This window comes from Marmota flaviventris, chromosome 14 (assembly GCF_047511675.1).
Source record: "Marmota flaviventris isolate mMarFla1 chromosome 14, mMarFla1.hap1, whole genome shotgun sequence".
Lineage (NCBI taxonomy): Eukaryota > Metazoa > Chordata > Mammalia > Rodentia > Sciuridae > Marmota > Marmota flaviventris.
The window spans coordinates 76,743,125-76,813,873 of record NC_092511.1 but is presented as its reverse complement, the minus strand read 5'-3'; the positions used below and the strand labels follow the sequence as shown (position 1 = coordinate 76,813,873).

Genomic DNA, 70,749 nt, shown 5'->3' with positions numbered 1-70,749 from the left:
ACACGCCCATGCAGGACCTCCAGCCGCCACACCCAAGTGGACCCCCATCTACCAACAGGGGCTCTCCCAGTTGCCTTCATCTTGGGACACTGCAACCACTGCCATAGTTCCCTACGTGGTAGCCTGCACCAGGGACACTGCACAGGGTCTGGAGTCAGCTGCCAGCCACAAAACTGCATGCCACAGAGCTGCATCTCTGAACACGCCACCCACCGCCACCACCTGGCCCTATTCAACTGGACACCCCATCGCTGAAAGCAGCTACTTCCATCTTGGGACACCTTCCTTACCATCTTTAATTGGGGCAACTCCTAGCTTGGGACAGGCTGGGGCCTAGAAGCAGTATCAAGGTAACTTTAGTCCCCAAATCCCCCTGGCCCCCGGCAGCCACTAATCTGGCACCATGCTTGTGGCTACACAGCCGGTCTGTAGTCGAAAAGCCTGGTGCTGAAGTGCCCAATACAAGACAGCTCTCCATGACAGGTGCGCGGCCCCCAGAGCACAGCCCAAAGGACCTCTGGAGAGAGAGGCTCCTGACTGGGGAGTAGAAAGGTAGGAGTGAGTGATATACAGTTAATTAGAGACCAGGAACTGTGAGGTCTATAGGCAATGTAAGGAGATAAGACCAGGCGCCCACATCACACCAGTGGCCCCAAAGGAGATCCTTGGGGTGAGTCTCCCATGGGGACCAGCAGTGCCATACCCCACCCCAGGAGCCACGCTCCCAAGAGCAACCCTCCCACCCCAATGACCTTCACCATCCTGAGGGTGGAGATGCCAGCAAGCAACAGAGCACCCCACCTATTGGATGAGAAGGAAGCAGGAAAGACACTGAACTCCAGCAAAAAAATCCTTGTATTTTCCTTCGAGATTTTCTTTTTGTCTTTCTCTCTCTCTCTCTCTCTCTCTCTCTCTCTCTCTCTCTCTCCCTCCCTCCCTCCCTCCCTCACATCCCCAACATTTATGAAACCAAGTACCTTAAGGCTACTGAGGACTGGGATGTCTGAATAGTATATTGCAGTGGAGTTCTATATTCTTTTATCTCCTATTTTTACATTTTAAAATTTGTCTTAATATTTGTTTGTTTGCTTGTACTCTCCCTATTGGCTTCCCACTTACTCATCTCCCCCAAATCACTTCCTCTTTATTCTCCTGCTACTAGCCAACTTCTTTAGATTCCTCTTTCATGCTTCCTAGATCTCATAACTATATCCTCACCTCCTACCCCCTCAACATCTCAGCCTACACCCCACCCCCAGTTCTCTGTCCACCATCAGAAACTGTAGACCCTTTTGCAAACCTACTGTTTATATTGTAGATAATAATGGAACTCACCATTTCTGCATATTGTGACAAAACCAGAAACATCTTAATAGGAGCTATTTGATTTAAGGCTGTATATTGTTTGTATTGGGATCTGTTAATATTGTTCTTCCCCTTAAAGGAGAGGTATTGGAACCTTACAGGGGCATTATAATCCTATAGAATAAAAACTGCAATGTCTCAGACTCACAGCACTAGAAGGGAAGACACATAGATAACATGAAAGGACAAGGGAAAAGAAGGCCCCAAACAAACCAAGAGACCACATTATTAGAATCCGCGGCCAGCACAGCAGAAGAAATGTCAGATAAGGAGTGTTCATGATGTGCACAATTAAAATGTTCTGTGAATTAAAGGATGATATAAGACAGCAAATACAGACAGCAAAAGATCATTTCAGTAAAGAGCTACATAAGCATATATAGGAAGCAAAGATTACTTCAATAAGCAGATAGAGGTTCTGAAAAAAAAAAACAAACAGAAATCCTTGAAATGAACGAAACAATAAACCAAATTAAAAACTCAATAGAAAGCACCACCAACAGATTAGATTACTTGGAAGACAGAACCTCAGACAATGAAGACAAAATATATAATCTTGAAAATAATGTTGGCCACACAGTGAAGATGGTAAGAAACCATGGGCAGGACATTCAAGAAATATGGGATATCATAAAAAGACCAAATTTAAGAATTATTGGAATAGAGGGAGGCATAGAGTCACAAACCAAAGGAATGAACAATCTATTCAATGAAATAATATCAGAAAATTTTTTAAACATGAAGAATGAATTGGAAAATCAAATACAAGAGGCTTACAAAACACCGAATGTACAAAATTACAACAGATGTACACCAAGACACATTGTAATGAAAATGCCCAACATACAGAATAAGGTCATAATTTCACAAGCCACAAAATGAAATCAGATTACATATAGGGGGAAACCAATTAGGATAGCTGCAGATCTTTCAACCCAGACTCTGAAAGCTAGAAGATCCTGGAATAACATATACCAAGCTCTGAAGGAAAATGGATACCAACCAAGAAGCTTTAGATTTGATGATGAAATAAAAAAACCTTCCATGATAAACAAAAGAATTTACAACTGGAAAGCCTGCACTACAGAACATCCTCAGCAAAATATTCCATGAGGAGGAAATAAAAAACAACAATGAAAACCAGCAGAGGGAGGTATTACACTAAAGGGAAAACCAATCAAAAGAGAAACCAAGTCAAGTTAAATACCAAAAATAAACAAAAACTGGGAATACATATCATGTCTCAATAATAACCCTGAATGTTAATGGCCTAAACTCACCAATCAAAAGACACAGACTGGCAGATTGGATTTAAAAAAAAAAAGACCCAACAATATGCTGCCTCCAAGAGACTCATCTCATAGGAAAAGACATCCACAGACTGAAGGTGAAAGATTGGGAAAAATCATACCACTCACATGAACTGTGGAAACAAGCAGGGGTTTCTATCCTCATATCAAATAAAGTAGACTTCAAGCCAAAGTTAACCAAAAGGGATAAAGATGGACATTTCATACTGCTTAAGGAAACCTTACACCAACAAGACATAACAATTATAAATATATATGCCCCAAACAATGGTGCAGCTATGTTCATCAAACAAACTCTTCTCAAGTTTAAGAGTTGAATAGACCACAACACAATAATTCTGGGTGATTTTAACATACCTCTTTCACCCCTGGAAAGATCTTCCAAACAAAAGCTAAACAAAGAAACTATAGAACTCAATAATAAAATCAATAACTTAGACTTAACAGACATATATAAAATATTTCACCCTTCAATGAATAAATACACTTTCTTCTCAGCAGCACATGGATCCTTCTCTAAAATAGACCATGTATTATGTCACAAAGCAGATCTTAGCAAATACAATAAAATAGAGATACTACCCTACATTCTATCAGATCATAATGGAATGAAATTAGAAATCAATGATAAAATAAAAAAGAAGCTACTCCAACACCTGGAGACTAAATAATATGTTAGTGAATGAGCAATGGATACCATAAGATATCAAAGAGGAGATTAAAAAATTCATAGAGGTGAATGAGAACACAGATATAGCGTATCAAAATCTCTGGGACACTATGAAGGCAGGACTAAGAGGAAAGTTCATTGCATGGATTTCATTCCTTAAAAGAAGAAAAGTTGGGGCTGGGGCTGTGGCTCAGCGATAGCACACTTGCCTGGCATGTGTGAGGTACTGGGTTCGATTCTCAGCACCACATAAAAATAAATAAATAAAATGAAGATCTATCAACAATTAAAAAAATAATAATAAGAAGATAAAGTCAACAAACAAATGACTTAAAATTACATCTCAAAGCTCTGGGGTGGGGGGAAACAAATCAACACCAGAAACAGTAGAAGACAGAAAATAATTAAAATCAGAGCTAAAATCAATGAAATTGAAACAAAAGAAACAATTGAAAAATTGACAAAACAAATAGTTGGTTCATTAAAAAAATAAATAAAATTGACAAACTCTTAGCCATGCTAATGAAGAGAAGGAGAGAGAGAACTCAAATCACTAACATCCATGATGAAAAAAGGAAATATCATAATGGACACTACATACATACAGAAAATAATTACAAAATATTTTGAAAATTTGTACTCCAATAAAATAGGAAATATAGAAGGCATTGACTAATTTCTACAGTCATATGATTTGCCCAAACTGGGTCAGGATGATGTACACAAGTTAAACAGATCAATTAAAAGCAACAAAATAGAAGACACCATCAAAAACCCACCAACCAAGAAAAGCCCAGGACCAGATGGATACAGAGCTGAGTTCTACAAGATCTTCAAAGAAGCACTAACCCAATAGTCCTCAACTTATTCCATGAAATAGAAAAAGAGAGAATACTTCCAAACTCATTCTATGAGGCCAATATCACCCTGAAGCCAAAACTAGGCAAAGACACATCAAAGAAATTAAACTTCAGACCAATATCTCTAATGAACATAGATGCTCAAATTCTCAATAAGATTCTGGCAAATCGAATACAAAAACATTAAAAAGATAGTGCACCACAGTCAACTGGGGTTCATCCAGGGATGCAAGGTTGGTTCAACATAGGGAAATCAATAAATGTAATTCATCACATCAATAGACTTAAAGATAAAAATCATATGGTCATCTCAATAGATGCAGAAAAGGCATTTGACAAAATACAGCACCCCTTCATGTTCAAAGCACTAGAAAAACTAGGGATAACAGGAACATATCTTAATATCATAAAGGCTATCTACCTAAGCCCCAGGCCAGCATCATTCTAAATGAAGAAAAATGGAAAGTATTTCCTCTAAAAACTAGAACAAGAACAGGGACAGCCTCTTTAACCACTTCTATTCAACATAGTCCTTGAAACTCTAGCCAGAGCAATTAAATGAAAGAAATTAAAGGGATACAGATAGAAAAAGAAGAACTCAAATTATTACTATTTTCTGATAACATAATTCTATATGTACAGATCCAAAAAAATTCCACCAGAAATCTTCTAGAACTAATAAATGAATTCTGTAAAGTAGCAGGATATAAAATCAACACCCATAAATCAAAGGCATTTCTGTACATCAGTGAAAAATCCTCTGAAAGAGAAAGTAGGAAAACTACCCCATTTACAATAGCCTCCAATAAAATAAAATAAAATAAATAAAAAACCTGGGAATCAACGAAAGAAGTAAAAGACCTCTACAATGAAAACTACAGAATGCTAAAGAAAGAAATTAAAGAAGAACTTAGAAGATGGAAAGATCTCCCTTGTTCTTGGATAGACAGAATTAATATTGTCAAGATAACCACATTACCAAAAGACTATACAGATTTAATGCAATATCGATCAAAATACCAATGACATTCCTCATAGAAATAGAAAAAGCAATCATGAAATTCATCTGGAAAAATAAGACACCCAGAATATCCAAAGCATCCTTAGCAGGAAGAGTGAAGAAGTAGGGGCTGGGGTTGTGGCTCAGTGGTAGAGCACTTGCCTAGCATGTGTGAGGCCTTGGCTTCAATCCTCAGCATGCCATAAAATTAAAATAAAGGTATTGTGTTCACTTAAAACTAAAAAATAAATGTTAAAAAAAAGTGAAGAAGTAGGCATCACAATACCAGAACTTAAACTGTATTACAGAGCAATACTAACAAAAATGGCATGGTATTGTCACCAAAATAGGCTTGTAGACCAATATGAGATAACAGTATTTATGTGGGTTTGTGCCTTTGTCTAATATGAGATAACAGTATTTATGTGGGTTTATTTAAACCCACATAATAAACCCACATAATGTCTAATATGAGATAACAGTATTTATGTGGGTTTAAACCCACATAAATACTGTTATCTCATATTAGACAAAGGCACCAAAAACATATATTGGAGAAAAGATGGCTGTTGGGAGTCGCCTCAGCTCCAAAGACTAACTTCCCCATCCCCCAAGAAGAGCCGTCCAATGGTGAGCCCTGCTGGCTCACACGATCCTGCCATCTAATGGTGAGCCCTGCTGGCTCACATGATCCTTACCCACCAATCAGAAAGCACCCCAGCCAACTGTCAAACCGTTCATCCATTAAACTGACATAACTGTCAAACCGCCCCCAGCCCTATAAATATGCAGAGCTGTTCCTCAATAAACGGGCATTTTCTCCAACAGCAAGCCTTGATCGTTTTTCATTGGTGCCGAAACCCGGGATGGGGAATGCCTCGCTGCTCGAGGGCCCCCTCTCTCAAGGCTTGCCGTCCTTGTCTACTCTTTTGAGCGCTACTACTCACACAACACTGGCTCTTCAGTAGGTGAGTTCTCCTATTGGGTATCCAACTTCAGAAGGGCTACGTAGGGGCTTTGACCGTGACCATCTGGCAAACCTCTGACGCCCAATCTGGAGGAGAGAACGCACCCCACCACGACCCTCACGGTCACAGTGGACTCTCTAGAACCCGGTTCATGAGTGGGAGGTCCTGAGGGATGGAAGAACAGGCACTCCCCCCCCTCTCTTAACCACCCTTGTCCCTCTCCTGACCTATGGGGGCCTCTTCTTCCCTCCCTGCAGACTCCCCCTTATTAAATTCTGCACACAAGATTGGCCTTACTATCAATTAGACAATCAAAGTCAATGGCCCCCAGGAGGATTCCTAGATCCCGCAATTCTCAGAGATCTGTTTAACTTCTGCGAGCGCTCAAAAAAGTGGAAGGAGTTCCCCTATGTTGAGGATTTTTCTCTTCTTCGTTCTCACCCTGACCTATCTGGCAGATGAACCCTCTTCCTACCGACCTCCCCTGTCGGCTCCGTCCAGCCCCTCAGGTGCTCCCCCTGACTCGACCAACACCTTTAGTTCCCCCCAAACTAGGTCCTGCCCCTAGTCCCACAAACCATGGCCCCTTTAAGAGAGGTTTTGGGACTGAGGGCATTATCCGGGTACATATCCCATTCTCTATGAATGACCTCACGCAACTCGAGAGAAGGTTGGGCTCACTCACCACAGAAGAGAGTTTCAATGGGTCCTCCAGGCTTATAGCCTCACTTATATGTTATTGGCTAATATTCTCGTTCTTGAGTAATGTATCAGAGTCTGGGAACTTGCCAGAGCCCATGTGGATGAAACTCACCGAGTTAATCCCAATCACCCTCTGGGGCCACTTGCTGCCCCAGATCAAACTCCCGACTGGGATTATAATACACAAACTGGCATACAGTGTAGGGACGGATTCTCCGCATGTATTATTGCTGAGCTCAAAAAAGTGGCATGTAAGGCCGTCAATTTCCAAAAATTACAAGAGACTCCATTGGAATTTCTGGATCGGCTTACGAAAGCCCTTCAGCACTAATCTAGATCCCGAAACCCCAGATGGCCGTCATGTCCTTATGACATATTTCCTCTCACAGAGCTACCCCGTCATCTGGGCCAAACTAAAAAAGCTCGAACATGGCCCTGCCACCCCCCCAGACTGAGAAATTTCAGATGCTCGCCCAGGCCCTGCAGGGTGCTTCCTTGGGTCGCTGCCCATCACCGAATCCCCCCCCCGCACCGGGTGCCTGCTTCAAGTGTGGCAAGGAGGGACATTGGGCCAGGGCATGCCCCACACCATGCACTCCGTGTACTCCATGCCCTAAATGTCAACAACAAGGTTATTGGGGCTCTGAGTGTCCTAGATCCCGTAGGAGGCCTATGGCCAGGGAACCTTCCAACCTTCTGGGCATGGCAATCAATTGACAGTGCCTTGGGTCCTTGTCCCCGGCCATAACGATCAATAGATAGGAACCCAGGGTGTGTATTCAGGTGGATAGACGCAAGGTTGACTTTCTCCTTGACACCAGGGCTACCTTCTCAGTCCTGACAGAATTCTGGGGGCAAACAGTGCCGTCCACCTCTCCTATTGTCGGGATAATAGGAGGAAAGACCATCTATCCAAGAAAGACTCCCCTATTACTCTGTTCCATAGACAACTTCCCATTCTCTCAGACGTTTCTAGTTATGCCCCAATGTCCAGTTCCTTTGCTCGGCCGAGATATTCTCTCTAAATTCAATACAACAATCAACATACAGGCTCCTGGCATCAGTCAGGCCCCAGAATTGGCCTATTCATCTTTTCTGGCCCTTTTGGCAGAAGACTGGCCATTCTGCTCTGCTTGTGAGGCTGACATGATATACCATATTAACCTGGTTGACCCGATTGTATGGGATACCCACACCCCCTCCACCATTTCCTGCCCACCAGTTAACATTCATCTCAAAGATCCTAACACCTTCCCAAATCAGGCTCAATACCCCCTGTCCACAAAAGTTCTTCTGGGCCTACAACCTATTATTCAGGACCTTCTTAGCAAGGGGTACCTCCATCCTGCTCATTCCCCTTACAATACTCCCATACTAGCGGTAAAAAAGCCCACCGGGTCCTACCTACGACTCATCAACACCTCCTTTAGGCCCATATATCCTTTGGTTCCCAACCCATACACTCTGCTGTCTCAGATCCCCCACACTGCCACCCACTTCTCGGTCATAGATTTAAAGGATATCTTTTTGCCTTTAACCTGAACTGTCCTTCTTCAGGGATTTCGAGATAGTCCACACCTTTTTGGACAAACCTTGTCCTCCAACCTCCAATCTTTTCACCCCCAGTGCCCCAAATCCACCCTCTTGCAATATGTTGATTATCGTCCGGCAAATCTCTTTGCCTACCTGTGGGGAGGAAAGCACCTCACCACAGGCTTTAAGGCTACGGTGGCCCTCAGGGACTCCTTCCTTTGGGCAGATTCGAAAGTCCTAGTCCTCTCACCTAAAGACTTGCCCGCTTGAGAGACACTTACCCACCCCTTCCTCTCCCCTCTTTCCGGCCCTGGGAGTATCCGGCCTCTCCAGGAGGTGTCCTGAAAAGCCTTGGCCAAGGTCTCCCACTGCTCTGGCTCTATCCAGGATGAGAGCTTTGACTGTCAGGATTTGGTGAGGACCAATCTCTGCAGCTCAAACCTGCCACTTAGGCACTCCTGATTTTTTGGCTCTAGTGGGGACGCCCCTTTTGCCAATAAATCAGTTTCCTCCTTCTCTGTGTCCTCTTCCCTCCTCCTTACATGGGTAATGTGTCCTCTCTGCTGGTCGACTCTCCCCTACAATGCCTCTTGGATCAAATATAGCACCCAGGCCTGGCCCACTTATCCCTTAGACAACCAAAGCAGATGGCCCCTTTTTGGGTCCCTGGATCCCTCCATTCTAAGGGATCTCTTCCAGGCTTTCTTCTTGCTCTGATCCAGTCCTGCTCTCGGCACCCCTTGCAAACCTCTACAAATTCTTCTAGCCTGTCCAAAGGGCACTCAACAGATGACACAGTTCTCCTACTTAATTTCTTGGCCTTAAAGGGATATCGGGCCTCTCCACAAAAGGCCCAAATAGCATGTATCTAGGGTCCTCAATCTCTCAAGGGAAAAAGGTCATTACAGTAGACAGAAAACAGCTTATTGTGTCTATACCTACACCAAAGACCAAAGACCAAAGATGACTCTCCTTCTTGGGTTTGGCTGGGTACTTCAGGGCCTGGATTACTTTTGAATTTCTCCCTCCTCTCCAGGCTGCTATATAATCTAGCCAAGGGCCTCCAAGATGAACCCCTACCCTCAGCGGTAGGGAAGCCCTTTACAAAAAGACCCTCCTCTGGGCACTCGCCCTGCATCTCCCTGTCCTCTCCTGACCCTTCACCCTCTATGTACATGAAAAACAGGGACAAAGTCTGGGCGTTCTGGGTCAGGAATATGGCCCCACATTTGCACCAGTGGCCTACCTATCCAAATAGTTCAGCCCCACCATCAGGGGCTGGCCCCCATGCCTCAGAGCCCTATCAGCAGCCCATGATCTCCAGGAAGAAGCACACAAGCTTACTTTTGGCTCCCCACTATCCATCTCATCTCCTCACCATCTAAAGGATTTCCTCACTTCTACAGTCACTTCCTCCTTCCAGGATTCTATCCCTCCTTGTCTCATTCCTTGAAAATCCCTCCATCTCTTTTCATCCCTGCTCTTCATTAAACCCTGCCTCCCTCCTCCCATCTTCTCCCTCACAAGATCCCGTCCACAAATGCCTGGAGGTATTAGAGATGATTTTACCCTGCCCTGCCACCATTTCTGAGGGACCCCTGCCCTCTTCAGACCTTGTCTGGTTCTCAGATGGTAGCTCCTTTATACACGAAGGGGTTAAAGTGGCGGGGTATGCTGTCATTTCCCTCTCATCCATCATAGAGGTAAAACCTCTCCCACCCAATACCACCAACCAACAAGCTGAACTCATGGCTGCCACAAGGGCATGCAAGCTAGCAGAGGGAAAAACCCTCTCCCTATATACAGATTCCAAATACGTCTTCCATATCCTGATCTCCCACGCAACCATTTTGAAGAAAGGGGGCTATCACCAGAAGGATGGCAGTCATTAATTCCACAATTATTTCTGGCCTACTATGAGCCTCCAGGCTGCCTTCCCAACTGGGAATAATCCATTGCAAGGCCCACCAGACTGACTCCTCCCTTACTACTATGGGGAATTCCAACACCGATCAAATGGCTGGATCAGCTGCCCTACAGAACTTTACCTCCTCTCTGCTACTCTGTTACCACCAGGCATCAGCCCAAAGATCCCCAACAACTCTTCAAGTTTCTTCACTCTCTATTCCATTCTAGTCCACAGAGTCTCACTAACTTTCCTTCACTCCTTTTTCACCCTTTCCCCATGCGATAAGACCCTCCTACAACAGATCACTTCTGCTTGTCAGATCTGCCAGAGAACCAATACCAATACTCCATTAAAACCTAAACCTTTCCCTTCTCATCAGGCCCTCGGTCATACCCCAGCTGCAGACTGGCAGATTGATTTCACCAACATGCCCTGAGTAAAAAGCAAGCCTTTCCCACTTCTAACAAGCAGGCCTCCATGGTAGTTGACTCACATAATTCCCCATTTGGGGATGACCATTTCTATCCAATCAGACAATGGTCCAGAATTCACCTCGCAGGTAACTCAGGGACTGGCTCACGCGCTATCACTCCCTTGGCATTTCCATTGCCTTTACCGCCCCCAGGCTTCTGGAAAGGTTGAAAGGACCAATTGGTCCCTTAAAGAGACCCTCACCAAGCTCACCAAGCTCACTGGGTAAAGGTGCTCCCCTTGCTCTCTCCTTGCTGTATTGCACATTAGAGCCTTGCCAAAGAAGCCTTCTAATCTCTCACCTTACGAAGTCATGTATGGCCGTCCCCTCGTTCCTCCCGGATTGCCTTCAGAACCCCTACCCATCTCCGAAACCTATGCCCTGCCCCTCCTCTTCCAACTATGCTCTGAACTCTGGCGCTATCAAGACTGGCTCCTTCCTGACCCCAGACTCTTTCAAAACCCTACCTCCTTAACACCTGGTCAACTTGTTTACTATTGCCCACGGGGGAAAAGCCCCCTCTAAAACCAAAATGGGAGGGTCCTGCTCAGGTGATTATGTGCATTCCCTTGGCGGCCAAACTCAAGCTGTCTAATAACAATTTACCCCGTGGATTCACATTTCCAGGCTTATGCCCGGCACTCTTACACCTTCATCAGAAGAGCCAACAATCATCACCTGTCATTAAGTACTCTTGTCATCCCTCCCCACAAGATCTCCTCAAGCTCTGCCTCTCCCGTGTCTCTGTTCTTAGCCCAATGTTCCATAAATGGGTTTTGCTAATGCTCCCCCTCATTTCTGGCCCCTCTTGGGTCCTCTCTTTGCCCTATATTCAAGGCAAGTGACCCTAAGGGCCCCTCCAGCCAGACCCCCTTCTTTTCCTTACAGACCCCCTACTTGCTTGGATCTGGCCAGTAGTGGGACCATTGTGTGTTGTCCTTTTGACAAACCACTTAGGTGTCCAGAGCATGGTGACCCCTGAATAAGTGTGATCATAAGAGAGCACTTTACCAGTTGCCTTTTGGGCCTAAGGAGGATCATGTGTGTTTTGTTTACCCTCCCAGTTTCATAAGAATTTCAAGTATCAGTATTTAAAGTTGAGGTGTTTCACATAAAACCTGGTGAGATCTGACTGCTCTCAAAGGGAAATATGGTAACAATGGGCCACTGTCCTCCCTTGGCCACCTTCGAGAAAAGCAAAGAGAGAAGCAAGCTGGTACACCCATTTAGGAGAAAGTTTGAAGAGCAGCCTTAATAGAGAGGGGAGGGAGCTAGATTGTACTAGGAATGAAGAGAGGAACTGAGGGTGTTAGGTGCAGGACAGGCTGGTCTTCAGGTCATGCCAAACAAAGTTACCTGCAGGATGACCTGGCTTCTCAAACCCTCTGTCTGGTTCTTTATCACCTATTTGCTTCAAGCCCAAATGCCCAAGCCCCCGCTCAAGGCTGAACACTTAACCCCCCTTGTGCCAACAAGGCAGCTTGCAGACCCAGAGACCCCATTAGATTTGGGCTATAAAAAATCCCTGTGTCTGTTCCTTCCCTTTATCATAAAGCTCATTCAGACTCAGGTGGGTAAAATTTCTTATCAAGCTTTTAACCAGCTTCTTCTCAGGAATTACCAACTCCTGGCTACGGATGATACCTCCAGTCGAGACTTATGCCGAATGGACTGACATCATCATGGATCTGTGGTGGCAAGGAACCTTCGTTGATACCGGTCTTCTCTGCCCTCCTGTGGGGGCTCCTTACTTCCCTCCTCTCTTTCTCCCACACCTACCCATCTCAGCAGGAAGCAACCAGAATGAGTCGACGCCCACTCTCATTTAATAACAAAGAGGGGGGAATGTTGGGAGTCGCCCCAGCTCCAAAGACTAACTTCCCCATCCCCCAAGAAGAGCCATCCAATGGTGAGCCCTGCTGGCTCACATGATCCTTACCCACCAATCAGAAAGCACCCCAGCCAACCGTCAAATGGTTCAACCATTAAACTGTCATAACTGTCAAACTGCCCCCAGCTCTATAAATATGCAGAGCTGTTCTGCAATAAACGGCATTTTCTCCAACCGTTCTTTCAATGGCCTCTTCAACAAAAGGTGCTGGGAAAACTGGAAATCCATATGCAACAAAATGAAATTAAGCTCATATCTCTCACTATACACAAAACTCAAGTGGATCAAGGACCTAGGAATTAAACCAGAGACACTGTGCCTAATAGAAGAAAAAATAGGCCCAAATCTTCATCATGTCAGATTAGGCCCCGACTTCCTTAATAAGACTCCTATAGCACAAGAATTAAAACCAAGAATCAATAAATGGGATGGATTCAAACTACAAAGCTTCTTCTCAGCTAAAGAAACAATCAGTGAGGTGAAGAGAGAGTCTACAGAATGGGAGCAAATTTTTAACCACACACATATCAGATAGAGCACTAGTCTTCAGGATATATAAAGAACTCAACAATCTTAACACCCCCCCCAAAAAAAAAACCCCAAATAATCCAGCCAATAAATGGACCAAGGAACTAAACAGACGCTTCTCAGAAGATGATATACAATCAATCAAGAAATATATGAAAAAATATTCAACATGTCTAGCAATTAGAGAAATTCAATCAAAACTACTCCAAGATTTCATCTCACTCCAGTCAAAATGGCAGGTATTAAGACAAACAACAATAAGTGTTGGTGAGGATGTGGGGGAAAAGGCATACTCAGACACTGCTGGTGGGACTGCAAATTGGTGCAACCAATCTAGAAAGCAGTATGGAGATTCCTTGGAAAACTTAGAATGGAATCACCATTTGACCCAGCTATTCACTCCTTGTTTTATACCCAAAGGACTTAAAAACAGCATACTACAGGGACACAGTCAGGCCAATGTTTACAGCAGCACAGTAGCTAAACCATGGAAACAACATAGATACCCATGAATAGATGAATGGATAAAGAAACTGTGGTATATACACACAATGGAATATTACTCAGCGTTAAAAGAGAATAAAATCATGGCATTTGCAGGTAAATGGATGGAGTTGGAGAATATTATGGTAAGTGAAGAAAGCCAATCCCCAAAAAACAAGTACCAAATGTTTTCTCTGATATGTGGATGCTGATCCATAATGGGGTAGCACGGGAGGAATGGAGGAAACTTAGGACAAAGGAGAGGAAGGGGAAGGGAATGGGCATGAGGTAGGAAAGATGGTGGGACGAGATGGGCATCATTACCCTAGGTACATGTATGAAGGCGTGAATGGTGTGGCTCTACTTTGTGTAAACCAAAGACATGAAAAATTGTGCTCTATGTGTGTGCTATGAATTGAAATGCATTCTGCGGTCATGTATAATGAATTAAGATAAATAAATTAATTTTTAAAATTAGGCTTTCTTATTATTGAATTTTAAGAGCTTTCTTTATATATTCCAGATATTAGACACTTATCAGGTATGTGATTTATAAGTATTTTCTCCCACTTTGTAGGCTGTCTTTTCATTTAGAGTCCTTTTCATAATAGAGTCCTTTGATGACAAAAGTTTCACTTTGATGAAGTTCAATGTATCTTTTTTCTCTGTTGTTACATATTTTTAGTGTTATATTTAAGAAACTGTTGCCTAATCCAAGGTCACAATGATTTTAAAAAACTTATGTTCCTTTATAAGAGTTTTACAATTTTGGTGCTCACAGTTAGGTTTTGGGAGCTCATTTTTGCATAGATAGATGCCTGTGGATATCCACTCACTAATCTGCAGGTGGATGTCCACTTGTCCCACCATGGTGAGTGGTCTTGATGTCCTTACCAAAAATTAGTGGACCATCGGCATGTGGGCTTGTTTCTAGACTCAGCTGTATTCTGTTCATCTGCTTGTCTAGCCTTATGCCAGTACCATGCCATCTTGCTTATTCTATACCTGAAGCAGGAAGTGTATGTCCTGCAACTTTGTTCTTCTTTTGCAAAATTAGTCTGGTTATTCTTACTACCTGTCCTATCCATATTTCAGGATCAACTTGTCCATTTCTAGGGTAAAAAAAAAGTGGTTGGAATTATGCCAGTTCAGTTTTTCCTTGATAAGTTGGGGCTGTTTATTTGGAACCCTTGTTACAGAGAGTCAGAAACTCAGGAAGGGACCTGAGTGTGATTCAAGGTGCTTGAGCCTAGGTACCACTCACCTCCTCACACAATGCCCCCTCCAACAGGCTGATAGATCATCCAGGTAGAAACTTGAAACCCTCAGAGAACAGGTGCGTCCTGACTCAGATGGCATCCTCTCTCCCTCTGGACTGCTGTCCTGGTCTGGCTTGGACAGTAGAATCCTGCACCTGGTCTCTGCTCTCACAGCAGATGGGGGGCTCCCAGCAGGTTGCTGTCTTCTGCTGAAGTCCAGACCTGGGTTCCTCACCCTCTGCTAAGGTTTTGGTTCTAGCTCCTGCCGCCAGTGCTTGGAGACAGAGGCACCCTGCCTGGAAGAGCCTGAAGAAAGGGACAACCAGGACTCCCGTGTCCGTTGATCTCTGCTTCGAGGATCACTGGTCTCCTAGCTACAGACAGCTGAGCACTCAATCGGCAAGGATTAAAGGAAAAGAAAGTTTTGAATCTTACAAAAACTAAATGCTGACACCTTGCAGAAGTCTGTAAATAAGAACTCCATGCTCCTTCTGTTCCTGCTTGCTCTCAGAATTCTGTCTTCCTCACCACCAGGATAGGGCTTCTGAGTCAAAGTGGGAATGGCTCCTGACCCTGTGTGAGCCCCATGACAAGCCCCTGGTTCCAGCTTGTGTTGGGAGGAGCAGTGGGGTCTCTCAGGCCTCCCTCCATCTTCCTCTTCCAGAAAAGGAGACCCGCTAGACTAGACAGTAAGCTGCAGCTGCCAAGACTTGTGCAGCCATGTCAAGTGGGCCAGTGTGTGGACGGTAGGACACTTGAGTTAACAGAGATCACAAGTTCAGAAAAGTGTCCTGCAGGAATAAAGGGGGAAATAGGTGTGGCTCCACATCTTCTAACCCCCTGAGGCCAGCGACTTCCAGCCACCTGTCAGGTCCAGCTCCACTAACTTTGCCTCTTAAGGGGACCCAGAGTGTGAATGTGAGAACATCAGTCACTGTCCCAGGCGCATTTGGAACTATCTGGAGGTCATTTCTTCCCCAAGTTCCAGACTTTTTTTTACACAACATATTTGTTTGTATGTGGTGCTGAGGATCTAACCCGGCCGCACGCATGCCAGACAAGCACTACCGCTTGAGCCACATCCCCAGCCCAGATTTTGTTCTTAAAAATGAACTAGGAGCAGCCTTTTTGTTTGTTTGTTTAAACACTAGAACAGATCTCTACTGAAGTGCTTCCTTACAGAGGAGCCCAGCTCCTGACTGAGAATTGAGCCCAAGGCTCTAGCGATGCAAGCTCTCTACCACCAAACAGCACCCTCAGCCCCTGTAAAGGATTTTTAAAAAATTTTTTTAATTGATTTGTTTTTTAAAAAATGAATGACAGCAGAATGCATTACAATTCTTATTGTAATTCTTATTGTACACAATTTTTCATATCTCTGGCTATATATAAAGTATGTTGACACCAATTGTGTCTTCACACATGTACTTTGGATAATGATGCCTATCACATTCCACCATCTGTAAAGGACTTTTTTGAGCTAATCTGATGTCCCCCATCCCGTGGGCTCCACACCCAGCTTAGAATTAAGGACTGCCCAGTTCTCTGGTTTCGCTGGGAGAGTCAGGAAGCCCAAAGTAGGGAAGGGACTTTCTTCTTCCCATATAGCCTTCTGGTGTCTCATCTGAAAAATGAGTTTTTCTAGTCTCTCTAGAGCGGAGGCTCCGCACGAAGTCAACTTGAGCCGGTTCTGGTAGGTGAGGCCCCAGTCCTCCCATGCCCGCCCCCTCCCCGCCCACTGCACCACCCCCTCCCGCCCCGTGCTCTGCCCTCCTGCGCCCGCCCCGCCCACTGCCCCGCCCCCGCCCGCGCCCCGCCCCGCCCACTCAGCGCCCCGCCCTCCTGCGCTCTGCCCCGCCCACTGCACCACCCCTCCCGCCCCTGCCCGGTCCCCTCCCGCCCCCTCCCCGCCCACTGCACTACTCCCTCCCGCCCCCTGCTCTGCCCTCCTTCGCCCCTTCCTACCCCCTTTCGCCCCGCACTCCGCCTTCCCGCCCCTGCCCCGCCCCTCCCGCCCCTCGCCCTGTCCCTTCCCGCCCCCTTCTCCGCCCTCTCCCGCGATCTGCTGGGTCCTCCCGCCGTGTCCCGGAGCCTTCCAGTCCCACGTTAGAATCCGGAGCCTACGCTCCTGCCAGGAGGCCCGAGCCCTGCTCACTCAGAGACGCGCGCGCCGTGGGGAGCCCGGAAGGCCCGCCGCGACTTGCGTCCACTGGTAACCGCGCCGCCCCCGCGTCGCCGCGCCCTCCGCTGCCTCTCGGGCCACCTTCTGGCTCTCAGATAGCCCTGCTTCCAGGGCCGCGCTGGCCTCCGCGCCCGGGCTGGCCTCTTCCTGGCGCGCGGCAGCCCGGAGGGGGAGGCTTCCCGTGCTCTGCGCTTCCTGCGGGGTTTGGCAGCTCTTGATGAGCTCGGAACTGGGAAGATGGCGTGGGCAGATGCTGGGAGCGGGCCTCAAGCCTCCTGAGAGTCGCCTCCTGGGCCCAGACCCTGTCTTGGGCCCCACCTCTCCACCTCCCCACCTCCCGCCCGAGGGGCCTCTGCCCCCAGCACTGAGCCCGCTGCCCCACCGCTTCCTTTGCAGTCTCTTCCCAAGAGCGCGTCCTCAGTTGTACCCCTATCCCGACCCAACCTTCAGCGCTCCGAGGGACCTTACCAGTTACCCAGGTTATTTCAGCGTTTTCCTGTTTTCAATCTGGAATAAGATCCAAGGGAGTCACAGGGAAAATTGTTACAGTAATACACTTCAGCGGCCACTTCGCCCAGCTCCTCAGCTGTCAGTCCCAGAACAGTGCTGGATGTTCTTCTTCGGCTAGTGACCCTGGTGGCAGCTGGCTCTATCTCTGCACTTCTCCATTACCTTGGACCTTATGGTGTGTGCTTCTCTATAGCGTTTCCCTGTTGTCCTGGGAATGCTGCCCCTGAGGTCCTTGGACAGAACCGGGACAGTTCTTGCCCAAGGAGCTGGACCTGTAATCACCCACAGGTGCAGAGTCCAGTCGGCCTCTTTCCTTTGATCCTGGACAGGCTGTCTGCCTCCTCTGGCCTGGTGGGGAGCAGAGCAGACCCCAGTCCCCCAGCAGCTGGGTGCTTTTCCATCCGGGGAAGGGCATCCAGAGAACATAGTCTTCTGCTGCTCCTGTAACCCTCCCTCCTTCCAACCCTCCCCCATCCTCTAGCATTCTCTCTACTCTGGTCCTATGGAATGACCTGGTGAAGCCTTCCTGTTAGTTACTCCAGGGACTGGGGCAGCTTGTTGGCCCTGACCCTTGCCACAGAATTTCAGAAACTCTTGTCTTATTGAAGGCATTTCTGCCTTTGCTTCCTGACCCTGTTCCTGTCTTCCAAGGCACTTTGCCTGCTTTGCTGAGCCATCTTAGGTGGCTTTGGAGTTGCCTCGATTTCATGTCTTTGACCTGGACTTCTGTGTAGGGCAACCCTATGTCCCTGGTTGCCCGAGAGGGTCTTCACTTATACCCATTGTCCCAGCACAAAAACCTCTGTCCCTTTCACTTTCAAAAGATCTGTGGGTTCAATGATGGAGCCCATAAACCACATGACTCAGGTGCCAGCAGAGGAGTGGGGCACAGCCCATGCAGAGCAGGTGTCAGAAACACATAGTGTTCGAGGCCTGTCCTTCTCTGTCAGTGTTAGCCACACCCTCCAAGAGACAAGAAACTTTGCCCCAGGGGGCAGAGTCCCTTCCATTCCTTGCAGCACAGAACAATCTAAGTGGTATCAAGAACTGCTCAGTCAAATTCATCCAGAACCCCTAAACTCACTGCTGTGGTCTTCCCATACCACGAGCCCCTGCCAGCTAGCCAGGGCCCCTGAGCATGTCAGTACTACAACCAGTATTCTAGGACCAGGCCAAGAGGTCAGCACCAGTCATCAACTAGGTGACCAGCTGTGCCAGTCTGTGGGGAGCCACTCTGAGTGACCACACCTTCCAGTCCTGAAACAGGAGGCTCTGACCAATCACCACATTTCGTGGTGACTTGGGCATTATCCCACTTGGATAGCAAGACCAGTCTTCTGAGTAGGCCAACCCCTGGGGCTGAACTACACTCACCTGTTCTTTTGTAATCCTACCCCTTTGCCCTGTTGGGGATAGAATGTTCTGTGGAAACTCCCTTTGTGTGTCCCCTTCTCTTGCTCTACCTTTGGTGTGGCCTTCCTAGGTGTCAGTCAACCTGCTGACAGCAGACATCACAAAGCTAGACTCCACCCCCTGAAACCTGACCCCTTGCCTCATTTGAATGGACCCCCTAAGGTCAGAGGAGCCATCACAGGACCCAAAGGAAAAGGTCTCTCTGTCTCTATTGATTATTTTGTGCAGCCCAGTTCCCCTGGAGTGATCCTGAGTGTTTGAGTCATGAGAAATGCGACACCACTCTGCTTGGGATTGAGGGTTTTCTGGAAAGTGAGACTTCCAGGTTTAAAACCAGGTGGGTCCCAGGCCAAGTGTGATGAGCAGCTGCCTGTTGTCCATCCTGGCTGCAGGGGGGCTCCCTCCAGGAGCCGCGTGATTAAAGAGCCTAATGTATTGATCCCGTGGGCTCCAGGCATGTAAATTTTTTTAAAGCTCCTTAATTGATCCTGGAGAAGGACCAGGGTTGAGATCCACTAGGTCAAATGCAGCATCTCTAAATAGCTTTGGAAGGTGGAGGTTTCTGAGCAGAAGCAGACCTACTTGTTCTTCCCGAGGGGGCTATAAAAATGGCAGTTGCCTCTATTGCTGTCCCTGGCCCCACTCCAAGGCTGGCCTTTCCACGGTGACTGGGCTTCCTTCTTTTCCAGTTTGCTTCCCTACCTCCTCACTGAGGTAGCAGTCTGTGAAATGCATCCCTTTGGAGGGGTCATGACTCGGCCTGTGACAGGTGAAGCTGGCGGGGGACTCAGGAAGGCTCCTGTCTCCAGTCTGGGCTGCAGCCTGGCACGTGGTGGTTCATGGGCCAGCTGGAGGGGCTGGGTGCTGCGCCTCGCCTGTGGGGTGCTGAGTGCTGGAGGACCAGGTGCCACCATGGTGTCTCCTCTGCAGCCCCCAGGATCATGTGGTACATCAGCACCCGGGGGCTGGCCCCACGGGTTGACTTTGAAGGAGCCCTCTTCTCTGGCTATGCGCCTGATGGTGGCCTCTACGTGCCCGAGGAGCTCCCACAGCTGGATGGAGAGACCCTGCGGCAGTGGCGCTCACTCTCCTATCCTGGCCTGGTGAAGGAGCTGTGCTCGCTCTTCATTGGTCCTGAGCTCATTCCAAGGGACGACTTGAATGGTGAGCACCCTACCCCAGCTCTGCCCACCAAGAGCTGGGAATCCACCACCCACCTGCCAGAAAGCCTCTGGGCACATTTCCCAGACTTCAAAGTGCTCGAGAGCCTGGGGAGCTGGAGAAGAGGTGACATGCTCCCCCACCGTGTGCCCACCTTTGCAGGTCTGATCGACCGTGCCTTCAGCAGATTCCGCCACAAGGACGTGGTCCACCTGTGCAGGCTGGTGCAGGGGCTGAATGTCCTGGAACTCTGGCATGGGGTCACACGTGCCTTCAAGGACCTGTCCCTGAGCTGCACAGCGCAGTTCCTGCAGTACTTCCTGGAGAAGAGGGAGAAGCACATCACCGTGGTTGTAGGTGCATGTCCTGGGTGTGAGGGGTGTAGCCTGAGTGTCCCCAATGTGCACTGTCCACCTGCAGGGTGCCCTCCACTGGCTCCTCTGGAGCAAGGTCCTTAACCCTTTTCTGTGCCACGGACCCCTTAGGGTCTGGTAGAGGCTGAGGATGCTTCTCAGGAAAGTATCTTTAAATACACAGAACACTTCAGGTGTGTGGTTTCTCACTGTCCGAGGTCCTGAGCTTCCTCCATGGTCTACAGACTGGGGCTAAGTGCGGAATTCCTGTCCAGCAAGGGTTGGAGAGTGGTCGTTGCTGCATTTGGCAGCCATGCTCCAAGGGCCACTTCTTTCCATTCCCCTGTTTTAAAGAGAAGGGCCGCCCTTCTTGTCATCCAGGCACATCTGGGGACACTGGGAGTGCTGCCATTGAGAGTGTTCTAGAGGCTAAGAATGTGGACATCATCGTTCTGCTGCCCAAAGGCCACTGCTCGAGGATTCAGGAGCTCCAGATGACAACGGTGCTGAGGGAGAACGTCCATGTGTTTGAAGGTGGGTGCTGTGCAGAGGCTGGGGCAGCGTCCTTCCTTCTCTTCTTTCTCTCCCCTTTCCTGCCCTCAGTGGTCATATTTTGAGGTTGGAGCTCTGCCTTGGTTTATCTCTGGGGAGGCTCCTGGCTGCCCACTCTCCTAAATTGACAGACGAGTGACCACACCAGGAACCCCCAGGAACAGCACCGTGTAGGAAGCGCAGGCTCAAAACCACCCCCCCCAGAAAACACCACTGCTGTGCTGGCTCAGCCCACTGCGTCGTGTGTAGAAGGCCATGCAGCGACTGGACTCCTGTCCTCGGGCCCTGAAGTTCAGAGGGCAGCAATGAGTTGGATAGCTAAGGGTACGGATCACTGCGTGTTGCAGTTCACGCCCTCCCTGCTGGCAGAGGCAATGCAGCTGACCTGGCTTAGCAGGTCCCAGTACTCAGGACAGATGGCTGCCCATCACTAGTTACCTACAGCTAGCCACACAAGAAGGCCACCTCCTGAGGATATAGCACTGTCACAGCTGGAGAGAGGAGAGAACCGTGTGTTTTCAAGTTAGACTGTCGGTTCTGAACACGTCTGATGACTGCAGAGCCTGAGAGTGGAGAGGATGGGAGACTGGGTGGGGCCGTACCTGGTCTTTCTCCCTCACACCCAGCTCATACTGGGGTACCCCCAGGTGGGAGAAGGGAGATGAGCAGCAGGGGTCGTGGTTGGGGTTTTGTATACCAAGACTTTGGGCACGTTGCTCCTTCACCTGAGGCGTCAGCAGCAGCACTGGAGTAACAGAGCGTTCCTTCTACAGCGGTGGGTTCCCAGTGTGGCCCTCGAGGCTGCTGGCTCCTGGTGTGGCCCTCAAGGCTGTTCTCATGTAACACCAGCTTTGTGGAGCAGACTCCCCTGGGGAGGAGCCTGCATGTCCTTCCCCTGTCCATTCCAGAGCAAACAAAAAGCCCCTGCTCTTCTACTGAGCAAGTGCAGGCACGCCCCAGTGTGCAGTCCCCAGGTTAGCTGACCCGGTGTTGGCAGACCTTCTACCTCAGCCTTGGTAGTTGTCCATGTTTGGCTACATTTTTACTGTCGTCACCACAGGACTTTAATACCCAGGATTCAGGCAGCAGAGGTCCTGGTCACCTTCAGCCTTGCAAGCTGTGGGTTTAGGATGCCTTCCCTGGCGGCCTCTGTGCCCCTGTCCTGCCACCTACTCCTTTCTTTTCTGTACACAGGCATCTGAGGGCTTTCAGCTCTGGGCCGGGTGGGAGCGTGTCCTCCACCAGTGGCTGCAGGTGGGGCCGTGGGAAGTAGTGGCAGCCATATGTGGACAGTAGTGCAGCATGTTGTATACCCCAGTTGGGGGTGGATTTGTATGTATGTGTGCTGAGTTTCCAGAAACAAGGCAGCAGACTTTGGAGAAAGTTTTGTTTACGGGCAGTGTGTTGGCCTCCTCCCTCCCTCCCTTCCTGGAACCTGCTGGCTGGACTGTGGGGGGTGGGGGGGCTGCGTCCTTTCAAAAATGGTGGCAAATGTGTGTTTTCCTGTAGACCAGTGGTCTCAGGGGAGGGAGAGTGGACAACAGGACTGTCGAGTGTGGACACTGATTCAGCTCACAGGCTTGTTGATTTCCACGTAAGTGTGCAATTTTTAAGCACAGAATAATCAGCAAGCACTAGATATTTACTGATTATATTATTTGGGGTGCTTTTGGCTGAGAGTGACAGATAATCCAGTTCAGATCAGCTGAAACAAGAATAATTTCCTCCTCCTGTGACTGGGTGTCCAGAGGTGGGCTGGGCTTGGTCTTGGGCCCTTCAGGAACCCAAGCTCTTCCTCTTCTGCTCTGCCTTCCCCAGTCCTGAGCTCTCGTGGTCCTGTGCAGTGACTTGTGGTTGCCAGGACTCCTCACAAGTGGCAAATTCTTCCCACAACTGCAGCAGACATCCCTCATCTCTCATTGCCCACTTCTGAGCTGGACCCTGACTCCACGGAAGGCCAGGCTCCAACAGCTTGGTCCTGGCCAAGGACTGGGACTGCCATGTTTAGCGAGGCTGACTGGGGCTCACGCCCAGTCCCCAGCCTCAGAACTGCTGCCAGTGGCGAGGGGAGAACGGCTCACGACCCTGAAGCCTGTGCTGCTGTTTCCCCAGTAAATCCACCTCTCCCCTCCCACTGTGGGTCCAGTGCAGAAATGGACCCTGGCATCAGCTGAGAATTGGTGCTGGTGCACTGCTAGTCCAGCTGGATAGGGGAGTGTGCGTCCAGCTAATGGGCAGCCAGCTGCTAAGTCTGCCCAGTAATGTGCCCATGAAGGCCGATGATCCACTCTGCTGCAGGGAAGGGGGGTCGGCCACACGAGCTCACCTGATGGTAGGCACGGGGAGCAGGGCACCTACATGTGAGCTGAGTGACGGCAGGTCACGGGTGCCGTGGCCAGCCCAGCCCCAGAGAGCTGTGGGGCAGAGGGCCAGCCCCTCACTGTCCCCCAGGGAGCAATCCTCCCGCGGGGGACAAGAGTGGGGAGTGGGCCTGGAGTGCAGGGAGGGTCCTCCCCCATCCTGAGGTTGGCCCTGAGTCTTATCTCCTGTGGCAGTGGGAATGCTGGAAGGAGTTCTGGTGTCGCGTTCTGGTCTCTTGAGTAAGTGGATTTCAGGAACAGAACAGGAGATGCTGTTTCTCTCCTGGGTCTTCATGTCAAGGCTAAGCCCCATGAAGGTCAAGAACTGAGCTGAGCAAAGGTGACCTAAGGAGATCCGGGGCTTCCTCAGCTCCTGAGCGCCTGCCTCTCCTGCAGTGGAAGGGAACAGTGACCAGCTGGACGTGCCCATCAAGGCCGTGTTTGCCGACCTGCCTTTTGTGGAGAAGCACAACCTGATGAGCCTGAATTCTGTCAACTGGTCACGGGTCCTTGTGCAGATGGCCCACTACTTCTTCGCCTACTTCCGCTGTGCGCCCTCCTTGGATGGGTGTCCCCTGCCCACCGTGGAGGTGGTGGTACCAACAGGGGCTGCTGGGAACCTTGCAGGTAAGGAGGCTTCTTGTGCAGATGGGCTTTCAGAGGAGCCTCCATGGCCCCACCTTCAGGAGCTGTGGCTGGGAAGGCACGGGAGGGAGGAGGTCTCCTCTCAGCCCAAGTGCCCCTCCCCTGCGCCGCCTTCCTGGGGACAGTGTGGGCTTGCTGTGGAGGGAGGGTGAGGGCCCATTCCTGGGCTCCAGAGCCTGACCCAGTGTACTCAGCAGGGTGTGGAGATGCGAGGCCAAGGGTCAGCTGCCCAGCACGTGGCAGCACCCTCCCCCAGAAGTGGTGGCCTTGCTCCAGCAGAGCCAGCTGCTGCTGAGGCAGCAAGCAGCTCCGTGGCACAGGATGTCCCTGCTGCTGGGCACACAGCCCAGGTGCCATGGGAGGATCTCCCTGCTGTTGGGCACATAGCCCAGGTGCCCAGGAAGATGCCCCCACTGCTGGGCACACAGACTAGGTGCCCAGGAGGATGTCCCCACTGCTAGGCATAGAGCCTAGGTGCCCAGGAGGATGTCCTCGCTGCTGGGCACACAGACCAGGTGCACAGAGGCAGCCTGTGGACCTAGGATGGCTCCGTTCTGCCCAGTACCAGTGGCATGGGCGTGGGGTGGTCCCTGGGTTCAGGGGTTGGAACGCCTATCGTCTCTGAGGACTCCTGTGAGTGGCAGGTGAGATCCGTGTGCCCTGGAACCTTGTAAGGGGAAGTGCTGCCCAACCGGGTGGCGTCTCAGTCCACTGTGCGCACGGGGTGTTGCTCAGGATGCTCATAGCCCTTTTATAAAACGGTGTAGTGTTTACACATAGCCTGAGCACACCCTCCTGAAGACGTAGGTCTCCTCTAGATGACGACTGATGACATCTAATACAGTATATGCAATGCCGTGTAGCCGAGCACAGAGGCGCACATCTGTAGGCAGGAGGATTCCAAGTTCAAAGCCAGCCTCAGCAATTTAGTGAGGCTCTAAGCAACTCAGTGAGACCCTACCCTTGAATTAAAAAAATAAGTAAATAAAATGTGCTGGGGCTGGGGCTCAGTGGTTAAATGTCCCTGGGTTCAATCCCTGGTACGAAAAAAAAAAAAAAGAAAAAGAAAAAAAAAAACTAAAAAACTGTGTAAATAGTTGTACAGTTTAGGGAATAATCATAAGAAAAAGTCTCCACATCTTTGGTGCAGTTGCAGTTTGGGAGGGGTACTGGGGATTGAACTCAGGGGCACTCAACCACTGAGCCACATCCCCAGCCCAATTTTGTATTTTATTTAGAGACAGGGTCTCATTGAGTTGCTTAGCACTTCACCATTGCTGATGATGGCTTTGAACTCATGATCCTCTGGCCTCAGCCTCCCCAGCTGCTGGGATTATAGGCATGTGCCACTGTGCCTGGCTCAGATGCTGTTTTTCAAAAATACTTTTGACGGTGTTTGAGTCTGCAGATGTGGAGTCCTCAGATGCAGGTGCTGACCAGAGTACTGCTGTTTCTGTAACTGTGTGTGGCCTTGCTTCTGAGGCCCCCGGTGATTTAGGTGGGACCTAGAAGCCTCTCTGTGGCCAGGAAGCGTGGCTTCCTCCACCAAAAGCAGAGAGTACGGTGGGTGGTGACCAGGAGGGTCAGCGGCCTCAGGGCCAGGGCCTCCTGCCCTCTCACGGCCCTCCAGGCAGCGATGCACAGACGGGAAGGCCGTGACCAGTGCCACCCTCCTGTGAGTTCTGTGCTGGGTGCCATGGTCACCCTGAGGGCAGAGCACACAGGCATGAGAGCTGAGGGTGCTCCTAGGTGCCTGCTCTGCCAGCCACCGTGGGGCCCCTGTGCTTTTCCTCCTCCTTGTTCAGGGCATCCTGACATTCACCGGGATCAAGTGAAACAGGACTGAGAGTGCTCTGCGGGGTTGGGCATGGTGCTGGGTGCTGGGTTGTCAGGTCCCAGACGTAGCACACCCTCCCCAACCTGCCCCACGTCTGGGCAGGGGATGCTTTGGTTGCTCTGTGCAAATAGGAACTGCTATGGTTGGACAGAGGTTGACAGCTTCCACACTGTGTGGCCACCCTCTCCCCCACAGGCTTATCCCAGAAGTGCCACCCAAAGCCACTGATCCTAGGACACATATACGCCCTGGACTTAGACGGCACATTTTGTACCTAGACTCTGCCACTGAGCAGGCCCCAGACAGGTCATTTTGACCTGTTTCTTGGGACTTTCCTTTTCTCTCCTGAGAATGAGTGGCCTCTGTGTCTGGTAGGTGGCCAGTGTGTGGGTCAGCCTCACAGAGAACAGGGCATGGCAATGTCCTCTCCAGCTGTATCTTTGTTGTTGTATGATCAGTGTCATGTGCATGCATCTGAAGTGTGCACGTTAGTACACACAGAGCTGCGTGACCAGCACACCCTAGAAAGAAACCCTGTCCCCGGTAGCGGTCACCCACTTTCCTCTCGAGCCATTTCTCCCTCCGCCCTAGGTGGCCACAGTCCCTTTGTTGATTCTCTGTTCTAGACATTTTATAGAGTAACATCAGGCAGCAGTGTCATTTCTGCTTCTGTCACTTGGCAGGATGGTTTCCAGGCTGCAGGGGGCACTGTGCGGCCATGTTTTGTTTATCCGCTTTCCAGCTGATGGGCTTTTGGGTTATTTTAACTTTTTGGATATCATTAATACCGCTCCTGGGAACGTTTGTGTGAGGTGTCTGTGTCAACCTCCATTTTTATTTCTCTTGCATGTGTGACTGGGTGCAGTGGCTGGGTCCTGTGGACCTTCTGAGAGACTTCTAGACTGTTTTCCAAACAACATCCTACGTACCCACCAGCAGTGTGGGAATGTTCCAGTTTCCCACATCCTCCAGCGCTTTCTACCATCTGCCCTTTTGATTCTAGTCGTCCTAGTGGGTTTGCAGTGGGTCTCGCTGTGGTTTGAGTTGGTATTTACCTATTTCCATGAGGATGTTGGAGTCTTTTCACGTGCACTGGTCATTAGTGTATCTTCTCTGGAAAGTCTCTATTCAGATCATTCGCCTGTTCTTGAATTGAGTTGTTTGTACTTTTGGTTTAGTTGTAAGAATTTCTTATATTTTCTGGATATAAGTCCCTAATCAGATATGTGATTTGCAAATATTTTCCCTGTCCCATGAGTTTTCACATTGACAGTGTCCTTTGAACCACAAAATATTTAAGAAGCGTTAAGAATTTCTCGATTTGGGTGAAGCCCAAGTTTTTAAAAAGTTTGTTTTTGTTTCTAAAAACTTGCTCTCTGTCTTACTTCAAGCTGGGTGCACTGCTCAGAAGATGGGCCTGCCTATCCGCCTGGTGGCCGTGGTGAACCACAATGACATCATCCACAGGGCCATTCGGCAGGGGGACTTTTCTCTGTCTGAGGCCGTCAGACCGTCCTTGGCATCTGCAATGGACATTCAGGTGGGTGTGAGGTGGGGAGAGCGGGTCCTGCCCAGGCATTGGCTGGTGGGGCTGCTGGAGTGGATGGCTGGCCTGGCCTGGGACCCTGACCTCTGCCCAGATGCCCTACAACATGGAGAGGATCTTCTGGCTGCTCTCCGGCTCCAACAGCCAGGTGACAAGAGCCCTCATGGAGCAGTTTGAGAGGACCCAAAGTGTGCAGCTACCTAAGGAACTGCATGGCAAGGTCAGTCCCCACACCACGGAGAGGAGAGGGCACAGCCATGCATGCCACTGATGTGGGGTTGGGAAATTTGGTTCGGGAAATTGGGGTCTTTCATTCAGCTTTTTCACACTGTGACCAGAAGACCTGATGAGAACGATTTTAGGGAGGGAAAGTTCCCTTGGGAGCTCATGGTTTCAGAGGTCTCAGTCCACAGGCAGCTGGCTGCACTCCTAGGGCTCAGGTGGGGCTGAACATCATGGTGGAAGAGTGTGGCCGAAGGAAGCGGCTCACGCGGTGATCAGGAGGCAGAGACTCCACTGTCCAGATACAAAGGTGTACCAAAGCCACGCCCAGTGCCCCCTCCTCCAGCCACACCCTCCACTCAGTCACCACTGAGTTCATCCCACTGGGGTTAATTCGCTGGGTCACAACTGTCACCACCAGTGAACGTCCTCGCACTGTCTCACACCTGAGCTTTTGGGGGACACCTCACATCCAAACTGTCATGTGGGGCAAGGGAAGGGGACGCTGATTTTTCGACGGCCTGCTGTGAGTTGTGGGTTGACTTACTGATCAGATGGGCAGTAGAAGACTGGGCTGGAGCCAGGCAGGGTCCACCTCAAGCCAGCCTGGAGACACTGGCCAGTTTTCAAGACTCTGCCTCAATGACTCGAGACCCGGGCCTCGCGTGCCCCATGGGATGCAGGTCAGCTGGTGCCTCGAGGCACTTGGTTGCTGCCTGACAGTGTGGAATGGACACAGCAAGGGTCATATTTTTATTTTCCAAGGCTGTAAATTCCCAAGGATAGGCACTGCTCCCTGTCTCTTTCCCTCTTAGAGAAGAAGAAACTTCCTTCACTGTAGGAATCCACTTGGAAAGGATCGCTTTTGTTTTAATGCAGCTTGGTGATGGTTCCTTTTCTTGTGTATAAGTACAGAATTTCTGAAGTCCGCTTGAGTTTTCCCTGAGGGTCCCTCAGGGCTATGCCTGCCTCTGGGGACCAGGCCTCGGCCTCATGGGCAGACAGAGCTACAGTCTGCCTTTTGGCTTGGTGTCCACTTCTCAGCGCTTTCCCCATATCCGAAGAGTCCTCACTAACTACCCAGGTCTTTCCGTTTTTTTCTGGTGCCCCTCACCTCCGGAATCATCCTCTATCCCTCACCTCTGGAGCCCGCAGGCTCCCCTCAGCTCCCTCAGGGATCTCTCACAAAACCTTGTTCTGCAAGGTCAGCGTCCATTTTAAGGGTTGTTCTCAGAACTGGAGACGTTCTGTAGTCTGGGTAGTGTGACGCAGACCTGAGGGGCTCTTGTGTCTTTGGCTGCTTTAGATGAGCATTTGGTTCAGGAGTTGACATCTACCTCCCCTGCCCTCACGGAAACGAGATGCCCGTGAAGACAGAGGCTATGTCCCCTTTTTGCGTCTTCTCCCTGACTGTGCGGGCAGGAGACACTCCATTTGCTGGAATTGTGGCCACCACTCACCTAGTAGAGTGGTGGCTCTACTAGGAGCCAAGGACTGCACCCAGGGCTGGGCCCACAGAGACAAATACAACTGTTGGCCTGGGGGCGGGGGTGCCTCAGGCCTGGGTCCATTAAGCCCAGCCCAGGGAGGGAGGGAGAGGGAGAGGGAGAGAGGGATAGGGAGAGAGAGAGGGAGAGGGAGAGGGAGAGAAGGAGGGAGAGGGAGAGGGAGGGAGGGAGAGGGGGAGGGAGAGAGGGATAGAGAGAAAGGGAGGAGAGGGAGAGAGGGAGGGAGAGGGAGAGAGGGATAGGGAGAGAGGGGAGGGAGAGAGGGAGGGAGGGGGATGGAGAGGGAGGGAGAGGGTGAGAGGAAGGGATAGGGAGAGATGGAAGGAGAGAGAGAGGGAGAGGGAGGGAGAGGGAGGGAGGAAGAGAGAGGGAGAGGGAGGGAGGGAGAAGGAGAGGGAGAGAGGGAGGGAGGGAGAGAGGGGGAAGGAGATGGATGGAGAGGGAGAGAGGGAGGGATAGGGAGAGATGGAAGGAGAGAGAGAGGGAGAGGGAGGGAGAGAGGGAGGGAGGAAATCGGCTGCCTCTCTGACTCCTCAGGGAGGTGCCCGTGTGAACAGTTTTTGGCCCAGGTGGCCTGGCCTGGAGTGTGTGCAGGTGTTCACGTGTTATGAGCACGTTATGCATGTGATCAGAGGATGACTAGAGACCGAGCACACAGTGGGTGGGGGCACCAAGAAGGGGTCTTCTCTGAGTCCAGGAGGCCCCCTGGAGCTGGGTTGTGCTGAGTAGGGGTGGGGGAGGGTGCCACACCAGAGCTGTGTGTGCCCTGGGCTGAGCCGGGCTGCACATGAGGTGCTGAGTCTCCAGTTGCGTCAAACCTCGGCCGAGCTCCCTCCAGGCTGGACAGCTCAAGACAGGGAGGCTGAGGGCATGCTGGGCCAGCACTCCCTAGAGTCCCTGATGTCCATTGTGCGGCATGTGGTGGGGTTCGGTCCTCTTGCCCCGCACCCCAACCCCTGAACCCCCCTCTGGCCCTGGACTCTCTAGCTCTCTGAGGCAGTGACGTCGCAATCGGTGTCCGATGAGGCCATTACCAGGGCCATGGGCCGCTGCTGGGAGGAGAACCGGTACCTGCTGTGCCCTCACTCGGCCGTGGCCGTGAGCTACCATTACCAGCAGTTGGACAGGCAGCAGCCCAGGTGTGGCCGTGGGGTCTGGGTTTCTGGGTCTTTTGACTTTCAGGATCCCTGCTCTTCCCCAAGCAGGGCCACAGGATTACGGGGAAGGGGCTTCGGTGGTGTGATGGGTGCCTGTGAAACTGCCTGGCCCTGTGGCCTAGAGCAGGAAAGAGGGGATACCCAGGGCGCCAGCAGGGGGCAATGGAGTCCAGTGGCAAGGGCAGGATGCTTCAGCTAAGTTCCAGGCTCCCGTCAGTACTGACCGTTCCTCTGTCCTCCCTGGGCCTCCCTGTCTGGCCCTTCCCCTTCCTTCCTCCTCCTCTGCCTTCGCCTTGCCCACCCTCCTGCTACCCCCCTGCCCCTGCTGCCCACCCTCCACAGCACTCCCAGGTGCTGCCTCGCCCCTGCCTCTGCAGCCAAGTTCCCCGAGGCCGTCTTGGCTGCCGGGCTGACCCCGGAGACCCCAGCGGATATCCTGGCCCTAGAGAACAAGGAGACGCGATGCACCCCGATGCAGAGGGAGGACGACTGGACCTTGATGCTTCGGGATGCGGTCGAGCACCTGAGCCAGCGGTGGAGGGGTGCCTCCCCGAGTGCTTCTGCTTAGCCCGCTAGAGTGGCCTCCTCTGGGCCTTGGACCCCAGAGTGCTCCCTAGAGCCACCCTGACACCCTCCTCCTCCTAAAGAGCTAGGGTAGGAGACTCTCTGGACGCTGCTCAGTGGGTCTGGCACCTGCAGTATAGAGGGTCGAGGTGGGGACCCCAGGGGCCAGCGGCAAGCCTCGGTAGCACGGTGTGCAGACCCAGCCGAGCAGCCTGTTGCTTGCACCTCGGGGCCAGGGCAGAGCTGCCTGTGTCCCTGGGTTCAGATCCTGTGGCACTGGGAGAAGCTTTAGGCAAACCTGCATCCTGCACTCTCAGAGTCAGCCTCCTGCCCTGCGTACCAAGAGTCTAGGGAAGACAGGCACAGGGTCAACTGCTGCCAGAAGACACTGGTCCCACCCTCAGGGCTGCTGTGACCTGACCCAGTGGGCACCTGGCATTCCATCAGAACACAGCATCTCCATGGTGCTCCAGGACTGAGGGTGTGAGGGCACCAGCTGCTGGCACAATGGACACGGAGGCCTGGCTTTGGGAGCCCCAGGGAAGGACCAGAGGGCGGGAGGAGACTCCTGCAGAGTGATGGGCTTCAAAGCCCACAACGGGACAGTTTCCAGGACTCCAGTCCCATAGTGGCTCTCTTCCCTTTAGGCCCAACAGGCCCTGGCCGAGGGAGTGCCCCACTGTTCCAGGCCCCTGAAAATGTTTTTGTCTTTGTTTTAAATCAAAAGAGAGCAATGTGGCCAGGCTGGTGGCACACACCTGTAATCCCAGCGGCTGGGGAGGCTGAGGCAAGAGGATCGCGAGTTCCAAGGCAGCCTCAGCTACAGCGAGGAACTGAGCAACTCAGTGAGACCCTGTCTCTAAATAAAATGCACAATAGGGCTGGGATGTGGCTCAGTGGTCGAGCGCCCCTGAGGTCAATCCTTGGTACCCCCCTCAACAAAAGAGCAATGGTTATTTTTATCCTTCACCAACCCAGTTGTGTAATAGAACTTTATTTTATTATTTTTTAATGTAATAGAATTTTAAATGTTTTTGTAGAGGGAGAAATTCCCCTGGTGGCCCCAAGAGCCCCAGCTACGTGCCATTTGACAGTTTGCAAAAATTGGCTCATGTAATCCAATGATGGCCTGTGTAGTGGGTGCTACTGTTTCCCCACCTTACAGAGGAGGAAACCCAGGCTCTGAGGGGCGATGGCCCGCAGGTGGCACCGTGAGGGAGCAGGGGCTGGCCTGGAGCTTGGTTCTGTGGCTTTGAGCTTGTGCAGTTTTCATCCCAGAGCCTCCTGGACAGTGCACACGTTCTTGTGGGGCTCCCTCTGTCCTTCCCCGTGTGTCCCCTCCGGGGTCCTCCTTCCATGCTCCCCTGTGGGTGCTTACGGGCCCTACCCTCAGCCTCACTTCCGTCTCTACCACTTGCTGGCTGTTTGGTCTTGGACAAGTTACCCAACCTCTCTGAGCCCCCTCTCCTTGTTTGTAAAGTGAAGGAATCAAAGTCTGGAAAGTGCTTTACGAAGGGCTCAGCCCCTGGTCAGTGGCGAATGGCCCAAAAGAGGGAACCCTCCCTTCATCGGTGTCACTGCAGGTCACCAAGGCTGGTGGCCTGGCTAGCGGGACCACTACTGACCCAACTGTGGCTCTCAGTCCCCAGATAACCCCAGCAGAGCCCGTGGCTGGACCAGGTCCACCTCCAACCTGCGCCCAGAACAGCTGGGCACCGTTAGACCCCTACAGAGCTGCAGACCCAGGGAAGGCGGCCTCCAGGCAAGAAGACCCCTTTAGAAGGCAGTTGGTAAAAGACACAGGTGGCTTAAAAGTGCTGGATCCTGCTTATGGTAAGAGGTGCGGCAGCCTCAGAGTTGACCTTACTCTGGGAGTGCGGAGTGCTTCGCCTTGCCTGATCCTCAGGGCAGACCTGTGGTGACCGCCAGGAGAGGAGCCTGAGGCTCACGGAGGTGAAGGGTTTGTGACCTCCCAGCCAGCCAGTGGGTGCCGCAGCAGGATGCAGCCTTGCTCCAGCTTCACTTGGCGTGAGGGGCTTGCTTTCATTGAAGTGTGTGTGTGTAGATGTGCCTGGTGTGTGTGCATGTATGTGCATCATGTGTGCTGATGTGCGTGGTGCGTGTGCATGTGTGTGCCTGGTGTGTGTGTGATGTGCCTGGTGTATGTGCGTGTGCATGCATGGCATGTGTATGCATATGTGTATGGTGTGCATGTGTGCCTGGTGTGTGTGCTTGCGTGTGCATCATGTGTGCTAATGTGCATGGTGCGTGTGCATGTGTGCATGTATGTGCCTGGTGTGTGTGTGATGTGCCTAGTGTATGTACATGACATGTATGTGTAGATGTGCCTGGTGTGTGCATGTGTGTGTCTAGTGTGTGTGGTGTGTGTGCATGTGCATGGCATGTGTGTAGATGTGCCTGGTGTGTGTGTGTGCATGTGGCGTGTGTGTGGATGTGCATGCACACGTACCTGTCGGCTCAGGCTGACATGTCACACTGACTGCTCAGGGACAGCCATCTCCTCAGCTCTGCAGGGTGGACGTGCAGGGCTCCGCAGGGCTGGCTTCATTCCAGGGTCCCTCTGGCCCGCAGATGACACCTGCTCCCTCAGCCTGCACTTGGTCTTCCCTGCGTCTGGGTCTGCACTTCCACTTTTTGTATGGACTCCGGTCCTGTTGGACCAGGGACTACCCTACAGACGTCCACCGGTGCTGGGCAGCTGGGGAGAGGCAAGGCAGGAGGAGGCCTAGCAGGGGCAGGATAGGCCAGAGCTGTCCAGGGCAGAAGACAGGCTCCCGGTACAGGTGCTAGGTCCCTGCAGCCCCTCTTCCTCCACTCCCGCACTGGCCAGCTCTTGCTGCGATGGGCTTGGGGTCTCCTGCCCTACCTAAGCACTCCCCAGGGGCCTGCAGAGCACCCCATATGCCCAGGACCTGACCCCCAAATGTGGCCTCCCCTGAAAGCCTTCATGGGAGCAGATCCAGGAGGAGCTGCCGGGCGGCAGGGTGGGTGCCGGGCTGCTGCTCCAGCGGCCTCCTGGGCTCCACCCTGCTTTTTTATCCGCAGTAGGTTGGTCAATGCAGAGGCCTGTTGGACACCAGCAGGTGGAGTAAGCCTGTCCCTGTGCATCTCTGCTGCGAGGAGCACGCCTCTTTCCTTTGGGCAGCTGCTCTGGAGACCAGGCCAGGGCCTGGAACAGGTGCCAAGTGGAAAACTCGGCAGGGCTCCGTCTTCAGAGCCACCATGAAACCTCTGGAGACTTCCCTGGGCTTGGCCCCTGGGGAAGGTCACCACTCACATGGGGAGGGTTGCCACCCACCTGGGGAAGGACCCCACCCACCTGGGGAAGGTTGTCTCCCACCTGGGAAAGGTCGCCACTCACATGGGGAGGGTCGCCACCCACCTGGGGAAGGTATCTTCCACTTGTAGAGGGTCACCTCCCATCGTGGAGGGTCTTCATGACCCACGTCTCCCACCTGGGGAGGGTCACCACTCAATGGGGAGGGTCGCCACTCACATGGGGAGGGTCTCTCTGTACCTAGGGAAGGTCGCCTCCCACCTGGGGAAGATCGTCTCCCACCTGGGGAGGGTCGCCAATCACATGGAGAGGGGGTCACTTCCCACCTGGGGAGGGTCCCCTCCCCTCATCTGGCTTGGATCACTTCTGTCCCTCACTGCTTGCCCATAGGCAGGGACAGCGCTTGCTTGCAAATGAATTTAGGGCATAAGAGTTCAGAGGGGTTGGGGCCCAGCTCTGGGCAGAGCTTCTGCAAACAAAGGTCACTGCGAGGTGCCACCTGCTCCCCTGGACAAACATCCCCCCGCCGGTGCATTTCGTGGCCAGAAGAGGGCAGCAGAGCACACGCAAAGTCCTCCTCCCAGCTCCCACAGCCTCTGGCCCACACCACAGTGCCCGTCTGACTTAATTCTCTGGGAATTAACCATTGCAAGGGGCCCCCACAGGTGTCTCTCTCTCTCTCTCTCTCTCTCTCTCTCTCTCTCTCTCTCTCTCTCTCTCTCTCTCTCGGTGGTGAGGTTTGAATTTGGCCGCACACATGCTACGTGAGCGCTCCACCACTGAGCCACACCCCCTGCCTCCAGAGATACTGTAAAACTTCATTATTTCTCAAAATTAGTATTGGGACCGCCCTCTTTTTTTAAAAAAAAAAATCACACATGCCTCCAATGTTGTCTTAAGTAGTTTTTGGCTTTGTAATAAAGGTACTGAGACATGGATAAACGTGGAACCCTGTGAGCTTTGGATGCTGACAGCTCTTGTGCGGGATGAGCAGAAATCGAATTCCAATCTAGTGTGAACACATCTACAGACAGCATCATGGAAAGCAAGGTCTCTGTCACTGTGTGATACCCTGGCCGCCTGGAGCCTGGCCTGGGGTCTGATCTTCCTGGGGCTGTTAGCGCGGTTCTCTCCCTTTTAACTTGGGGCTTGGCTCCTGTGCTTCACTTCTTCTAACCACAGGGGCAAGTCCCATCTCAGCCACTGTGACGTCCAGCTGTCCTGTGGATGTCCTATTGCCTCTCCTTCCTGGCTTGTGCCTGCTGAGATGGTATTGTTGCTTGTGACTGTTAAATTCACGTTCAAAGGCAGACGCTGAAATTACGTGTTAAGACTTAGTTTTTAGGTGGCAGACGATCCAGAGAATCTCTTTTGGCAGAGAATTCTCAAACAGCAAAAATGCGAGCCTGGAGCACCTGTGAGAAACTTCTCTCCCAATCTCTGTTCTTTATACAAAATCTTTGTATGTGGTGCTGAGGATTGAACTCGGGCCGCATGCATGTGGCTTGAGCCACATCCCCAGCCCATTCTCTGTTCTTTACAGATGAGCAAACTGGGGCTCAGAGAGGGGAGTGGACAAGGTCACACAGCCACGGGCACGGTAGCTGAGGACCCTGGCTCTCAGGCTGCACAGCAATTTCTGCTGTCATTCCCTTGGGCAGCCAGGATGGACTTGGCCCTGGGAGGGGAACCTGGACACGGACCTTCTGAGGGTCAGCTGTCCCAGCTTGGGCACTTTCTGCAGGTTCCAGCAGCTATTTTCCAAAGCATAGAAAGTGGAAGACCACTGGCTTGACCCAGTCAGGGGAAGACCCCAGCTAAGGCTGCCCCTGGAGAGGCCAGACCCCTCCAGGTGTCAGGTCTGGCAAGAAGGCCCAACCGCAGCACTGGGGCCTTTTTTCCTGATTCTGCTCTCTTGCCGGGCCCTTTAGGTATTACCTTGCTGCAGCCATCACTGGGGTCTTGGTGGAAAAGGACCCTTCCTCCTCCCAATCCAGGGCAGGCTTGTAACTTGAGGTCTACTAATTGCCTGGGGCTCATGGTTGGAGTTCAGAGGGTCTGAGAACTTGGAGGGGAAGAAGCTGTGTCTTTCTAGTGCTGCCAAGGTTAGACCTTCCCTCAGGCACACCAGCTGGTGGCCAACCTGCTAGTTAGCCACGCCTGGCACTTGTCATCTATGGAACTCACTGGTGTTTCTAGGTGACATTCAAGCAGTTATAAGTATCCCGGCTTATCACTAACACTCTTGGATACTTTGAAATATTATTAGACACAACACAATGTTATTTATCAATAAAAGGTGCATTTCTATATTGTGTTTTAAAATATGTCGGTCTCTGTGCTTCAATATAACCAGCTTTTCTCTTCTTCCATGTATTTCATTGGATGCCTCTGAAGATGTTATTCCAGACTGTGGAAGGAGGGGTGGCACACAGAAGCTTTCTGTCCAGGGGAGACAGATCTGTCCAGAGTGGTCACTTCTTGACATCAACTATATACTGGGCACATCCAGGTTCTTCATATACTTTCTCTAAACCTTGCAACAATGAGGTGGACATTGCGGTTCTCAGCTTCTCCCCAGGGAAACTGAGGCTCAGGAAGGCGCCGACAAAACAGTCAATACACCAGACACTGGAAAACCCAGGAGCAGAGTTCATGTTTCCCTTCTCAAGGGTACTCCAGGCCACACCTCCCCCATACCCCATAGGTAGTTGACTGGATGAAAAGAGATCAGCTGGCCCTGCCAGGAGTGGACCAGCAAATCCTCAAGAAAAGGTGAGTCAGGGACCAGCCTGAGACTCAGGCAAGTGCGGCTGCTCTACCCCAGCAGAGGCACCCCCTTCCCCTCTGCAGTTCCAGCCTGTGCCTACCACGGGGTCCTGCCCATGGGGACACATGGAACTGCTGTACCCACCTTGCCCCATGAGCAGAGAGGGGCAAGGCCCTCAGTACTTGGGGAGGCAGGGGACCTCTGAGCAGAGTGGCCCTGCAGCAGGACCTCTGGAGCACTCATCAGGACCTCTGGAGAGCTCATGTAGACCTCTGGAGAGCTCCTGTGGACCTCTGGAGCGCTCCTTTGGACCTCTGGAGTGCTCCTGTGGACCTCTGGAGTGCTCCTGTGGACCTCTAGAGAGCTCGTGTGGACCTATGGAGAGCTCATCAGGACCTCTGGAGCGCTTGTCAGGACCTCTGGAGAGCTCGTGTGGACCTCTGGACAGCTCGTGTGGACCTCTGGAGTGCTCAATAGGACCTCTGGAGCATTCGTCTGAGGAGATACGAGCCTCGGAGTATTTAACTCCATTTCAGCTGCATTTTAGGTGCCCTGTGGTGTGTGTGAGGAGGGAGGAGGCCCATATTGGGAAAGGTGTCCAGGATCATTCTAAAGACCTTATGGCTGGCCCCATAATTGGTGACCTTGGCCTGGGTGGGTGGGGTGGGGTTAAGTGTCAGGAGCGAGAGACTGATCAGGGGGTTTTGCTGTAGACAGGTCACTTTGGAGGCAATATGAAAGGGGGCAGTGCAAAAGTAAGTAAATAGAATGATTTACAAAGTGGTAAAGTTGTGGAAATGTGGTGAATGAGCAAGCTGGGTTGAGTCCTGTGTGGCGCTCAACTTGATCATGAGAATGGGACGAGTAGGTGAGTTAAAACGGGAGACTTACTGAACAACCCGACTTCAGGAAGCACCTAGAGTAGGTCCACCTCATGGACTCCACAGAACCAGCTGCTGAGGACCAGGCTGATATCTCATGACCTGTGCAGGCGATGGATTCAGGGTCACTCCACGTGAATTGGGCTGGCAGTGAAAAGACCACACAAATACAGAAATACCTTTTGTGGGGGTCAGGGATGGCTCTGAGACCTCAGGGGTCAGCTCCCATGCTAGAGGTCAAGAGGAGCAAGGGAGGCAGGAGAGAGCTAGTGCACCCCGAACCCCTGTGGTTATTAAGGGAAAGACATTAGGTAGAATATTCCACCCCAATAAGGCGAGGGATGTGTTCCAACAACAGGGGGTGATGCCCACTCCCAGAGCTGCACTCCTTGCCTAGCGAAGGTAAGGACCACTTGCTCCACACTGTGTGTGATGCAAGTTCCACACCCCTGTTACTCAAGGCTAAGGGGGCGTGCTCAGCTCCTGTTTAGAGGCCCTGGACAGAGGCTCAGGATGGTCACCATTGGCCTCCTGAGGCTGATGCCCAGGACAGTGACCATCCTCCTGGTGAAGATGAGGCTCAGGATAGTGACCGTCCTCCTGCTGAGGCCCAGGATAGTGACCATCCTCCTGCTGAGGCCCAGGATAGTGACCGTCCTCCTGCTGAGACTCAGGATGGTCACCATCCTCCTACTGGGGACAAGGCTCAGGATGGTTGCTGTTATAATAATTAAAAAAAAAAAAAAGATCTGGTCTCCTAGAACATTTAGGATTCTTCTCTCCCAGAGCACAATTCTTAGAAAATTGATCATTTTTCTGGGATTTAAGTGGTTCCTCTCTTTTTCAAGTACCCAATCCGTGGCCACTGATAATGTCACCATGTTGTGACAGGTCTCTGAGCTTGTCCCTCCTTGTTAATGGAAACCTTGGTCTTTCCTGGACAACAGGAAGCTCTGAGCCTGGCCCTGGTCTGTGCTGCAGGCTGCTCACATTGGCAGAGGCTCCCGCACACAGGCCTGTCCTGAGGATGGAGTGTCGCAGCCGGGACCTCTAAGACCCTCCTGTCCCCCTCAGCGCTGCCGTCCTGGTCTGTGAGGGGGCCGGCTGTGTTCTGTTCCTTCCCAGGCCCCTTGCCCATGGGCGTGGCCAGGCCTGCATTGGGCAGCAGCTTTTCCTGTCACTGTCCTGCCAAGGGAGAGAGTGAGACTCCTTGGGACAGAAGTGTTGCTCCTGCCTGGGTGTGGTGTCCATAGCCAGGGAACACCCAGCACTTATCAGTCCCTGCTGTGGTTGTGGTGGCCAGCTAGGTCCAAGGCAGCATCCTGGAGAAGGCAGAGCCTACCTCCAGCAATTTCTAGAAGACACCCCCAAACACACTCAGGGATGGAGTAGAGGAGCCACCAGGTCGGTCACTTCTGTGGGCTTCTGTCCAGTGCTGGGCAGTTAATGACAGAGCCCTGGAGAGCGTGTGTCAGGCACGTCACTGTAGCGTGGAAGGATATGGTCTTGCCGTTGTAGGGGCTGCACCGTGTACCCTTCCTGATGGTGCTAACCGCAGTGACCAGAATGTGGTATCTCTGGAGGTCTTCAAAAGGGCCGTTCCAGAAGAATGAGGCCACTGGAGAGGAGTGTCACAGCCGGGACCTGACCCTAGGCACTGGCCCAGGTGTTCTCAGAGGGAAGCATCCTGTCATCGGAGCTGACCCTTGCAGACAGAAGACCCCGGGCAGGGAGAAAGCAGCTGTCTTCTGGCCAGGGAGCATCTTTCCGTGGCCATCCCTGGGGGGAGCATCTCTCCGTGGCCGTCCCTGGGGGAGTACCTCTCTCTGGCAGTCCCTGGGGGGAGCACCTCTCTGTGGCCACCCCTGGGGGAGCACCTCTCCATGGTCATTCCTGTGGGGAGCATCTCTCCCTGGCCATCCCTGGGGGTAGCACCTCTCCGTGGCCATCCCTGGAGGAGCACCTCTCCCTGGCCGTCCCTGGGGGACACTGCTGACTCCTTCATCGGGAAGGCACAGTTTCCAGCACTGGGTGGAGAGCTGAGGACGCCCAGCCTGTGGCACTGTGTCGTGGCATCCTGGACACTCACACGGTCAGGAGGCAGCGCACTGCAGAATCCTCAGACCCGAGGGAGCCAGGAGGCCTCTCGAGGAGGGGAGGAGGAAGTCTCAGGGGTTCTGCAGCCCCGAGGATACAGATATCGTGATCTCAGCCTCCCGCTGCTTCCCGAGGTCGGGATGCGCTGCTGGCCATGGGCTCCTCCATCTGCTGTTCCAGGATCACCCGGCCACGGCCGGTTGGCTGGACTGGTGCTACTCACTCAGGCCACAGCCCTGCTAAGCTCGGGCTCCCCATCCCAGCGCTGGCTGCGCACCGGACATTTCCAGGGCCACATAGTAGATGCTGCGGTGCTCTGCCCAGAACCTCTTCAGCATCCATGCTCCCTCACCTTAGCTGCAGCCCTGACAGGGCACAGCCGGACTCCCAGGGGCCTCCCAGGGGCCTGTGACTAGTGGCTCTGAGGCCAGCTTCTCCCGCATCCTGCCTTCCTCGCTTCCTGGCAGGTCTGTTCCCTGACGCTCACCCTATGTACAGCCTCTGCCTCAGCATGCTCTGGTCCTGGCCCGATGGGCATGAGTGCACCTGGCCTGTCCGTGGGAACAGAGACAAGGTGCCTTCCCTGGCCTCAGTGGCCGGGTCTGCCAAGGGCTGGGCTTTCCAGCCTTGGCTTCTGACATTCTGTGGAGGAAAGGGCAACCAACAGGACCCTCCTGCCCTGCCCCCTGCCCCTGAGCCCACCCCGCACACAGGCATTTATTCCCTCTTCTGGGATGAACTGTGTCCTGAAAATGGTGACGGAGTTGTGAGCTCTAGGCCTGTGCGGTGACCTTGCTTGGAAATAATGGCAATCTCAGCGGGAGGCATTAGGATGGCCCCAGACCAACAGGACCGTGTCCTTATAAAAGGGGAAATGTGGACCAGAGACAAACCTGCACAGGCAGGACCTGGGAGAATGTCCTGGCCACCAGAAGCCAGAGGAGTCTGCAGCTCTTCCAGAGCCCTCAGAAGGAAGGACCCTCCTGCCTGCAGCCAGGAGCAGGACTCCTGTGGTGTCGGCTGCTCACTCCTTCCAGTCTTATTCACTGTAGTAAATGCAAATCTAACATTTGCCCCCCCAGCCTTCAAAGAGGGTGTCTGTTCCTAGGTGCCTGGGCCTTGATGCTGACCTGGAGAACCCTGTGCCCTCTCCAGCACGTGGAAAGCCCACGTAGGTTCATCCCCTCATTCCTGCAGCCTGGTCGAAGGAGAAGTGCTGCAAGCCAGGTGGGTTTCAGGCATATAGTGACCAGGTGAAGTGCCTGCTGCTCCGGAGCTCTCACCCCTGGGGACAATAGGAGGAGGCAATAGAGAAAGACACAGGTTAGTGAGCATGGGGGCCGACGAGGGGCACAGGCCCAGGGCCCAGTGTATGCCGGGAGGGCAGGGCTGCTCCGTATGGCTGACCAGGGCTCTGGGAATCAGAACCCAGCAGAGAGCATTAGAGAGGGGCCCAGCGGGGCAGGGCTTGGGTGTCGGGAGTCCCCAAGGAGGTCAGTGTGGTTGTGGCCGGGGCTTCTGGGAAGTGGGGTGGGATAAGCTCCCTGAGGGACCCCATTGTGCAGATCCTGCTGGGTTCCCAGAGGGGTTGAATTTTTTCTAAACAGTGGAATAAAATGGGTTAGTGGTCACGTCTAAAAGAGCAGTCCGTACCCTATAATCCAGCAGCCCCATTTCTGGGGGTGCACCCAAACACCTGAAGCAGGGACTCAAAGTTGTCACACATCACGTCATAGCCACGGCATCGACAGGAGCCCAAAGGCAGAAGCCCCCGAGTGTCCATCTGCAGGTGAGTAGGGGAGCAGAACGTGGTCCGTCCATAGGACAGATGACCACCCAGCCGTGAGGGACAGGAAGTTCTGATACCTGCTTCAACACGAGGACCATTCGCTGAGGAAGGAAATGACAGGGTGCTAAGATTCTACACGTGAGGCTCCTCATGACCAATCTGCAGAGCCACAGTGGGTGGCAGTTACCGAGGAGGAATGGCCCAGAGAGAGGGCAGCTCCACCCCACCTCTACTGTCCTCCTCCGCAGCGGGTTCCAGAGTGTGACCGGCTGGCTCCAGACCAGGCCCAACGTGCCCCAGGAGGGACTCCCCATGATGTCGACTGGCTGCGGTGGGGAGGGGGCTGTAGGCCGAGGCTGGGACACCAGCTACTAGCCAGGCCCCTTCCCAGTTCCTGGAATGGAGCATCCTGAGCCGCATCAGAAAGTCCTGCAGGCTCCTTCCTGCACCGGCCCCTGCGCTGCCCGGGCAGGCCCAGAAGGGGAATCACCTGCCCTGGGAAAAAAAAAGGCGAGAGAGGGAGAAAAGAAGCACAATTAAAATCTTAGTGTATGAATAATTACATTTTAAAAATCCCCACATTTTTTTTACATCAAAAGGAATTCTGTAATCAGAGGTTTAATTTGCAGATTTAGTGGCATTTGGCAGGTTGAACGTGGACGCTCTGAAGTGAGAAAGCGTGGGATTTGGGGATGGAAGCACAGAATGGGAGGCTCTGTTGGGCCAGAATCCGGGCTTTGAGCCCCTCTGTGCTGCTGCTGCTGCACTTCCCCTGCCCATAGTGGCTGGCTGCAGGGCCAGGAAGGGCCACCCGCCCTTAGCCTCACGCCAGTTGGCAAAATAGCCTCTTGGATTTGTTTCCTGATTATTTGCTCTTTGAAAAAAATAAATAAAATAAAAAAGAAAGAAAGGAAAATTTGAAATTCTGAAAATATAGGAAAACAGCAAAAGAACAAAAGGAAAATGAATGTCACCTATGTATTTTTCTCCTAAGTGAAAAGAATCAAAACAAAATAGTAACGTTGACACAGGAAGGTGGGAAAGAGATTTGGACCCTAGAAGCTTTTCAGAACCCATTGGGATGGAGCGTGGAGGGGGCTGAGACCTGCCTCCAGGGCGGGAGGGTCAGCACGAGGAGGGAGATGCAGATGGCCTTCTCTGGAGCTTAGGGGAGACAGGCCTGGGTCCAGCCAGTCCTGAGATGGGTACCAACCCAGGATTGAACCCCGGGGGGACGTGACCTCCTCTACCGAGGAAGGTCAGCAGCCAGTAGTGTAGGGACAGTGGCCTGGGTCCTGAGGGTGGCGGGTTCATGTAGGGGAGCAGGGGCTCACTGAGGGGCACCTCAGAAACCAGCACAGCAGGGGCTCCTGAGGAAGCGGCCAGGCGCATTAGGGAGGATGAAGACAAGGGAGGGCTTACTGCGCCACAGCCGACCAGAGCCATGTGGCCACAGGTCAGTTGGGGAACAGGACAGGCCCTTTCAGAGGATGTGAAGATGAAATCCAGAGCCAGGACAAAGCAGGACTGTCAGGGTGAACCCAGGGGGGCACCTTCCTCTTCTAGAGCTGAGGTGTCCAGCGAATTTGAAGGGCTGCCATTACTGTAATAGGACAGGCCACCACCAAGGTATCATGACTGTAGAGTGACAGGCTACCACCAAGGTATCATGACTATAGAGTGACAGGCAACCATGAAGGTATCATGATTGTAGAGTGACAGGCTCTTCCCCAGGTGTCATAACAATAGAGTGACAAGTTTCCCCCCCCCAGCTGTCATGACTGTAGAGTAACAGGCTCCGCCCACAGGTGTCATGACTGTAGAGTGACAGGCTCCCCAAGGTGTCATGACTGTAGAGTGACAGGCTCTGCCCCCAGGTGTCATGACTGTAAATTGACAGGCTCCGCCCCCAGGTGTCATGACTATAGAATGACAGACCACCACCAAGGTATCATGACGGTAGAGTGACAGGCTATCACCAAGGTATCATGACTGTAGAGTGACAAGCTCCCCCCCTCCCAGATGTCATGACTGTAGAGTGACAGACGCCCTCCAGGTGTCATGACTGTAGATTGACAAGTTCCTCCCAGGTGTCATGGCTGTAGAGTGACAAGCTCCCCCAGGTGTCATGACTGTAGAGTGACAGGCTCCCCCCAGGTGTCATAACTATAGAGTGACAGGCTCCTTCCAAGTGTCATGACTATAGAGTGACAGGCTCCACCCAGGTGTCATGGCTGTAGAGTGACAGGCTCTCCCCAGGTGTCATGACTATAGAGTGACAGGATCCTTCCACATTTCATGACTTTAGAGTGACAGGCTCCCCTCAGGTGTCATGACTGTAGCGTGACAGGATCCCCCCAGGTGTCATGACTGTTGAGTGACAGGCTCTCTCCATGTGTCATGACTATAGAGTAACAGGCTCCTTCCAAGTGTCATGACTATAGAGTGACAGGCTCCCCCCAGGTGTCATGACTGTAGAGTGCAGGCTCTCCCCATGTTTCATGACTGTAGAGTGAGTAGCTTCCCCAGGTGTCTTGACTGTAGAGTGACAGGTTCCCCCCCACCCCAGGTGTCATGACTGTAGAGTGACAAGTTCTTCCCAGGTTTCATGAATGTAGAATGACAAGCTTCCCCCAGGTGTCATGGCTGTAATGTGACAGGCTCCCCCCAGTTGTCATTACTGTAGAGTGACAGGCCCCCCCCCCAGGTGTCATGACTGTAGAGTGACAGGCTCTCCCCAGGTGTCATGACTGTAGAGTGGCTCCCCCCAGGTGTCATGACTACAGAGTGACAGGCTCCCACCAAGGTGTCATGACTCTAGAGTGACAGGCTCTCCCCAGGTGTCATGACTATAGAGTGACTGGCTCCCCACAGGTGTCATGACTGTAGAGTGACAGGCTCCTCCCAGGTGTCATGACTACAGAGTGACAGGCTCCACCCAGGTGTCATGACTATAGGGTGACATGCTCTACCCAGATGTCATGACTATAGAGTGCCATGCTCTCCCCAGGTGTCATGACTGTAGAGTAACAGGCACCCCTCAGGTGACTGTAGATTTTTGACAGGCTCCCCCCAGGTGTCATGACTGTAATGTGAAGGCTCCCCCCAGGTGTCACGACTGTAGAGTGACAGGCTCCTCCCAGGTGTCATGACTATAGAGTTACCGCCACCCCCCAGGTGTCATGACTCTAGAGTGACAGGCTCTCCCCAGATGTCATGACTGTAGAGTGACTGGCTCCCCACAGGTGTCATGACTGTAGAGTGATAGGCTCCCCCCACAGGTGTCATGACTTTAGGGTGACAGGCTCTACCCAGGTGTCATGACTGTAGAGTAACAGGCACCCCTCAGGTGTCATGACTGTAGAGTGACAGGCTCCCCCCAAGTGTCATGACTGTAATGTGAAGGCTCCCCCCAGGTGTCATGAATATAGAATGAAAGGTTCCTCCCAGGTGTCATGAATGTAGAGTGACAGGCTCCCCTCCCAGGTATCATGACTGTAGAGTGACTGGTTCCCCCCAAGTGTCATGACTGCAGAGTGACAGGCTCCCCACCAGGTGTCATGACTGTAGAGTGACAGGCTCCCCAACCAGGAGTCATGACTGTAGAGTGACAGGCCTCCCCAGATGTCATGACTGTTGAGTGACAGGCCCCCCCAGGTGTCATGACTGTAGAGTGACAGGCTCTCTCCAGGTGTCATGACTGTAGAGTGACAGGATCCTCCCAGGTGTCAAAACTGTAGAGTGACAGACTCAACCCAGGTGTCATGACTGTAGCGTGACAGGCTCCCCCCAGGTGTCATGGCTGCAGAGCTACAGGATCCCCCCAGGTGTCATGACTGTAGAGTGAAAGTCTCTCCCCAGGTGTCATGACTGGAGAGTGACAGGCTCCTTCCAAGTGTCATGACCGTAGAGTGACAGGCTCCACCCAGGTGTCACGACTGCAGAGTGACAGGATCACCCCAGGTGTCATGACTGGAGAGTGCCAGGCTCTCCCCAGGTGTCATGACTGTAGAGTGACAGGCTCGCCCAAGATGTCATGACTGTAGAGTGACAGGTTCCCCCCAGGTGTCATGACTATAGAGTGACAGGCTCTTCCCCAGGTGTCATGACTGTAGAGGACACATTCCCCCAAGGTATCATGACTGTAGAGTGACAGGCTCCCCCCAGGTGTCATGAGTATAGAGTGACAGGATCCCCCCAGGTGTCATGATGGTAGAGTGACAGGCTCTTCCCCAAGTGTCATGACGGTAAAGTGACAGGCTCTCCCCAGGTTTCATGACTGCAGAGTGACAGGCTCCACCCTGGTGTCATGACTCTAGAGTGACAGGTTCTTCCCCAGGTGTTATGAATGTAGAGTGACAAGTCCTTCCCCAGGTGTCATGACTGTAGAGTAACAGGCTCCCCCCAGGTGTCATGACTGTAGAGTGACAGGCTCCCCTAGGTGTTATGACTGTATAGTGACAGGCTCCCCCCCAGGTGTTATGACTATAGAGGACACATTCCCCCCAAGGTATAATGACTGTAGAGTGATAGGCTCCCCCCAGGTGTCATGACTGTAGAGTGACAGACTCCTCCCAGGTGTCATGACTGCAGAGTGACAGGCTCCCCCACAGGTGTCATGACTGCAGAGTGACAGGCTCCCCCACAGGTGTCATGTATTTAATGTGATAGGCTCCCCCAGGTGTCATTACTGTAGAGTGACAGGCCCCCCCCCCCAGGTGTCATGACTATAGAGTGACAAGCTCCTTCCAAGTGTCATGACTTTAGAGTGACAGGCTCCCCTCAGGTGTCATGACTGCAGAGTGACAGGCTCCCCCTAGGTGTCATGACTGTAGAGTGACAGGCTCCCCCCAGGTGTCATGACTGCAGAGTGACAGGCTCCACCCATGTGTCATGACTGTAGAGTAACAGGCTCTTCCCCAGGTGTCATGAGTGTAGATTGACAGGCTCTTACCCTGGTGTCATGACTGTAGAGTGACAGGCCTCCCCACAGGTGTCATGACTGCAGAGTGACAGGCTCCACCCATGTGTCATGACTGTAGAGTAACAGGCTCTTCCCCAGGTGTCATGAGTGTAGATTGACAGGCTCTTACCCTGGTGTCATGAATGTAGAGTGACAAGCTTCCCCCAGGTGTCATGACTGTAGAGTGACAGGTTCCCCCTAGGTGTCATGACTGTTGATTGACAGGCTCTCCCAGGTGTCATGACTGTAGATGACACATTCCCCCCAAGTTATCCTGACTGTAGAGTGACAGGCTCCCCCCAGGTGTCATGAATGTAGAGTGACAGGCTCCCCCCAGGTGTCATGACTATAAAGTGACAGTCCTTCCCCAGGTGTCATGACTGTAGAGTGACAGGCTCCCCCCCAGGTGTCATGACTATAGAGTGACACGTCCCCCCCCCAGGTGTCATGACTGTAGAATGACAGGTTCCCCCCAGGAGTCATGACTGTAGGGTGACAGGCTTCCCCCAGATGTCATGACTGCAAAGTGACCGGCTCCCCCCAGGTGTCATGACTGTATGGTTACAGGTTCCCCCAAGCAGTCATGGCTGTAGTGTTATAGTCTCCCCCCAGGTGTCATGACTGCAGAGTGACAGGCTCCACCCAGGTGTCATGACTCTAGAGTGACAGGCTCCTCCCCAGGTGTCATGAGTGTAGAGTGACAGGTCCTTCCCCAGGTGTCATGACTACATGTAGAGTGACAGGCTCCCCCCAGATGTCATGATTGTTGAGTGACAGGCTCCCCCAGGTGTCATGACTGTATAGTGACAGGCTCCCCCCCAGGTGTCATGACTGTAGATGACACATTCCCCCCAAGGTATCATGACTGTAGAGTGACAAGCTCCCCCCAGGTGTCATGAATATAGAGTGACAGGATCCCCCCAGGTGTCATAAGTGTAGAATGACAGACTCCTCCCAGGTGTCATGACTGTAGAGTGACAGGCTCTTCCCCAGGTGTCATGACTGTAGAGTGACATGCTCTTCCCCAGATGTGATGAGTGTAGAGTGATAGGTCCTCAATGCATATTTTCATATATGTTTCAATGATTTTTAATGATTTTCTTGCTTCAGGCGTTAATATGCGGGGAATTTGGATCTTATGGACCTTTTAGGATATCAAATAAAGGTCCCAACTCTCCTATTGGTATGCCTAGATAAGGCCTTATCCAATTTATGTCTCCTAATAACTTTTGGAAGTCGTTAAGTGATTTGAGTTGATCTACTCGTATTTGAATTTTTGGTGGACGGACCATGGTTGAGGATAATAGAACTCCTAAATAATTAATTGGAAAATTTAATTGTACTTTATCTATTTCTATCTCTAGATTATAATTTTTAATAAGTTTGTAAGTGTGGCATAACATTCTAGCAATGTGTTTTTATCTTTGTGTGCTAATAATACATCATCCATATAGTGAAATATTTCAGGATTTTGATTTCTAAGTGGCTGGATTACTTTGTTAACATAAATTTGACACATAGTTGGGCTGTTAGCCATCCCTTGAGGGAGTACTTTCCATTCATATCTCTGATCAGGACCTTCATGATTCAGTGCAGGGATAGTAAATGCAAAACGTGGACTATCCTCAGGATGAACTGGAATTGAAAAAAAAATAATCTTTAATATCTATAACTAAAACATACCAGGTTTTTGGAAAAGCAGACAATTGAGGAATCCCCGATTGAGCAGGTCCCATAATAACCATCTCATTATTAATGGCTCTTAAATCTTGCAATAATATCCATTTACCAGATTTCTTTTTGATGACAAAAATGGGAGTATTATGGGGAGATACAGAAGGTTGCATATGTCCTTCCGCTAATTGTTGTTTGACCAGATCATGGGCTGCTTGTATCTTTTCTTTAGTCAGGGGCCACTGAGGAACCCATACTGGTCTTTCTGATTTCCAAGTAATTTTGATTGTCTCAGTGACCCCTCCTGAAAATCCAATCCATGTCTGTCTATTCCTTGATCTATTTGTATTGGTGCTGCTATACTTTGTTCTTGTTCTCCTAATCTTTTTCCTTTCCTAAAACCTTGTCTAGCCATAATAGTGGACACATTTGAATTGATGTTATTTGTTAATGTTAGTCCTAATTGATCTAGGACATCTCGTCCCCATAAATTTACGGGAAGATGATCCAATACATATGGCTGTATAGTTCCTTCACATCCTTCAGGATCCTTCCAATCTAATACCATTGCACTTCTATGGGGATTAGTAGCCACTCCTAGGCCTCGAAGCGTTTGAGTGGCTTGTTGTAACGGCCAATGTTTTGGCCATTCTTGATGAGAAATGATGCTAAAGTCTGCACCTGTATCCAGTAGCCCATTAAATTCATATCCTTGAATATTTAGTTTTAGCATGGGGCGAGAATCTAAATTTAAAGAAAGCATAGCCCAATCTACACCTGTGGAGCCTAATCCCCTGGAACCTCTTTCTACAGTACGACTGGAAAATTTATCATGTAGGCTGGGTATTATTAGTAACTGTGCTATTCTGTCTCCTGGTGAAATTACTGATATACCCTTTGGAGAACTGGCTATAATTTTTATTTTACCTTCATAATCAGGATCAATTACCCCAGGACTTATCATAAGTCCTTTTAGAGTAGAAGAACTGTGTCCCAATAATAAGCCTACTGTTCCTTTGGGAAGAGGTCCTTTTACCCCTGTGGGAATGATTTGAACTCCCATCTTTGGAGTTGGTACTGTTCTGGCGGAGGCGCAGATGTCCAATCCTGTGTTTCCTCTGGTTTGTCTAGTGAGGGATCTAATGGACAATGTGTCCTGGGCACTACCCTGATGGGGTTGCTAGGTTCCTCCAGTGCACCGTATATTTGTGGTCTTGGGCCCTGGAGCATTGGGCCACCCTGTCCATTTTTTGGCAATGGAGCCCGATGCCTTTCTCCTTGATATCGTGGATAGACACCTGGTCCTTGTTCGTTTTTTTGATAACAGAGTATCCTCTATGGTGGTTTGAGAACGGCATTCATTAGCCCAATGTCTCCCTCTATGGCATCGTGGGCAAATACCTGGTATTCTACTCCTTTGATACCTAGTTTTGTTAAACCCTCCTCCTATGGGGCAATTCCTTTTAAAATGTCCTGTTTGTTCACAATTGTAGCATGTTTTTGGCCTGGCATCTAAAACCTGTTGTACTGCAGCTGCCAAGACTTGCCCTTGTTCATTAATGTCTCTACATAATTTAATATATGTGTTTAAATCTTCATGTTTCCATGGTCTAATGACCTCTCTGCACCAATGATTTGCTTGATCATAAGCCAGTTGTTTTATTAATGGCATTGCTTGTTCTGTATTCCCAAAAACTCACCAGAGTTTTTGGGAATAAGCTGTTTGAATAAGCCTATCTACAAATTCAGCGTAAGGTTCATTATTTCCTTGTATTACCTTAGATAATTGACCTTGTAAACCTCCATGTCCTTGTAAAGTCTTCCATGCCCTAACTGCATCTGCAGCAATTTGTGAGTATATGGCAGGATCATGTGCAATTTGTTGCTGCTGATCCTCATAAGGTCCCTTTCCTAACAACATATCTAGATTTCTCTGAGGATAACCGGCTGCTGCATTTCGCCTAGCCATCTCCTCGCAAAACTCCTCATTGGCAACCTTCCATACCAGATATTGTCCTCCATTTAGCACAGCTTTACACATACTAGTCCAATCTGCTGGCGTCATGTTCAAGTTGGTAATGGATTTGACCATGCTTACAGTGAAGGGTGCTTGAGGACCATAGGTTGTTACAGCCTCTTTTAGCTGCTTCACTGTTTTAAAATTTAAAGCATTGTGAATTCACTGCCCTCCTGCCTGCTTAAATACAGGGCATATTAATATTTGAGATCCTGTCTCAGGATCCCATCTATCAACTGCTGGGGTTGGGGGCCTCCCAGCATATGGAGGTGGTGCTGTTGGTTGGACACTTACACCATCTGGTGATAGAAAGGTGTTAGTAGCAGTCTCCTGTTGTAACTTTTCCTCTGATGGCTTTTTCTGCTCTAAACTTTCTTTCTCTGTCTGACTAGCTCGAGAGACCTTCTCTTTTACTTGAATTTTTTCCTCTGTCTGAATAACTTGAGAGACCTTCTCTTTTACTTGAATCAATATGTCTTCTCCTTCCTCTACCATTGTCTGAACTGAAGGCTTTGGACTAAGCAACCAAGATACCAATGCCCACAATGGCAATGTGCCAACTGGCAGAGTTCCTGGGTTTTTCTTTTCCTTTTCCCTTAAATCTTCACCATGATGGTTCCATTGTGATATATTTAACAACTCCTCCTTAAAAAAGCCATGGGCTACATTTTTGAATTGTATCAACGTATGCCCTGACTGTTCTTGATTTTACTGAGACGCCTCCTTCCTCTAACAATTTACTTAACACTCTTTCGGTCTGTTTTTTATTAATTTCTGATCCCATATTTCTACTATAATACAACCCAACAAGATGATGCCAAACAAAACCAAAACAGAATGAAACAAAAATGGAACAACAAAAAATCATTATGACAGCCTTTCTATCCTCCTGAAATGTCCATCCGTCCTTTCTCCCTATCTGTTCCTCAGACGCAAATAGTTTTTCCTCAGATGTGAGCAGTTTTTCTTCCGTCTCACTCATCTCCAGGGACAGGCAACTTAAAACAAAAGCGAAACAAAACGAAAGAAGAATCTTAAAATGGCTACGTATCCTCTCGCCCTGCCCTCAGGGGTGAGCAGTTTACCTTATCACTTACCCTCAGTCGTTCCCGTGCGGGCCACCAAATGCCGCAGTCTGGCTGGGCACAATTCACGAGCCACTTATCAAGCAGAAACGAACTTTATTTTTGGAACGCACACACTGCACCACACAGCTCTTCAGGAAAAACCCTCAGAGCCCAATTGCCACCACCGGCTTCCCCCAAGCCTCTCAACCCCCCCACTCCTCCTGCTCTTGAGGCTGATTGGCTGGGTCGAGTGGGCCGGAGCCAAAAAAAGTCCCCCAGTGAGCAGCTCCATGGTCTGAAAGGGCAGGGAAACAGCCCAATGAGCATCACTGCAGAGGAGCCAGTCAGCTGGCAGCTGGAAGTTTGCTGGGGCCGCTGTGAGCCAATCATCAGCTGGCAGCTGGAAGTTTGCTGGGGCCCCTTGGGTTGTGGCTCTCAACAGCCTGGGTAACCCAGAGAGACTCTGCCTAAAAATAAAAATAAAAAAGGGCCATTGATGAAGCTTGGTAGTAGGGAACACCTTGGTTTAATCTCCTAAACCGAGAGAGAGAGAGAGAGATAGAGAGAGAGAGAGAGAGAGAGAGAGAGAGAGAGAGAGAGAGAGAGAGAGAAGAAAAAAAAAGTCAAGCTATGGAATAAACCTAAGTGCTCATCAACAGATGAATAAAGAAAACACAGCGTACACACACACACACACACCGCAGTGGAACATCATGCATTCTTAGAAACACAGACAATCCATCATTGGCAACAGCCTGGTCGAAGTTGGAGGACTTACACCAGACAGAATCCAGGGACATGAAGACAAATTGTACACGACCTCTCTTACACGTGGAGCCTAGAGTCTAGCTGGAGGAGTACGAAACCGAAAGGGGGTTAGCAGAGACTGGCATGTTTCAACACTGTGTAAACAAAAGCACCACCAGAAAAAGCATTATCTGCCAGTTAAAAATAAAATAAACTGGGACGTCAAGTGGCCGTGAAGGGCATCCTGTTAGAGCTACCAAGTCTTAAGGCTGGGCAGGGGAAACGGTAGAAATCTCTCATAAAATAAAAGTGACAGGCAGCCTGCATGTTTATGATCCCAACCACTGGGAGGCTGAGGCAGGAGGGTCCCAAGTTCAAGGCCAGCCTCTGCAACTTAGGGAAACTTTTACAAATAGAAAATTAAAGGGCTGTGGTGCAGCTCACTGTAGAGCACCCCTGGATTCAGTCCCAGGACGGGAAACAACAGAAACGAAACTACAGGTGGTGTGGTGAGGGGAGGGGGGCTAAGTGGGAAGGGGCAGTGGGCTGCTCAGTGGGTGACCCCCACCCTGTCACCAACATGACCTCCTTGGCTCACAACAGGCCTCATTGGGCAGGTTGGAGGTCCTCCCCTCCCTGCTGGTACAGGGGAATCCAACCTGGGTCATGGACAGCTGTGCAGGGAGCTGAAGCCTGGAGGACTGCAGATGCACCACAGCCTCTCCAAGGTGACCTGGAAGGACAGTGAGGATGCCTTGGTGATGTCGTGATAAGTTTGGGCTCTGCCTCAGCTCCTGGCACACAACTTCTAAAATCCTTGGAATGGCTATAGTGGTGAGTGTCCTTTGTATGATAAGGAGATGACCAGAGGCTAGCCTTCCCATCCCAAAGAGTGTTGGTCACCAGAGGATGCTCAGCCCACCCCCATCCAAATTCTGGGGACAACAGAAGGGCTGAGGTGGACTTGATCACCCATGGCCAATGACATCATTACTATTGTTGTTAACTTTCTGATACTGTAACAAGCACCTGAGGAAATAGACTTTGAAGAAGGAAAGGTTTGTTTTGGCTCCTGGTTTCAGAGATTCCCATCCATGGTCACTGTCCCTTGTGTCTTTGGGCCTGTGGCCAGGCAGCACACCACAGCAGGTGTTGCCTGGTAGAACAGGGTGTTCACCAAATGGCAGCTGGGAATCAGAGGTGGGGAGCAGGGCTGGGTGCTGATATCACTGCAAGGGAAGCCCCAAGGACCTGACCTCCTCCCATGGGCCCCCCACCTCCCAGATACAGAGCCAAACAAAGCACAGCCCAAGAAACAAAGCTTCTGTGAAAGCCCAAGTGATCGGGGTGCAGAGAGCGTCCAGGTAGCGGGACACATGAGGTGCCAGGAGGGCAGTGTTCCAGAAAGGTAGCAGTAGCTCCTCCACCCGCCCTGCGCTAGGAATCTACCCACTTGGCTGTCCATCCACACCCTTCGTAACACCCTTTATAATAAACTACTAAACATGGGTCCTTCCCAGAGTTCTGTGAGCTGCTCAAAAGAAGAAGCAGATGATGGGAGCCCCAGGTAAGATATCCTGGGGCTCGCAATTCATACCAGAAGGTGGGGGCCGTCTTAGGGACTCTGCCTTCACCTGCAAGATCTGATTGTAGTTCCAGGGAGGTAGTGTTAGAATTGAGTTGAACTGAATTATATGACACCCACTGGAGAACTGGTAGGTGGATGTGTTAGGAAGGTCCTCTGCACACACTTGGGTGACCCCCCGACACAGGTGAGGTGTTGACTTGGGAGGAGGAGAAACCCGCTTGGTTTTTCCCTGCCTCTCCCATATCTCTGGTCAATGTTTTCCTGTGGACAAAGCAGTTCCCCGGAGAAAGAGCAGCATAGATCCCTGGGTTGTGTGGAATGGCAGGGCTGGTTTGCCAGGAGGAGCAAAACTGGAAGATCAGGGACAAAGGAAAGAGGCTGGGGCATCCTGGGTGAAGGTCTGCAGTGCGAGAAGCTTCACCGGGCCCTGCACAGAGGGCTGAGCCGCTGAGCAACTAGAAGGGCTCAGCCAGCGAGCCAGCCTGCCCCCCCACCCCCACCCCCCAGTCCCCGGTGTTTTCCAAGTGGCATATGAACAGATGCAGCCCTGGTAGCAGAGGCATGTCTTACCAGCACGGCAGCAGGGATGCCACCACAGGAGGCTGCTTCCTGTTCGGAAATAGCAGTGAGATCTGAGTCTGATTAAGCTCTAGACCCCAGTGCTGGCTCACAGAGAATAGGAAGAAGGATGGGGGGAGATCACATTAAATACCCCGGGGATGTGATCAGCAACATGCAAACTCAGGGGAATTTCCTGGGACAAATGCTTGAATTTCTTCAGCAAAAAAAATTGCAGGGTGAGGAAGAGAGTGTGGATTAAACTATTTTAGTATTCACCAACAAATTGTGAAGTGTGGTCCTTAGCAGGATCATGATTTCTTCATAAACGGGAAAAATTTGGACATCTGCCAAAATCTACCAACACCTACCAAATTGGAAATGTGGGATTAGGATGGATATTTGATGATATTGGAGACTTATGTTTAATTTGGGGTATGATAATGGGGTCCTGATCGTGTTTTAAGAAGGTAGGGAGGGGCTGGGGTGTGGCTCAGTGGTAAAGTGCTTGCCTGGCATATGCAAGGTGCTGGGTTCAATCACCAGTACCACAAAGAAAAAAGAAAGTCTTTATAAAGGGAGAGAGTGATTCTCACCTGTTAAGACATACACTGAACTGCTATGTGCACGACAGGACAGCTGGGATTGATTTTAAACCAGGAGGACATGTGAACCCGTAAGGGAGGCCTGGCCATGACATGGCCATAACCGGTGTCTACCTGCACTTAATTTTTAATAGCTGGCTTTGAGCAAGGCTGCTCCCAGGAACTGACAGCTTTAGCTGCGTGCATTGCCTCTCCTGCTGGTGTCCAAGTGTCCAGGTGTCCAGGCGAGCGCCCAGGAGCCTTTGGGGTCGTCACAGCACTGACTGGGGCTTCAGAGCATTTCATTTAAAAGAGATTACTTTGCTTCACCCATGCCTGGTGTAAACCCTGCCTCGCTCCCCAACCTGTGCCCAGCTTGCTGTGCACCTCCCCTCCTAGGCTCACTCTGCTGAGCACCCTGGTGCGCCTCTGGTGCTTATTAGAAAGTCTTGCTGGAGGCCAAACCTGACACCTCCTGGCCTCTGCTGAGGGCTTTTCCTCTGCCCTCGGGCTCTGCTGAGTAGGCCCACTGCTTGTCCAGGGCTGCCCCCCCACCCCCCAGCCAGGCACCTCTGGGCCTCAGCCTGTTTTCTCCCTTCTCTGTCCAGGCCCCTCAAACAGTCTCCCCGGGAGCGATGCTGCCAGTACCTGGACGAACTGTGCTCACCAGGGCGCGTGAGTGGAGTCACACAGCAGGGCTGGTGGCTTCAGGGGCAAATACTGGCCTGTCTGATTTGGGGATTATATTTCTAGAGTCTGCATTATGATGTTGACCTCCCTGTCCAATAAATACCACACAGCCTCAAAGGGCTCAGAGAGTTCAGAAAACTCAGTTTGAGAAAGGGTTCCCAAGCGCCGTCTGTCCCTGGTCAATGGAGCATTACCCAGAGTCTGAGTACCCAACCAAGGAGGGCACTTGTCAATCAAACACCCTGCCCCTAGGGTGGATAAGTGGGATCACCTGGGCTTCTCCTTTAAGAAGGCCTTTCCCAGGAGGGAGCATGGCTCTTGTCACTCAGAGCATCAGGGGTTGGGGTCCTTGGACCTGCCAATTGCTCTCTGGATGTCATTGGTGCCTGTGGTGACCCCTTCCCCCACCCTACCTGGGAGGTATTTCCCTGCAGGAAGCCTGGGAGGTGGGGCTGTGGATGGCTGGCCCAGGCCTCTGCACTGCTCTAGAGGAAAGGCAGGCCAGGGGGGCAGTGCCATTGGGTTGTTTTTTCAACGTGATCCTTCTGTTTAAGATTCCCAGGGTGGGGACCCCTCCAACACAGGAGGGGGAATCCCACTGGGAGCTGACAGGAGCCTGCACCCCCAAAGTCATGCTAGGTCCCAGGCCTCTGGGACATGTTTACTAATCCCAAGGTCCCTATGGTTCCCAGGTACACCACACTCCAAGGGGGCTCCACACCCAGAGAACCAGGGTAACCTTGGGTGAGGAGGCCCCAGTGACTTGCCTTGTCCTCTGATATTTAGAATCTGGAGACTCACCCTACCCTCACCCTGAGTGCGGCTTACCCAGGGTGCTGGGTGATGTTTCAGAACTCACTGGAAAGTCTCCGCTACCTGGAGAAGAAGCCGCTGGTCAGCCACATGCTCAATCACCTATTCAGCCAGACGAGGCACCAGACTCTTGGGGTGCAAAGAGGAAAGCCATGTACGGAGTCCCGGAGAGCTCAAGTTCAGGGTGAGGGGGACAACTTCAGCAATATTACATCTGGAGGCAGGGAGCATGTCCCAGGGTGCACGGGGTCCCCATGTTGAAGCCCTTGTGGCCTGGGACTCATCCCCCACTGTCCTCCCTGTGTCCTGCACTCCCTTCAAATCCAGACTTGGGGCTGGGAGACCTCAGAGGTTGCTCTGAGTCCCAAGTGCAGGCAGGTCTTGGGGAGTGGGGTGGGAAGGGAGAGGGCTGTGGGATTCCTGCTGGGCACACTCTTCAGTGTCCACCAGGAAGACTGCTCTGATTCCTCTTTAAAAACTCAACACATGCATGGTCAAGGGAGATTAAGATGCATTTTAATGTTTTCAGTCCTGGAGGTGCGGGGTAACTCCCCAGAGCATGACTACCTGCCTCAGTAGGCACTTGTTGCCCACCTGGGGTCTTGTTCCAGGCTTGCTCCCCCAGTCAGACTTGTGCAGGACAGGGCTCCCCCAGGGCTCTCCCCAAGCCAGCTGGGGGCTCAGGAATAGCTTGGTGCTTGGGGGACACTCCACCTCCGCCAGCTCTAAGTGAGGAATCTAGGACAGAAGATAAAATAGCTCCTGCCTGATGGGACTTGCTGCCTCTCAGATTGGCCAGCAAGCTTTGGTTTCTGGCCAAGTCCATGGTGGGCTCCCTGCTTTGATGTGGTTTTGCAGGGAAAACATCCGCAAATGAGCAACAACCAACAGAACCTCTCTTCTCTCTTAGTCCACCCTGAGTTTTTAAAAAGCAGTGCTAATTAGCCTCTTGGGGTTGTCTGGGGCTTGGGTGGCCACAGCTCCTCTAGAGGGAGGAATGGGGATGGCCTCAGAGTCTCCACGGCAGGATGAGTGCAGCGAATTTAGATTTCCAAATAGTCTCTTGAGCACGTGTCATTGGTACAAATGCAGAAGATGGAGAATGTGGAATCAGGGGGCCTTTCATGTTCCTCCTGTTGGACAAGCTCTATGAATGTTCCTGTTTAAACCACAGTTTTCTCATCCATAGAATGGGCATGAGAATCTATGGACTGTCTCAGCACTAATTAGAGCACTGTCTGTGTTGCATTGACCAGGGAGAAAGGTCAGTTCCAAAATAAGACAAAAAACTGTCCAGTGGTAATAGAAACAAAACACATTACTTGATTATTTTTGGAAAAGGCTTTACCAGGAATAGGAAATACTTTATATCAAAATGCAGCTACACTGTTGCCCTCAGAAAGAGGTATATTATCGAAGGAGGTTTTTTGCCTTTTCTTTTGAATATGCAGAGCATTTTCTTGACTTTTTATTTTGAGATAATTGTAGATTCACAGAAAGTTTTTTTAAAAAATGTACAGGGTCCTGCACTTTTGCCAGGCTGCCCGGTGGGTCCTGTGTGGAGCCCGGTCGTGCGGACGCAGCAGACACGCCTGCAAAACCTGTCCATGTGGCTCGGGTCTCACTGGCGTTCGCTTTTGTGTGTTGCACAGGGCTCTGCAATTTAACCACACGTGTGTGTCACCATCAAGACACATTGTCAAGATGTCCATCCCACAGGGCTCTCTGGTGCTACCCTTCCCCAGCCTAGTCCCTGACCCTGGCAACCACACACCTGTTGTCACTGCAGTTTTGATATTTCAAGAATATTATTTGTATATAACCTTTTGAATTTGGCCTTTTCTCAATGAACTTAGTTTCCCTGGGGTCCCCCTGAGTCGGGTGGGTCAGCAGTTGGTCTCTTTTTGTGCTGAGTCGTGTGGACGGGAGGGACGTGCCACAGGTGGGTTAACCATCCACCATGGCAGAGCATTTTTATTCCTTTTATTTTTAAAAAAGGAATCGTTGGTGTGTGCATTCCATAAATATGGGTCAGGCTCCCTGATGGCCAGGCCTCAGGTAGCTTTGGTGAAGACAGCAAAACTGTAAACAGAGGCTGGTTGCCCAGGTGATGAGAGACCAAGAGACAGGCAGGGTGGAGAGCAGGACTCCTCCTGGAGGGCAGTGGAGGGGCCTCTGTGCAGGCAGCGCTGAACCCAGGCCTCACTGAGGAGGAATCCACCCCAGAAAAGCCCCAGGAGGGAGCCTTCTAAGCAGAGGGACGGCAAGTGCAATGACCCGAAGTGGACATAGCCAGTGATGGAGGGGCAGTGGGGAGCTGGAGAGCAGGGAACCCTGGGGAGGCTGGGCCTGCGTGGGGGTGGGAGCAGGCAGGCCATGATCTTTAGGGCGGAGCATGGCTCTCATCCTGGATGAGAGCCATGAGATGGCCCCCAGAGCCTAGAGATGGCTCCCATCTGAGGCCCCAGGGGTGATTTTCATTAATTACAGGGCATGGGCTGGAGGCGTACTCAGTGGCAGGTGATTGCCAAGCTCGCCCAAGGTCCCGGGTTCCAAACTCAGCACCACGCAAAAGAGTAAGACAGGCAAAACTGATCATTTATTATTCATAAGCCCCAAACAAAAAGTAAATGCCATCAGCCTCTGTGCCAGCAGCCACGTGGGGCTCCCTCCCTTCCGGTGAAATGGGGCCCTGGAGGAGGGGCCGGCCACACATGTTCCCTGGGGCTCCCCTGGGATACCCAGGCCAGGGGCTCAGCTCCTGGAGAAGAGGAATCCGCACAGGGCTCTCTTCACAGACACCCACTGAGCTTCATTGGACTCCATGGGACTGCACTGCCCCTCTCCTCCCCCTTTATCACATAACAGTGATAATACTGCATCTAGAAGTAGATTCAATATTAAAACGCTTTAGGGCAGGGCTGAGAGGAAGGGGAGGGGGAGAGCGGACAGGAGAGAGATGCTCCACCAGGCCTCAAGGGAGTACCAGCCCCACCCTGAGGGACTGGAAGCAGGGACAGACACATGCACACACGTGCACACACCACCAAACACACATGTGCACACCAACATGCACCAGAACACATGTGCATGCACCAACACACGCATGCACACCAACACGCACCAGAACACACATACATACACCAACACACACCAGAACACACATGCATACACCAACATGCACCTGAACACACATGCACACACCGACACATGTGTGCGCACCAACATGCACCAGAACATATGTGTACACACCAGCACTCGTGTGTGTACCAACACGCACCAGAACACACGTGCACACACCAACACGCACTAGAACACGTGCATACACCGACACACATACACAGAGGGTGGGAGCAAAGGAAAGACAGGAAGATGATGGGCTGAGAGTTCTGGTGATGGGTGGCCAGTCCCCTGCTTGCTAGTGGGCCAGTCATCTTGTCCCCTGGACTCACCTGGGTCCTGTGTGTTCTGATCAGAGGGCACTTTCTGGCCCCAGGACAAGTCAGTAGCAGATGTGCCTTACTCCATGTCCTGTTAGAGTGTGTAAACAAGCCAGGATGGCGCCTGGCATTTTGCCAGAGGGAGTGGTTTGTGAAGTAACGCCAGCAGCCATTAAGTGTGGAGATTCCTTATTGGTTGACTGCTGTATCGATTTTATGTTAATTAAGATAAGCTGTGTGTAATGTATAAATACCTCTCCTGTCCTACAATAAGGGGCTCCCACTCCTGCTGTATCAATCTACACAAGTTGCTCGTCACCCCCTGGTTATTTTGCTGCAGCCGGACTGCGGCAATGTCCCACCTACCACGGTGAAAATGTGGGGGTGCTTAGGGCGCAGCCAATGCACAGAGCCACCAAGTGCTTCCTTCAGGTGGTGCCAGGTCACTGAACTGAACAGTGACAACCAATAGAGGTTGATCCCGGGCAGAGGCGCTGCTGGAGTCTCCCACCCTGCAGCAACTTACTTGCATTAAGAAAACTTGACGTGCAAAAGTCAAATTTTTCTAACTGATAAGTTAGGGCAGGATTGGCAAATCATGGCTCGCAGGCCAACTCTGGCTTGCTGCCTGCTTTTGTGTGGCAGTGTAAGCTGGACAGGGCTCCTACGCTTTTCAGTGGTTGTCCATCAATGGACAATTGGCGGAAATTGTGGAACAGCCATTAGTGGTATGTTACCCAGCTTTCAAAACACAGTGGGAAGACTTGACACCAAACAAATCACACAGTGAATAAATGGGCAATGAACAAACTGGCACCTCTCAAAGGAAGGAATACAACTGGCCACCAAATCGATGAAACAATGCTCGACGTCATTAGCAACTAGGGAAATGCAAACCAGAACTACACTGATACCTCATCTGACAGTCAGAATGGCGGTTGTCAAAAGCACAGGCAGAGTTCGTGCTGGGGAGAACGTGGGGAAGAGGAGAGCTCCTGAGTGTGGCAAAGGGCGTAACTCCTGGGATGACAGAGGACTGGAACTCTGTCCTGCTACGAGGCTGTTCCAGACCTGGCTGCTGCGCTATGAGCCGCCCTGGGAGAGGTCCACAGGTCAAGAAGCTGAAGGTGCCCTGAGACAGCGGCCGTCCAGTGAGACTGAAGGCCTTGCTCTGTGACCACTGTGAGCCGAGTCCTGGAGCATACTTCCTCCATCATAGGACAGGCACGGCCTGCAGCAGGTTCACTCCTCTGTGGACACTGGGCCTCCTGCTGCTTCTCCTCTCCCCGGTGTTACTGGTGCATTGCACGGTATGTGTGCTGGATTTGTTGTACACATCCCTACGTGCACACAATGCACGATGTAATTTGGGCAATATCACTCCCACCTCCAGTGGTTATCTTGGCTGCTCTGCCTTTGGTTTTCATGAGATTCCTGCACCCACCCCACCTTTCCTTTCCTTTTCCTCTCTAGGTTCCACATATGAGAGAAAACATATGACCCTTAACCTTGTGAGTTAGGCTTATTTCACTTAACATGATGGTCTCCAGTTCCATCCATTTCTTTTCCCTGCAAATGACACAATTCCATTTTTCTTTACGACTGAGTAAAACTCCACTGTGTACACAGGCCACGTTTTCCTTTATCCACTCATCTGCTGATGGACGCCGAGGCTGGTTACGAAAGGTGCTGCTGTAAACATGGGCTGCGGGTGTCACTGCAGTGTGGTGACCTCGGTTCTTCAGGATAAATACCAAGGACTGGACCTCTGGTGATATGGTGGTTCTGTGCCTAGTCTTTTGAGGAACCTCTATTCTGATTTCCATAGCTGTTGTACCAAGTACGGTCCCACCAACAGGTTAAGTGTCTCTTCCCCATGTCCTCCCCAGCAGGAACTCTGCCTGTGCTCTTGACAACTGCCATTCTGACTGTCAGATGAGGTCTCAGTGTAGTTCTGGTTTGTGTTTCCCTGATTGCTAATGACGTCGAGCATTGTTTCATCGATTTGGTGGCCAGTTGTATTCCTTCCTTTCAGAGGTGTCATTTTGTTCTTTGCCCAATTATTCACTGCATGATTTGTTTGGTGTTAAATCTTCCCACTGTGTTTTTTTTTTTTTAATTTTTTATTGTTGGTTGTTCAAAACATTACAAATTTCTTGACATATCATATTCCACACTTTGATTCAAGTGGGTTATGAACTCCCACCTTCACCCCATACACAGATTGCAGAATCACATCAGTTACACATCCATTGATTTACATATTGCCATACTAGTGTCTGTTGTGCTCCGCTGCCTTTCCCATCCTCCACCATACCCCCCCCCCACTGTGTTTTGAAAGCGTGTAACAGTCCCACTAATGGCAGTCCCACAATTTCCCGCCGATTCTCCACTGATGGACAGATTGTAAAGTCACCTACAAGCAGTCAAGTGCAAGCCACAACCCTAGTGCCCAAATCTGGGCATTCTTATATAAATATTCCTGTAGAGCAAAGTCTTAGAATGGGTTTTTAAAAGACCAGCTGCGTGGCGTTCATTCTGATCACAAGCTGCCCTGGAAAGAGGCGGGCCATGGAGGCTGGACCCCTCCTGCAGCCAGTCCCACCCTCAGTGCAGTCACCTGCAAGTCACCCGGCCACCCTGAGCCGTCTCCTTTCTGTGACTGGGGCATCATGGTCCCCCACGAGCCATCCCTCGGAGTGCCGGGGAACAAATACCATCAGGAGCACAGGCGGGCTTTGGAGGTAGTGGAGCACCACAGACAGGGCATGGGCAGTGGTACTGGTACCGTCGGTGTCTGTGCATGGTGGGGTGATGGAATTTCATATGGGAATTAATTAGCTTTATTTTTAAATCCTGCCAGAATATTCTGGGGGTATGGTGGGGGGAATGGATGCCAGATCCGTGGACTCAAAATAAACATGAGACTTTGCTGGCAGGACTCCAGGGCTTGTCTGCAGATCCCCAGAGGGCTGTTGGTCTGGACTTACCACATGGCCTCCGAGGCCAAAGGACGAGGTCCCCAGGAGGCTGGTTCTGACTTGCTCTGCAGAAGCGTTTTCTAACAGTTAGCCGGTGAGCAAGAGCGCGGGGAGAGGGCATTGTCCCAGGAGGGAGCACCCTGGAGGGAGCACCCCGGGAGGGAGAGCTGCAGGGTAGGGAGCACCCCGTGGCCAAAGTGCAAGGAGAAGCAGACAGTCCCCCTAGGAACATCAGAGAGGTTCCCCAGAAAACTTGTCACTGAGAGTCCTTGGACCAGCCATTTCCTCCCCAGAGAGTCAATGATTCTCAGAGCAAAGGTGGCCAGGCTCCAATGGGCCCTGTGACAGGCTCAGTTTCCAAACTGAGGGCTTGGAGCCCCTTTGTTATTTAGCACCCTCTCTGTGATGTCTATTCCTCAAAGGTTTTGCCCACCAAATAAACCCCATATCATGAAACCAGGAAGCTCCATGCACATCATTTACCAGGTCAGGGCTGGTCAGTGGTCTCCTTCCAGACAACAGGTCTGCTACTTGATGCCCTCAAGGACAGCCTCAGACAATGGCACTGGGTTCAGAGAGGTTGGTGTGTCGAAGGACACACAGTTGCAAAGTGCCTCACCAGAACTGGTGCCCAGGCCACTGGAACTGCTTCCTCCCAGGAGCAGAGCCCCCTCCTGAGGGCCCTCGGCAAGGGCAGCTTCTAGACCAGGGGCAGGGGCTCCAATCCCAGCTCCCCTGCTTTCTCGCTGCCCTTCTAGGAAATGAGAACCAGGACACGGAGCTCTCAGAGAGCCCAGGACCAGCGGGGCCACGGTGTGCAGGCTTTGCGGTCAGAAGCTCTGCAGTTGCCTGGAGGGATGGTTGGTTTTGTGATTGGACGTGGAAGGGCCTGGCCTGTGTGTAGCTGCCTCACCCTGCAGCAGGCACTGCTGCCCGAATGGAGTGGCCTCTGGCCAGAAGCCAGGTCCCAGCCCGGAAGCCTCCTCCACCCAGGAGGAGATGATCAGGGACTTCTTTCTCCTGCAGCCTCTTAGAAGAGCTGTAGGAGCGAGGCCGGCCGCTTGGAAGAGCCAGGTGATCCAGGGCGGATGAAGCGGTGCTTCAGTGCTGGGAATGGAACACAGGCTTCGCTCAGGCTAGACAAGGCTCTGCACTGAACCATGCCCCAGCCTGAACACTCACGATGCCTCTGATGGGTCCCATGGACACGCGCACCCAGCACACTCTTTCTGGCATGGTGCATGGTTCTGGGGTTAATCTGTTCCATGGATGTCTGCACAGCACCCAAACCCACATCACACAGGCCCAGGAGCCTCCTCGGGTGGAGCACATAGACCACCAGCTCAACCAGTCCCTTCTCTCTATAGGAAACCAGGCCGAGAAGGAGGGGGATGAGTCCAGGGTCTCAGACTGGAGTTGGCATGAGCCTAGGGCCCCTGGGTCCTCTAGAACTCTCCTCTGTGAGCAGAGGCAGCCTGGGACCCTAGCCCTCCTGAGTGGGGAGGCCTCAGGCAGAGGTGGCAGGTCAGTCTTCAGAGCCTCTTCGCCCTTCAGATGAAGCCCTGACCACACAGCAGCACCCACCCCAGTGGCACAGGATTGGGCTCCAGACATCTCTGTCCACCTCAGAAGTGGATGCTGGGCCCCTCACCTTGCAGACAAGTGTAAAGAAAAAATAACGAAGGGAGACAGAGACAAGGTGCAGAGGCAGGAGAACGGCCTCTTGTCCAGGCGGCCACGTTTATTTATACCAATAGGTCACATTAGGTCACTAGTACCATAACTGCAGTATTGCTTGGAGTGTCAGTGAGGTTGCTTATCCCGCAATTACATTCCACAGTTTCAAGATGCAACGTCAGAAGCTTTGTGCAGCTCTCAAGAAAGTCCATTGTCTAAAGTCACCGTTAGGCAGGCAGATCCTGGAGCAGGGGCACTTGGTGAAGCACAGTAGTTATCTAGCAAGCAAGGTCCTTTATTCCCAGGAGTTATGTGCCTAAGATCAAGGTCGAAACTGACGAAACTCTTAACACAGAGCTTCCTCTTGAAGAACACAGCTACAGTGGCCAGGCTTCCCGTGTCTTTTACACGGAAGTTTCCTAGCAGCCAGGCATTCGTGCCTTTGCACAGAAACTTCCTAGCCACCAATCACGCCAATCCTAAGCACAAACCCCCACAGACAAGGAGCAGAAGACTCAGAAGTCCTGTGACCCAGCCAGTTGCACAGCCAGGGAGTGGTGAAGTTGGGTTTCGAACTCGGGATTTGCCAGAAGCCATCACTGGGTAAGAAGCAACGGAGCCCATCACTCTTCTGGTCCAGCTGAGGGCTCGCTGGGTGGGTTTGGATTTTCTTGTTAGCTCTTCAGTCTCTGTGACCCAGTCTCTCTGAGCCTGATAATTCTTTAGAAGGTGCAGATGCTATGACCTCCTTTATGGAGTGGCTGAGGTCATAGGTACAAACCTCCTGCACAGCCCTGACCTGTGTCTGGCACGCAGCTGGGCTCTCAGGTTTTTGCTTTTCCTGCAGCCTCAGGACCTCGTGGGCCAGGGTCTCAAATCCTGGGGCAGGCTGTGTTCTTCAAAAATCAATGCTAGAGACAGCATCGGATCTAAGCAGGAAGCTGATGCCCAAAGTCTGCCCCTGGCTCCATCAGACACAGCAGGGATGTGGGGAGGCGGCAGGGAGGCCAAAGACCAAGGAGGACAGCTCCCTGCTGCCGCAGTCTGGCTGGGCACAATTCAGGAGCCACTTGTCAAAAGAAATGAACTTTATTTTTAGAACACACACCCACCACACAGCTCTTCAGGAAAAACCTTCAGAGCCCAACTGCCACCACCGGCTTCCCACAAGCCTCTAAACCTCCCCCATTCCTCCTGCTCTTGAGGCTGATTGGCTGGGTCGAGTGGGCAGAGCCAAAAAAAGTCCCCCAATGAGCAGATCTGTGGTCTGAAAGGGCAGGGAAACAGCCCAATGAGCATCACTGCAGAGGAGCCAATCAGTTGGCAGCTGGAAGTTTGCTGGGGCCCCTTCCGCTGTGGCTCTCAACACCTGCATGTTAGGCACCTGGAGACCCAGGGCAGTGCCCCTAGTCGCTGGTGGTTAGACTCTGGGCCTTGTCACACAGTCATGTGGCAGGAAGAAGATGGCTGGGGGTCTGTCCTTGCCACGTGGGGCCTGCCTCCTGATGCACAGGTGCTGGGGTCAGGGGACCAGCAGCTGGCCGGTGGGCTGGGTGCAGCCTGCTCCTCCTGCTCACCCCTCCCTCAGGTCACAACTGCAAGATGGAGACAGGAAGGACTGTACCTGGGCTTAGCCCCAGAGTCGGGGTCAGTTGCAGCCGTGATCCCTTTGCCTGTCCATTGGCTGGTGAGACTCCATTGTGGCCAGAGGAGTCTGCACCTCCACTCCCCTGGGCCTGCTGCGTCCCTGTGGAAGTGTCCCCTTGGGGACCAAGATGCCTAACCAGCAGCAGGTGATGGAGCCGGGTGGGGGTGTGGATGGGCAGGGATGACTGAGAGGGGCCGCCGTGTTCCCACCGCTGGTCCCCACAGAGGACCATGGCCGTGGGGAGCCTCCAGGGCTCAGCATCACTTCCCAGCCTCACAGCCGCCTGGTGCTGGGGAGGGGAAGCAAACTCACCTCTGCTTCTGTTTTCATTTAATTTCACTGTCAGCAACACTATTCACTCAGGACCATCTGCGGCCTCTGGCCCAGAGGATTCCAGACAAGCAAACCCATTCTGCTGCAGGAAGAGTGCACACGGGCAGCTGCATGTGGTGAGCAGCGCTGGGGAATGGTGACTGTTGCTCTCCGTGTTGGTACTGTGAGTCTGAGCGCCTCCTACTTAGAGAACAAAGCCTCGCCTCCTCCACCCTGTCCACTGCCCTGCTCTGCCTCTGCTGCACTGAACCTCGGGCTTTGCTCATTGTGACTGAGGGCCCACGGCAGGTCCTGGTGGACACCACGCAGGGCAGCCCAAGTAGTCCAGGTGTGAGAGTGCACACGGGGACAGAATCCCCCATGTCCATGGCTGGGAGCCTGGCCCTGTATTTGAGTGACACCTGTGATGCTCTAAGGAGGAAGGCCTGGCCACGTGGCCACCTGTCTTCCATCCCGCTCCCCACCCCCAGCAGCCTGGCAGAGCTATCCACTAGGCTGCACCTCTCTGTTCGCCAGGACCCTTCCTCTCTTGCCTGTCACCTTCTCCCAGGGCACTGTCACTCTGAAATGATCTTATCTATTGTTTGTGGGCTTAAGAGCTTGCTTCTCCCCACAACCTTGAATGGAGATGTTCTTTGTCCAGTTTGCTGGCGTCCTCTGGGCCAGCACGGTGCTTGGTGGGCAACAGGCATTCAGACATTGGTTTTCAAATGACCGGGTGGAAGAAGGGAGCGCAAGTCCCTGCCTTCACAGCAGTGCCTCTGTGCCCCATGGACATGCACGTGTCCATCAGTGGGAGCCTGTAGGTGGTGGCCGCAGTGGCAGGGAGGCCTTCTAGGTAGAGTCTGTGAGCACGTGGGAAGGGGCTTAGTCTCCTGGGACTGCTGTGACCAAGAACCACACACCGGGGGCCGGGAAACCAGAGATCAGGTTCCCCCACAGCGCTGGACATGAGGGCTGTAGTCCGGCTCTTGGTGGCCGTGCTCCCAGAGACTGCGGTGGAATCCGCCCCGTCACTTCCAGCTTCCGGTGGTGGCTGCTGGTCTGGGTGTCCCTCTGCAGGGGCTGTGAGGCTCCGGCGTCTGCGTTCGTCCCGCATCTCTCTTCATGTGGCAGTTTCTCCCTCTTAGGAGGACCCAGTCCTGGTGGGTCAGGCCCCAATGGTGCTTGACTTGACCCCCCCTGTGACCCCTTCCTTCCAAATCAGCTCACACTGAAGGTGCTGTGTGAGGACACTGGCCTTTTGGTGTAACACGAGTCAACCCAAAGCAGGAGGGACACTTGGGAGGATAGAGTGCACAGGAGCTGTCCACATGGGAAGCCAGGTGAGGTGTGATGACGAGCGCGGTGGGAGCCCATGGCAGGCGGAGCTGGCAGGGTTGTCTGGATTCCCAGGTGAGTTGGCCAAGTTGCAGTGAAGTCACGTTGCCCTGAGTTCCAAGATGTGAGTCCAGACCTGTGATTCTCTGCTGAACTGTGTCACCTGGCAATTCCTGTCCTGGGTGGTGGGAGACCTGGGATCTCCCCACTGGTGAAGAGGTGGAGATGGAGCTCCTGCTTCCAGGCCCCCAGGCTGGACTGCTGGGAGGTCTCCTCTCTGCCCCTCAGGGGGATTCTGCCACGTTTGCTCTGGCACTGGCCACTTCTCCAGGTTGGCCCTGTCCTTACTTGGGCCAGCTGTGCCCTTGGCTTGATTGCATTGGCCAAGAATCCACCAAGGGAGAGGAGGAGGCCTTGCTGACCCACGCCCCTTCCCTTGTGGCCTGCAGAGGTCCATATCACAGGCAGCGCCTTGGCCTGGGTGGCGCTGATTGAGAAGCCCTTCCAAGTGCTGATGGCCCGCAGGACCACAGTGGGAGGCTGTTCCCTGTCTGCCCACCTGGAGAGTCAGCTGGGCAGCAGAGGGTGGCGCAGCTGGAAGGGGAAGACATGACATCAGCGTGCTGGGTGCCCGAGCTGCTCCAGACTGCAGCATCTGGAGCTGGAGAGCGGGTCCATTGTCACTCCTGCCTTTGACGGGCCCAGAGGTGCATGGAAAGCATAAGAATGGAACCAGGAGCCAGGGAAGACGCCAAGGAGGCTGGGTCACAGGTTTGTCACAGGCCAGCCTCAGGAGCTCCTGGACTGAGCAAGTGAGTGACAGTCTGACAGGATCACAGGTGAAACACGAGCCCTTTCCTGGCTCCCCCTCCTGTGTCCCAAGCGAAGAATAATCAGAGACTGAAACTGAGCTCAAATGGATCCCTCTCCAGACACAGTGCTGTCAAAGTGGACCTAGGCCAGGTGATTCTGAGGCCTGGCAGTGGCACCTCAGAACCAGGAAAGACCTTGGTGATAACACAAGGCAAGCTTTTCAGGTGGCACGCACATTGCAGTAGATATGGCAGCCTCAGAGGAGGGGGCACACGAAGGAGCTTTCAACTTGGTAAAAGATTTGGGGAAAAAAATTCAGTGTTTTCTGTCTTGTGCATTGTTCCCTCCTGGATGCTTTCGTTGGGTCATTTGCTTTGTGACATGAAGCATTGCTCCTATGGACCATGAGAGCTCAGAGACTGGTCTGATGGTGGGACCCGTGTTGTCCCTCTGCTTACATGTGTGAGAGCTTGGGTAAGTGAGAAGACATCTACAGGGTCATGTGTTAAAGCAGCAAAGCAGGAGCCACTCAGATATTCATTGAGCACCTACAGCGTGCTGGATCCAAGTTAGTGCCGGCATTGGTGTTTTTCAGACTCATTATCTAGCTTGAGAGACCAGATGTGTTTCTGATGTAACCAGGTAACATTGGCAGGTAACTCTAGCAGGTCCTAGGCCTCAGACCTGGTTTAGCTCCCCATTAACACACTTGGAACTAATTGTGGGCAGCTAGAATGACTTCTGCTCTTTTTACCAACAACTTGTCTGTCCCACCAAGAGATTTCATTATTTAGTACCAAGGCTTTCAACCTATTGGTTGGGGCATAGCCTTGTTCATCTCTCCTATACCCACACAGGACAAGTGAAGAATTTATTTATAAAACTCAGCAGTAACCAAAGCCTGTTTGTCCCTTTTTATTTAAGGACTTCTATCATGCAGGGGGTGTTCAGGTCAGAGAGAATGGTGTTCACTAAAATCCAGAACTGCAGATTTCATCTTGGTGAAATCTTCTGTAAAAGTCACTTAGATCTTCTTGGTGATAGTGGTGCTGAGTTCAGTTATATCCCTTGATTTTCCATCTAGTAGTTCTACCAACTGTTGAGAGAAAGGTACTGAAGTCCCATTTGTAATTATGTGTTCATTCATTTTTCTTTTCAGTCCTATCTGTTTTTGCTTCATGTTTTGAAGCAATGTTGTTTGATGTGTACGCATTTAGAATCGCTATGCTTTCTTGGTGTATCTTTAATCATTGTTTTATGTGTTTCTTGGCCTCAGGTACTTCAATTTTCTTTGGTCTGCTTTATATGACAGTAATAATGACAATATTATTGTCATTCCCACTCTCTTATGTTTAATGTTAAAGTTAAACCTATCTTTATCATTATATTTGAAGTGAGTTTCTTTTAGAGAGTATATAGTTGGGCTGTATTTTTAATCTACTGTTCCAATCTTTGTCTTTTAATTCATATATTTAGGACATTTACATTTAATGTAACCAGTGATATATACTAGAACATAAGTATGCCACTTTATTATTTGTTGTTTTGTTTATTCCCTCTTATTTCTATTCTTCTCTCTTTTCCTGCTTTTCTGTGAATTATTTGAACATTTTTTAGAATTCATTTTGATTTATTAATATTATTTTTAAATGCATACTTTTGTATAGTTTTTTAAAAATAATGATTGCTTTATTTATTACATTATGCATATACAACACCATAGTCTACTGGTGTAAGCATTTATCACTTCATTTAAAATGTTGAAATGTTGGGGCTGGGGTTGTGGCTCAGTGATAGAGCGCTTGCCTAGCACGTGCAAGGCCCTGGGTTCAATCCTCAGCACCACATAAAAATGAATAAATAAAATAAGTGTTTTGTGTCGAACTACTTCTAAAAAATATATTTTTTAAAAATGTTGAAATGTTACTTCTGTTGAGGTTCCTTTATCCTCTTCTATTTGTGATTTTCTTATATATTTCCTCTACATACTTTAAGAAACACTTTCTTTCTCTGGAGTTTTCTAAATTATATTTGATGGTTG

At 51.4% G+C, this 70,749-nt stretch overlaps 1 protein-coding gene across 3 annotated transcripts; it reads left to right on the top strand.

The window, feature by feature from the left end:
- Positions 1 to 16,986: 16,986 nt before the first annotated feature.
- Positions 16,987 to 37,628, top strand: Thnsl2 (threonine synthase like 2). Of its 3 annotated transcripts, none has more exons than XR_011704404.1 (10): positions 16,987 to 17,162; positions 19,986 to 20,219; positions 20,379 to 20,573; positions 20,951 to 21,103; positions 23,878 to 24,108; positions 27,355 to 27,503; positions 27,604 to 27,729; positions 30,227 to 30,378; positions 30,739 to 35,308; positions 36,656 to 37,628. XR_011704404.1 is itself a non-coding variant. In XM_027948918.2 (10 exons), the coding sequence occupies exons 3-10, from the start codon at positions 19,997 to 19,999 to the stop codon at positions 30,962 to 30,964; spliced, it is 1,455 nt and encodes a 484-aa protein (XP_027804719.2). In that variant the 5' UTR covers positions 16,987 to 17,162; positions 17,529 to 17,611; positions 19,986 to 19,996; the 3' UTR covers positions 30,965 to 36,637. The 3 variants fall into 3 exon arrangements, 2 of the variants coding, with proteins under 2 accessions (XP_027804719.2, XP_027804718.2); XM_027948918.2 differs by lacking the exon at positions 36,656 to 37,628 and adding an exon at positions 17,529 to 17,611 and having other exon boundaries at positions 30,739 to 36,637; XM_027948917.2 differs by lacking the exon at positions 36,656 to 37,628 and having other exon boundaries at positions 30,739 to 36,637.
- Positions 37,629 to 70,749: the final 33,121 nt, after the last annotated feature.

What these genes read in the sequence shown, in the direction of transcription:
- Thnsl2 (XM_027948917.2), top strand. Translation starts at nt 19,997, where the DNA reads ATGTGGTACATCAGCACCCGGGGGCTGGCCCCACGGGTTGACTTTGAA. An exon ending in GAACGTCCATGTGTTTGAAG is followed by an intron (nt 21,104 to 23,877) that starts GTGGGTGCTGTG and finishes CCTCTCCTGCAG; the next exon opens with TGGAAGGGAACAGTGACCAG. An exon ending in GGCTGCTGGGAACCTTGCAG is followed by an intron (nt 24,109 to 27,354) that starts GTAAGGAGGCTT and finishes TCTTACTTCAAG; the next exon opens with CTGGGTGCACTGCTCAGAAG.